Source organism: Podarcis raffonei, chromosome 1 (genome assembly GCF_027172205.1).
Source record: "Podarcis raffonei isolate rPodRaf1 chromosome 1, rPodRaf1.pri, whole genome shotgun sequence".
In the NCBI taxonomy this organism is placed as follows: Eukaryota; Metazoa; Chordata; class Lepidosauria; order Squamata; family Lacertidae; genus Podarcis; species Podarcis raffonei.
Genome location: NC_070602.1, coordinates 7,704,254 through 7,775,835, shown reverse-complemented (window position 1 = coordinate 7,775,835; position 71,582 = coordinate 7,704,254). Strand labels below are relative to the sequence as shown.

General features: G+C 47.4%; 1 protein-coding gene and 1 pseudogene across 1 annotated transcript; one reads left to right on the top strand and one right to left on the bottom strand.

Moving 5' to 3' along the window:
* Window positions 1–746: 746 nt before the first annotated feature.
* Window positions 747–1,051, top strand: LOC128402270 (protein transport protein Sec61 subunit beta-like; annotated as a pseudogene).
* A 17,090-nt stretch (window positions 1,052–18,141) lies between these two features.
* Window positions 18,142–37,905, bottom strand: DACT1 (dishevelled binding antagonist of beta catenin 1). Its single transcript, XM_053395687.1, has 4 exons — window positions 37,318–37,905; window positions 26,010–26,142; window positions 23,011–23,166; window positions 18,142–21,802 (listed from the first exon to the last, which is right to left on the bottom strand). Exons 1-4 carry the CDS (start codon window positions 37,684–37,686, stop codon window positions 19,971–19,973), a joined length of 2,490 nt encoding a protein of 829 aa, XP_053251662.1. The 5' UTR covers window positions 37,687–37,905; the 3' UTR covers window positions 18,142–19,970.
* Window positions 37,906–71,582: the final 33,677 nt, after the last annotated feature.

Here is a 71,582-nt window from a genome sequence, read left to right as displayed (position 1 = left end):
GAGATGGTGAAATGGGAAAAATTTCACCAAATGATATGACATAAATCCTGGGAAATCTTTGGCCCAGATGTCTGCATTTGATTGCTTAGGAAAGAGCAGCACAAGTCAAGGGGTCTCCTGTCCAGAATAACTGGGAGCCCCTCCAGACTGAGTAGTTGGTTTTCTTGCAGGTTTATTCTGCAACTTGCCGTTGATGCAATAACAGTGCATTTAATGGTACATTTGTACTGTGCCATCCACACCTTGTTCCCCTTTCTTAGTTGTTCAGCGATGTTTCCCCAACCATCACCACCTTGGAATATTGGTGCTATAAGGTAAAAGGTAAAGGACTCCTGGTTGGTTAAGTCCAATCAAAGGCAACTATGGGGTTGCGGCGCTCATCTCGCTTTCAGGCTGAGGGAGCCAGCGTTTGTCTACAGAGAGCTTTCCGGGTCATGTGGCCAGCAGGACTAAACAGTCATGAAAAGGCTGTTCAACTTCCCGGCACAGCTCCACCTATTTATCTACTTGCACTGGTGTACTTTCAAACTGCTAGGTTGACAGAACAATGGGAGCTTACTCCGTCACAGGGATTCGAACCACCGACCTTCTGATCAGCAAGCCCAAGAGGATCAGTGGTTTAGACCACAGCGCCACCCACATCCCTGTAAAAGATGCATTGCAAGAGGGGGAAGCCGCCAAGATGACAGAGGCGACACTTGCTGGCTGAGGGAGTTTGTGAGAAGCCATTGGAGCCGACCTTCGCCATGTCTGGCCTCAATCCCAGTGCCACCAACGTGGGCGCCTCCGGCCGCTCGACAGCAAAGCCGTCGCCTCGCAGGCCCCAGGATCCACTATCAGGCAGAGGAAAAGTGCTAGCTGTGGAACAAGGAGTGCAGGCCGTACAACTTCTGCAGGCACTGGAGGGATGTGGAGATTTTATACAGAGGATTCCCCTGGCCTCAAAGTCGGTCCTGTTCCAGTTCTCGTTATGAGTCTCCTCTTTATTGCATCTGTATTCATGTTGCATATCTCGGTCATAGACTTCACTGTATGCCACCTGCCAACTTGAAAACTACGATTTGGACCAAAAGTATGGTAGCTTTCAGAGTTTACTTGGAGTAAAGTCATTTGAGCTGTTTCTCTAGATAAAGCTTGATTTTTTCCTTAACTGGTTTTGCTGTTGAATGATCCCTTAAACTTTCTCTAAGAAGGGTTTTCTCTAAGAAGGGTTTTTGATTCCTTTCTGTCAAAGTTTATTGCTATTTCATAGAATCATAGAATCGGAAGAGACCACAAGGGCCATCGAGTCCAACCCCCTGCCAAGCAGGAAACACCATCAGAGCACTCCTGACATATGGTTGTCAAGCCTCTGCTTAAAGACCTCCAAAGAAGGAGACTCCACCACACTCCTTGGCAGCAAATTCCACTGTCAAACAGCTCTTACTGTCAGGAAGTTCTTCCTAATGTTTAGGTGGAATCTTCTTTCCTGCAGTTTGGATCCATTGCTCCGTGTCCGCTTCTCTGGAGCAGCAGAAAACAACCTTTCTCCCTCCTCTATGTGACATCCTTTTATATATTTGAACATGGCTATCATATCACCCCTTAACCTCCTTTTCTCCAGGCTAAACATGCCCAGCTCCCTTAGCTGTTCCTCATAAGGCATCGTTTCCAGGCCTTTGACCATTTCCTATGTATACTTTATTTCATTAAAATTTGTCTACATAAAAAAAAAGGTGCATTGCAGTGGGTTGGAGTAGATGACCCTTAGGAACCCTCCCAGCTCTCAAATTCTGTGGTTCTTGGGTTTCAGCTGGAAGTTCCAGGACATGCACTGATTGGAAGTGAAGCGGTAGGCCCACCCCAAAACCTTTGCAGGAGCAAGCAGTCCTGGAAGTGGGATATGTAACCACCATCATGAGCTCATATTATTCTGAGTAAAGTACAATTAAAAGGGCCACAATTCTGACATAAGAAGAGATCAGTAAGCCCTGTGGTTCCCACAGAGTCTTACACACACTCATAAAATGATATTTTTTTTATAAAAAAAGCAACACTATTTTCAATCAAATGGCAGGTCATTTCCTCATCAGAACAGCTGTGTTTATTCTCCCTGAGTGTGCTGCAGATGTGCTACAGTTTCCCAAGCTTAAGAACGCTCTCCCTTCCCTCAGAAAGCAAAAATCAGGTTGCAAAAAGGCAGGGGTGCGTGGCTTCTGTGCCCCCACCTGACGTTGCAGCAGCCATCGGGAAGATGTTGCCTTTATTTAACACTCCAGACAAGCAAGTCACGGTTCAAAGATGGAGAATGTGGTTATTTTCAATTCCAGGGCTGAACGCAACCCGCTTTCAGTGCCCAGAGAATCCACCCGTCAAATTGTAGCTGCTCAGGAGAGACAGATGAGTATCGCAGTATTAGCAACGGCAGGGAGAATTGCATACGGTTACTATTCTTCCATCTGTTGCGGGGAGAGCAATAGCAACCGAATGGAAAGATATTAGATAAAGATTCCACATTGCAGATAAAGATGTCTCACTGGGCAATGTTTGCTATGGCAAGAAAGGGTTTAGAGACTGCAGAAGTTTGCAGCAAATGGTCCCCTCCTCCCCCAGTGAGAACCCATAGGTTAAACCATGCATGTAACCATAGGTTTAAACCATAGGTTTAACCACATGTTAAACCAGAAGGCATGAACAAGATGTTAATTGTTGTCTCACGATTTAAACAAAAAAGGAAACACTGGTTTTTCTGACTCTACCAAACCCCTTAAATGCTCAGGACCACAATACCACAAGAACTGCCTAGGCAATTGTTAAGTGTGTAAGGACAAAAGAAGTAATTATAATTTAACAGTTTTCATGTTATTCTATTTTATTAAAGCAACAAGGAAAAAAAATATTATGATGGGAAGATCTCACACAGGTGAAAGGAAGCAGCGGGGAGGAGGGGAGGGTTAGGTTGAATTTGGGAAATAAAAAAAATATATGGGACGGAAAAGGTATAATAGATTCTTATAGAATAGTAATATATTGGGGGGGTGTTGTTGTTTTTGTTTTAATTATTTCCTAGTGTTTTTATCTTGTATTTTATTCAGTGAACTGCCCAGATATCTTGTGTTGAAGGGCACTGCATAAATTTTAAGAATAAGAATAAAGATCACCCAACAAATCCAATTTATCCCCATCTGCATTGTGCATTTAAAGTAGTATTAAACCACTTTAAACAGTCACTGCTTCCCCCATAGAATTCTGGGTGCTTCGGTATGTTATGGGTGCTGAGGATTGTTAGCAAACCCCTCTTCCCACCCACCCACCCCAGCTACAATTTCCAAGGTGGTTTAATCATCAGTTCCTCTTCACAAGGAACTCTGGGACCCCTGTACACTCATACCTCTTGTCACGTTTGCTTCAGGTTAAATCTTTTCAGGTTGTGTCCCGCGGGGACCCAGAAGTACCGGAAAGGGTTACTTCTGGGTTTCGCCGCTCGCGCATGCGCAGACACTCAACATGACGTCATGCGCATGTGCAGAAGCGGCGAATCGCGACCTGCGCACATGCAGACGTGCAGACTCGGATTGCGTTCTGCTTATGTTGCGAACGGGGCTCCGGAACGGATCCCGTTCGCAACCAGAGGTACCACTGTAGTAGAAAACATAGCCCAACAGAACAGTCTCTTATTCAAAAGAACCTTACTCATCGCTCTGTTGTTTTTAAAAAATATTTATTGCATTTGGTTAGAATGTCCAGCAACACAAGACAGAACCCTGCATAGAGAAATGGCTATATATATATATATATATATACACACACACAGTGGTACCTCGGGTTAAGTACTTAATTCGTTCCGGAGGTCCGTTCTTAACCTGAAACTGTTCTTAACCTGAAGCACCACTTTAGCTAATGGGGCCTCCTGCTGCTGCCGCGCCGCAGGAACACGATTTCTGTTCTTATCCTGAAGCAAAGTTCTTAACCTGAAGCACTATTTCTGGGTTAGCGGAGTCTGTAACCTGAAGCAAATGTAACCTGAAGCGTATGTAACCCGAGGTACCACTATATATATATATATATATATATATATATATATATATATATATATATATATATACACACACACATATCTCAATCTCATCCACATCTTTGACACCCAATCCTTATTGAAGACTCGGCCTAGGAAAGGTTAGCAGGTCTGCATAATGCCCCCAAGATGCTATCTCTGCTTTCTCTAAAATCCACAGCAAATGCCGGAGATTAAAAGTGCAGGCACCACGTCTTTGAACAGCGGTGAACTCCTGAGCTGCATTTGCCCACAAAGAGCTTCTCGCCTGTCAATCACTTTTCCTCCAAGTGCCAGAGGCAGAACGATACAGATCTTTGTTGGGTTTCCACGAAGAGGAGCTTTGATGCTCCGTCTTCCATGGGGGGGGGGGGCAAAAACCTCCTCTTCTAGCAAACAAAGCAAAGGTCTAGCCAGTTGTCCAGGTATTAGGTTTACTGTACCAGATTTGGGGCAACTTTATCCCCGTGACCTTTAAGCAGTGCCTTCTGTTGTCTTCCATCTGGGCAGCCTGCAACATTGGCAATTAGAATCCATTTTGGGTTTTTTGCATTGTGAAAACGTAGCTCTTCCCGGCTCAGTAAAGCACTGGGGGGGGGGGGGAGAAATACTGCTTCCTGGAGTATCAGGGGCTTGGCATATATCACTAAGCTAATTTTTAAAACGTTCATCTCAAAATATATATTTGCTTACAACCCTCCGGAAAACATGGTTGCAAACAGAGATGCCACAACTAGCCTGCATAGTTTTTGTTCAGTGCTTCAGACAGAGTTCTAATAATAATAATAATAATAATAATAATAATAATAATAATAATAATAATAATAATATAATAATAATAATATAATAATAAAATAATAATAATAATAATAATAATAATAATAATAATAATAACAACAGCAACAATAATAAATTTTATTTATACCCCACCTTCCCCGGGCTCAGGGTGGCTAACACCAGTAAAATTACAGTAAAAACATAATAGGGGGAAAATGCAGGTTAAAATGCAATTTAAAATGCAGCCTCGTTTTAAAAGTAGCCCATAGATCAAAACCATAAGGGGAGGGAAACATAAGGGTCAGACTGAGTCCAAACCAAAGGCCTGGTGGAACAGCTCTGTCTTGCAGGCTCTGCGGAAAGATGTCAAGTCCCACAGGGCCCTGGTCTCTTGTGACAGAGCGTTCCACCAAGTCGGGGCCAGTACTGAAAAGGCACCGGCCCTAGCTGAGACCAATCTAACCACCTTGCGACCTGGGAGCTTCAAAATGTTGTCATTTGTGGACCTTAAGGTCCTCCGCGGGGCATGCCAGGAGAGGCGGTCCCTTAGGTACGTGGGTCCTAGGCCGCTAGCAAAGTTGTTATATCACATGCTGAATGCGGAATAGAGAAGAATTATTACTTTTCGTGATCTGAGCGCTGTGCTTTGGAGAAGGGCTATAGCATGGATTTGTTGTCATCCATCAGTCTCGGGAGACAATGCAAGAGTGCATCTTTAGGAAGCTACCGAAATTATTGAGCTTTTTTTTTTTTTACAAACATGCCAAAACACCGCAATTTTTCGATTGCCTAAGATTCAGGACAAAGCGCCGCCTTTCGAATGCTTCTCTCCCAGACGTCAATTACGCCTTTGAAATCCCAGTAAAATCTGTGGCAGCCCAAAAAAGTTACAGTGCTTGCTGTGGCTGTGGCTGTAAAGACATATAGGAGAGACATGTTTTGTTGCAGCCTGGACAGATGGAGGAGGCCAGTTGCGCTGCTGCAGGGCGTTTCTTATCTCTGCACTCCTGCCAGAAGACATTCCTTCTCTGGTCACTTCTTTTGAAATGTTTAAGGCTTTTTGTTAACTTTGCTGTGTTGAATGTGCATAGGTGCCAACACCCTGGGGCCCTGGGTGCCCGAGCACCCACAAAATACTCCATGAAGGGGCCGGGCACCCACACATTTCTGTGCCAGGGCCATGCACGCTGCATGGCACCCACGGCCCCAGGCACCCACGGTTGCGTGTCCAAGCTGGCACTCCTGTTCTGTAGTTGATCTTTGCAATGTTCTATTTTGAAATCTTTAAGATATAATATTTTAGTTTCCTGTGAATTACGTTGCTTTGGATGTATATTTTATATTTGACTTTCTTCGGTAATGTTTCATTCGGGATTATTTTATTTGATGATAAAGAATAATTAGTAATAAAGTTAAAAGCAAAAAGAAATTAAAAATATGCCTCAATAGACCATTGTTGGGGATGTACTCTTAACTGCCTACTAAAGCCTGGCAAAATAAAAGTTTTCAGCAGGCGTTTAGAAGTTGGCACAGAAGGCACCTGCTGAATCTCCAGTGGCAGGGTGTTCCACAGGACTGGGTTGATGAAATTAAGGCTCACTTTCTCATCCTTTTCAATTGAGCCTCACCAACTCTGGGAACGACCCAAGACACTTTATCATTACAGTGGTACCTCGGGTTACAAACACCTGGGGTTACAAACATTTTGGGTTACAGACTCCGCTAACCCGGAAGTTAACCCTCGGGTTAAGAACTTTGCCCCAGGATGAGAACAGAAATCATGTGCCAGCAGTGCGGCAGCAGTTGGAGGCCCCATTAGCTAAAGTGGTACCTCAGGTTAAGAACGGTTTCAGGTTAAGAACGGACCTCTGGAACGATTTAAGTTCGTAACCAGAGGTACCACTGTATAATCATTGTTGCTTCACTTTTCTCTGAATGCTAATTGCATTACTAACCTGCACTGGATATTAGTGATTTACCTGCACACGGCATGTGGAAAATAAATAAAAAGTTGTTTTGTGTTTTAAACCTCATTAGCCACTCGGAGGATTAATCACTTGCAGAGCAGAATTTTTAAAAAACCCACAAGAAAATTAAAATCACCAACAGCAAAAACCCAACAACAACAAAAATGCAAAGGACCCTGCCAATTAAATTTCTCTTGCAAAAAATTTAATTGCCGGGAGGATAATTTAATGGGCACAGGATATTGGGATGAAAGTCAGATAAGGATGAGAGACAGGGATGGGGCAAAGGTGATGCTTCTCATTTCAAAGGGGGAAGGAAGGCCGCGGTGAAATTTGAGAGCTCTAAGCACTCACAGAGCAGACTGTTATAGATGAGACAGAAGAAGAGTCAGACAACTTTAATCTAAAATCTCTGGGGGGGAAACGCCTGGGACTCACTCTCAGACACGAATTAGTGTTGTAGGGCTATCTGTCAAGTGGTGGGGGAGAGACAGCTAGGGAAAGTCAGGAGTCAGGGAGTGCAGCTTTAACACTCATTTTCGAGATCTAATTAATCTAATTAGTCTCTCATTCCTGAATTCCTGGGGCTGAATAGGTGCTTCAACAGATGTGCACTCAACTCAAGGGCAGAAAAATCCAGTGCTTTCCATCACCGCAAGGAAAGCTCTCCTAGGTGTACATATGAACATCGGAAGCAGACTCAGACCAGGCATGCACACACCAAACATTTAAAGCACTAAGATGCCACTTTAAATAATTCCATCTTTTCCCAAAGAATTCTGCTATTTGCAGCCTAGTTCTAGATGTCACTACAGGTCTCCTGTTGCAAACCCCTTTGCCAAATGTATCCTGGCTTTTGTCCCCCTTTCTTTTTTAAACTCTACGGGTTTCTTTCTTCCCTTCCTAGCCCATAGCTGTCAACCGTCCCTTATTTGGTGGGAAACTCCCTTATCCCAGCACCGTGTCCCACTGCTGTCCCTTATTGATGATGTCCCTTAAATTTCCCGGGTTTCAAAGGAAGCAGCTCCTCTCCCTCCCTCCCTGCCGGCCAGGGAGGAGGGAGGCTCCAGCTGTGTTGCTTGGCTGCGTTGCTCACCCAATAAGGAGTCTAAGAACGACTGGGGGGTGAAGCTAGCATGCCTTGTGCCGATCAAATCGGCCGCGTTGCCTGGGGACTCGCCTTTGCTCAGCGCTTCCCAGCGGAGAGGTGACGGTGGTTTTCCTTGCTGCATCCCCTTTGTCGGGTTGCTGCGCTGTGGGAACCACCGCTTGAGGCTTCGTTTGGCTGCTGGCTGGGCTTTCTGCCTTTGGCTAGGAGGGGCTCAGAAGTTGAACATACCTGTGCTCTGAAAATCCCTTATTTTGGCTGCTGATCCCTTATTTTCGAGGCTGCTGCTCCCTTATTTTCAAATCTGTAAGTTGACAGCTATGTCCTAGCCCACTAATCCAGAGGATGAAATTCATTATTGGGGAAAGGGGATTTAATATTTTTTTCTTTCCCTTATTGCTCTGATCTCCCACCCCTTCAGAAACCCCCAAAACGTAAAGTTATTTGTTGATGTATGCGCCAAAAAATGGAAACAACAAAAGAAGAGTGGCGGATGAAGTTGATGGACTTTGCAGAACCGGCAACGCTGACAGGAAAAATCCGAAACCAGCATGATCAAGTATTCCAAAAGGACTGGAGTAAATTTATACAATACCTGAAAGATTATTGTAAGCAATTAACATCACTAGCAGGGTTGTCTGAAGACTTGTAATCAGAATTTTTCTACCATTCTATGTTTATTTAAATTTTGAGTCATTTCGTAATGAATGCAATTAGAATGGGGAATCGTACAAAATGCAATGATATAAAGGTTTGTTTTGATAGCCATGAGGCGGGAGGGAAGGAAGTCGATGACTCTGAAGAGCCAGGGCGGTAAAGTGGATAATAATGATGTGAATGTATATAATTAAATGGAAAATAAATGTTAAAAATGTACACACACACCAAAAAAATATATTCTGGGAGTTGTTATTGCTGCTGGGGGTTGTTAGAAGACTCCCATTCTTCTCACAGAACTACAATTCACAGAGTTTGCAAGCTGTAGCTCTGTGAGGTGAATGGGGTTCCTAAATAATAATAATAATAATAATAATAATAATAATAATAATAATAATAATAATTTATTTATATCCCACCCTCCCCAGCCGAAGCTGATTACCGAAGGAGGGGTCAGACTGTACCTTGGCCAAAGGCCTGGTGGAACAGCTCTGTCTTGCAGGCCCTGCGGAAAAATGTCAAATCCCACAGGGCCCTGGTCTCTTGTGACAGAGTGTTCCACCAGATCGGAGCCACAGCCAAAAAGGCCCTGGTTCTGGTTGAGGCCAGCCTAACCTCCCTGTGGCCCGGGATCTCCAAGATGTTTTTGTTTGAAGACCTTAAGGTCCTCCATGAGACATACCAGGAGAGGCGGTCCTGTAGGTACGAGGGTCCTAGGCCGTATAGGGCTTTAAAGGTTAAAACCAGCACCTTATACCTGATCCTGTACTCCACCAGGAGCCAGTGGTCCTTGTATTCTCTTCCACATCACTTTCTACCAGAGATCCTTTTAAATTCGGATTCCAGGGATTACACCTGTGGCCCTCCAGATTTTTCCTGAACTTCAGCTCCCTTCATCCCCAACTGATTTAAGGGGGAGTTCCCGTGCATTCAGTTCTTTCCTTCTCACGTGCAATCATTATATATGCATCAAGGTAGTACTACACAGATTGTGTGTTTACAAAGCCTTGTACGCTGTTGGAGGGCACCATGGATAAATAATCCCCTATATTTTCAGTGTTCAGGATGCAAGTGCCGATCATTACAGATATCAGCAGGTCTGGAAGCACCAGCAGATTTGTAGAAGTGCAGAAATCTTTAGGGAAGAGCTCTACAAAGGGGACGCTCCTTAAAACATCCAGATGAAGATAATCGATCACACATTGCTGATTGACTTGGTCAGGGTTCGGGGAGGGCATATCCTGAGCAAAAGCAAACCACACTGCAACATTATGTTGCAGCTCCCACTGATAAAACAAGGCAACTTCAGCGTCACTTGCAAAAACACCCTTAGCAATGTGTGAATTTATGATCCTGTAAATATTATGTGAATTATGCTTCAGACCTGTCTGAATTTGCTTGTTCTCCAAACCCTGCTTCCCGCCACTTTCTAAATTTGTAATCCTGTTCAATTGCAAGCCTTTTGGCAAGGACTAGCACCTTTTACGGTCCTCATACAGTGCCCAGAAAACTTTAGGCACCTGATTAATAATAATTTCCACGATACTCCCAAATTTCAGTATTTCTATGAAAATCCAGCCTCACCGAATCTCTGCTGAAGCCGATTTTGGGACACAATTCTGAAGACAATTCTTTTTGTCTTTCTTTAAAAGAACGTTCCACCTTGAAAAGCCTCAGAAACTCATTACTAAGTGGAAGATAAGATCAACAAATTTCACCAACTACCCTTAAAGGACCTAGCAGGGATGTTGCTACTGCTGTCGGCCAATCATTCACTTTTTTTATATATGATGGGGAGATTTGGTTCCTCTTGTCTCCTTATCGAAAAGGCCATTCCTTAAGCTGTTCGGCTTAAGTTGTCTTTAAAGGAGGGCTCAGCCACTTGACAAGGGGGATAAGATGCAATCACACTGCAATTAGTAGGAATCATTGGAAAATTCCTGATTTATAACTCTTCTTTCCAGTTACAAGGGCAGTAGTTCTTTGTGGCAACGCCTGACACTCCTCTTCGCAGGAGATAAAACTGGGGAATTCCTTGTCCATTGCTGACAGATTTGGTGGTGCAATTAGAAATATCTGGAGGGGTGTGCGAACTAGATTACAGAACAAAAGGAAGTCTCCTTCACAGAACACATAGTTAAACTGGGGGATTTGCTCCCAGAAGATTTAAACCAGCTTGGATGGCTTTAAGAGACAAATTCATGGAGGGTCAGCCTTATCAGCTACAAGCCATGATGGCCATGTTCTCCCTTCACTGTCAGAGGCAGTAGGTTTCCAACCAGAGACGGAGGTTATGTGCTTCTTATTACAGGGGAGAGACCTGGAGCTCACCCAGACAGTAGCTAAGTTCCTCTATTTGATTTTTTGTCCTGTATGCTACAGGATCCTGCCCTTGCTGAAACCCACAGCGATGAGGCGGATTGCTCGCCTTTTCTGCCCTTTGGCGGGTCGCTGTGCTGTTGGGGTGGGGACAAGATTGCGCTGGCCTATCTATTCTGAATGTATTCTGAATGTTCTTATGTGATGCCAATAAAGGTTACTTGAACCTGAACCTGAGTATGTTTCCAAGAACCTGTTTCTGGGAATCATAGGTGGGAACTGTCCATTTAATTTGAAACTGCCCATGGTTTCCCTGTTATGGTTTCCGCAGTAGTGATGTATGGAAGTGAGAGCTGGACCATAAAGAAGGCTGATCGCCGAAGAATTGATGCTTTTGAATTATGGTGCTGGAGGAGACTCTTGAGAGTCCCATGGACTGCAAGAAGATCCAACCTATCCTTTCTGAATGAAATCAGCCCTGAGTGCTCACTGGAAGGACAGATCCTGAAGCTGAGGCTCCACTACTTTGGCCACCTCATGAGAAGAGAAGACTCCCTGGAAAAGACCCTGATGTTGGGAAAGATGGAGGGCACAAGGAGAAGGGGACGACAGAGGACGAAATGGTTTGATAGTGTTCTTGAAGCTACCAGCATGAGTTTGACCAAACTGTGGGAGGCAGTGGAAGACAGGAGTGCTTGGCGTGCTCTGGCCCATGGGGTCACAAAGAGTCGGACACAACTAAACAACAACAACAATGGTTTCCCTGCTCCACAATAACCCTGTGAGGTAGGTAGGCAGTGGCCGTATCACCCAATGAACTTCATAGCTACAAAACCCAGTGGCTATGTTCTAGCTCCACTATCTGAGGCAGGAGTCCGAATGCCCATTGCAGGAGGGCAGAGGGCTCTTGCGCTCAGGTGAGGCTTGCGAGCTTCCCATTGGGGCATCTGGTTGGCCACTATGAGAACAGGATGCTGGACTAGGTAGGCCACTGGCCTGATCCAGGTGCCAGGCTCTTTTTACATTCTAACAAGCCTTGGCCACAACATGCTTGAGAAGACGATCTTAAGGAGCTGGGTAGTTTACTTAAGAGGGAGGAAAGGAAGGAAGCCTAAGAGTTTTAATCTTCTTCTTTGGAGGTTTATAAGCAGAGGTTAGATGGCCATCTGCCATGGATGCTTGAGCTGAGAATCCTGCATTGCAGGGGGCTGGACTAGGTCAATATTTCCCAAACTTGGGTCTCCAATTGTTTTTGGACTACAGTTCCCATCATCCCTGACCACTGGTCCTGCTAGCTAGGGATGATGGGAGTTGTAGTCCAAAAATTTAATTTGTGGGTTTTGCTTCATGTGTTCAAACATGTTTCATTCGCCATTTGTGGTGGGTTTAAATAACAAACTCCTGAAAGTTATTGGGAAACAGGGTAGACTGGATTTTGAATGACTCATGTTCTCTTTATGTCTTGTCAATGTCCTGTGTTTCATTGTATAATTTTTAAAAAAACAACTTTAAAAATGGAATGGAAATGGACTCACTCATCCCTAGTCCATCCCTAGTATTTACTAATCTTAAAACCAACAAGGGTCCATATTAGGGTATTATATTAGGGTCCATAGCATCATAAGATTCCACCAAGGCAGGTCTGGAGAACCTGTAGTCCTCCGGAGGTTGTTGAGACTTCAGCTCCCATCAGTTCCTAACAGCATGGCAGCCAGGAACAGGTGCCAGCAGGTCAGCAATAACTCACATGCAGTATGTTAAGTCTTTATTAGAAGAAACAGGATCTGCTCATGGGAACCTGGTCCAAAGAGCGCAGCAACTCTTCTCAACAGAGGCAGTTGTGGAGACTGAAGGTCCCCACTTTCCCACAGTTGCCCGAGTCTCCTCTTGTCCTGGGTCCTTCCCAAGCAATCTGAGACTACACTGACATGCATGGCTCGGCTCCTCCCTCTTCATACCTCTTCTGGTCCTGGAAGACCAGGTGGGAGGGGAGCTTGTCACAGCAGGAGCAGGAGACCCCCCTGGCTTCTTTGCCAGCCTGACTCATCTGTCTCCTGACCCCTTTCCTCTCCTGCCTCTGATTCTGGACCGCTCTCTGCCACCGTCTCTTCCTGCTCACTAAACCCTGTTGCCTCTTCAGCTTCCACCACCTCCTCCTCCAGTCTTCTCCCTCTTGCCACTCATTGTTGTCCCACACCAGTCCCCAGGCTTTGAACCTCGATCCCTTGGGGGTTCCCTAGCTGGGGCCTCCCATCGATCCTCTGCATCCAACCAGTCCATCTGTCTATAGCAAAGGACAACAGGAGTTTAAGGAGTTGTAGTTCAGCACTTTTTAAAAGTGGAGTTGTAGATCAAAAGCATCACATGCAACACAGGCTTAAAAGACAACTGTTTATTACAGCATATTGATGCATTATATTAATTTACAAAGCGATATGATTTTTATATAGCTGTAAAACACAGCTGCTTATTGGACAATGACTGAAGTATCAACATGACAGACATTCATGCTCACAACATGCATATTTGTGTGTGTTTTAAGAAAGTGAATATTATACAATATACTATTTTTTTAAAAAAACCAAACCAAAACCTTTCTTGGTTTTCCCCAAGAATACTGAATACTGGGTATAGTTCTGGCTGCCGCATCTCAAAAAGGATATTGCGGAACTGGAAGGAGGTTCAGAAATGTTCAAGGAGATGCAGCGAAAAGTTGCACTGTGTATATGTGTGTGTGTGTGTGTGTGTGAGAGAGAGAGAGAGAGAGAGAGAGAGAGAGAGAGAGAAGGGGGTAAGTTTAGAAAAAATAAGGCCAGGAAGGGGGTGGGCATGTTAAGAGGATTATAAAATCATAGATGGCATGAAGTAGAAATAAAGTTTTTCTCCCTTTACCGAACCCAGGGTCATTCAAGAAAGCCAGTTTTTCCCCATCTGCACTATGCAGTTAAAGCACTATCATATCACTTTAAACAGTCATGGCTTCCCCGCATCTGCAGGATCACACCTGACTGTCCTGACAGCATCATGAGCACAAACCATGATGACCAAAAGCACTATTTAAAAAAAAGAGATGGCTAGTCGGAGCATCTGGGAACTGTAGTTCTTCAAAGAGCACAGGAGCCCTCTAGCAATTCTCGGCCATCCTTAACCAACTACAGTTCCCAAGATGCTTAGGTGACTATCTAAAGAGGTATGAGACTGCTTTATAAGTTGACAGCGCCTAGCCAGAGTCCAGGATAGAAGACTTCTTCACGCAGCACAGAATAAATAATGGAATTTGCAACCAAACATGGTGATAGCCAACTTGTGGCCACTTTAAATGGGGATTAGACAAATTCATGGAGGGTAAGGCTATTGATGGTTAACTAGTCAGGGTGCCAGAATACTACCTCAAGAACCAGAGACACCACATCACTGAATGTCACGTCTCAGGGGAAGAAACGCAAGAGCTTTGAGCTCATGTCCTTCTCGTTGGCTTTCCAAAAGAGGCCTCTGGTTTGTCACTGTGAGGAACAGGATGCTTGGCTAGAAGATGGCGCGTTGGTCTGAACATGCACACAGCTCTTTACACGTCCTTAAGACATGAAGTAGACAGGGCCTGCACAGCATAATCTGAGCCGCAAACGTGGCACGGAAAGAAACGGCTACACCCTAACTGCACCACATTTTATGCTACGGGATAGTCCCATACAAAGCCCAGGAACATATTAACCAGAGAAGCGCAAGGCTGGATGAAGCACCATGCGGCAGAACACAAAGCTCATAATCCCTACTCAAACCGAAGTTCGGACTGGACTGCAAACACCAGGTCTTTTTGTTAGGACACACACTGAACTCTTTCCTCCTCAGTGTCCATTCAGTGTTCCTCAGAGATTGCAAATCTCTGTGTTTCACAGCCACCTAATGCCCTTATCTGAAGCACCGCCACATAATATTGCCAAGGTTGTTCATTTCCACATGACACAAGAGCAAAGGCTGCTATTTCAACAGCAGGGTATTTTTGTTTATTCCCTAAAGTTAGCCAGACCCAGTGAGCAGAAAAGGTGGAAGGTGTTCAGCCAATGTGGCCCTTCAGGTTTTTCTGTCTGGCCCCTGGAACTCAGCCCCACTCACCTCAGCCTGCCCACTTCACAGAATCACAGACGTGTTGAGTTGGAAGGGACCCTACGGGTCATCTAGTCCAACCCCCTGCAATGCAGGAATCTCAGCTAAATCGTCCGCTTCCTCCTCACTCTGCCCTTGCAAAACTCAGCAGGGAGGACAAAGATAGAATTAGCGGTCTCAGCCTATCACACATTATAGATCTGCCGTCTGCTGGGCTCCCCACTTTCTGCCCCACCTGCTGTTCCTGTCCCCCCACAGCACCAAGCTCCCTGCTGCCTCTCCTGGCAAGTGGCAGCAGCCCCACAGGAGGCTGGTGGGCACCACAGTGAAAACCAACCTCTTGACTGAATGTAAGCTACCTTACAAAAGGTAAGAACCAACTCTCTGTTGCTCCACCCACTTCCCCTCTGGCTCCACCCACCACTTCCGCAAAGACTTCCGCAAGGCTGTCTAGGAGAGCTTACTTCTCATAGCACATCAGGGGTAAAAATGGCCTATGGAAGCGGTCTTTGGGGGCTATCAACTTTCACAGCCTTCCAAGACTTCAGGCCAAGGAGAAGGGACTGTCGCTTGGTGGTACAAGTCCATGCTTTGTGCACAGTAAGATCCCTGCTTCAATCCCTGTCATCTCCAGGAGGGCTGGGAACATACTTGTGTTCCCCACAGAGCTACTGACAAGTCCTTGTAGACCAGAGGAAACCCACATGGTCTCCTCCAACTATGATTCCCAACGTCTCCATGCTAGTTTTGGCTGGCAGTTCAGCAAGACCACTGGCCTTGGCGGAAGAGAGCTTCGCAACTGGGTAAGGGCACAGGGAGCTGCCTTAAAACAAGACACAACATAGGCTCATCTAGCTCTATATTGTCTACTCGGACTGGCAGTGGCTCTCCAGGGTTTCAGAAATGGCTCTCTCCTCACCTTACCTGGCGATGCCAAGGGCTGGACCTGGGACCTTCAGCATGGAAGGCAGATGTTCTGCCACTCAGCTACAGTCCCAACTCTCTCTTGAGTTGTTACAACTAGGCAATGCACATGGATCACGCTGAACAACTGCATCTAAAAGGCTTCTTCCCAACCTATTGGCTGAAACTACGAACGTTTAGGGGAAGAGGAGACCAGGGTGGTTGTTTTGTGCAAAAGGCCTGCAAGTACATCTTATTTATCTGCATGCCTGTCTCCTGCCACTACTTATCTCTGCTTGGGGTTCTAGTAAAAAACAAGGTAGATGTCAGTAGCCTGATCCCTGCCCACCTGTTCTCTAAAGCATCTCCTCCAATCTGGCAATTCTTATTTTTATGTCATTTTTTATTTAACCCCCCCCCCAAAAAACCCTACTTATCCTTAATAATTAACAATTAACCCACTTGGAGATTTTGACATTCCAAATTATCTGTTTAGGTGGTTTTGGAATACAAATAAAATCTTCACGTATTAAAATCTTGCACGTTGATACTGAACATTACAGAATCTAAGTTGCACGTATATTATTTTGTTTTTTAAGTATCCCCATAGTGTTGAAGTTCAAAACATGTGAAAATCGGTTTGCAATTGGAAACACTAGATTTCAGAATCCAGGCCCTTTACTGAATTTCAAGATCTGCGCAATATTTTGTTTCAGTGCCTCATTTGGTGTTTGGAACACAACTTCCAGGTCTTGGTTCTCAGCTGTGAACACTAGAGCTTGTTCTTAAAGCAAGGCTAATAATAATAAGCATTTAGAGGGCATGCTCTTGAGATTCCAGGTCATCCAGCAGATTCTGCTACAGGAAACATTGGGCGCTGTGTCCAACCACAGCCAATGAGGTTTTCTGAACCAGGGATGGAAAACAGTGGTGGAGTCTCTGCTATCAAGGAAGAGTGCTTAACATGGGCAGTACTGATGCTGCAACTGGGAAGGGATGGGAAGAGACCAACAGCTCAGAGGTAGAACATGTGCAGACGGATCTCTGATTCAGCCCCCAGCATCTCAAGGACATCATTTAGCCATGTTCAGAAAGAGGTCCACCTTTGGACTCTGAAGAACTCCTGCTAGCCAGACACTGGGTTAGCTGGACCAGTCCCCCTAAGGCAAATTCCTATTTCTACAGCTCATCAGCAGAACACCTGAAGGCCACGGGTTCAATCCCCGGGATCTCCAGATAGATGGATGGCAGGTGGTGGCATGACCGACCTAGACAATGCTGGGCCAGATTGACAAATGATCTGGGATTAGGCAGCCTCCTACGAGATCCTAAAAATGAATTCTAGTTTTATTTTTAAAAAATTAAAAACCACATCCAGACAACTCTAGGGATTCTGTTTGGAAAAAAGGAAGGGAAAGGAAGACCGCAGGAGAGGGAAGTCACGTTGCCCCTGCTCAAAAAAAGCCACCAGTCTTTTTTACATTGTGTGTGTTGCATGCATGTCAATGGTGTGTTTCTGTCTCTGTAAGAAGAGGTAGAAGAGCAACTTTTCTGTATGAAACAAGGATGTTTAGAAGCCAAAGTAAGGTTCAGCATAGGATCCAGATGCCCTTCGACCCATCCCCGGCTAGGAGAGAAATCAACGCTCGCTGCAGACGTTTTTCCCACTCCACTATGCACTTGAAGCCATCACAGCTGAAAAAGTGGTGGTACTGTTCCTTTGTTAAAAACTAGCACAGTGGGTTTTGCCACTTCAAAGGCACTAGTATCCAACAAAAAAGTTGGGAGGTTCAAGTAACATCATTTAAGCAGTCCGTCAAGATTTAAATATGTGCATTTAAGGAACTCAAAACAACAGCATTCTGGGAAAATATTTACAAGAAGCACCTTGTTTCGTGTAAGTAGCGAGAGGAGCGCATACACGCTCGGCACGTCTGCATGAGACCGTCGTTTTGGCATATTAGCACACGTCCGGGAAGGAGGGAAGCAGCACCAGAAACCAGGGTGGGTAAAGTTTCTGCATAGAGAAAGGCTTTGCTCATTTTTCTGCTCTAGCAGGCTTGCAAATAGCCACTTGCCCGGTCGCCTAGGGCGAGTCACCGTCACCATCAGGCGACCAAGCAAGAAAGCTTTTTTGGAAGAGAGCTTGCTCTGACCACACTACTCCCTCCTGCAAGGCTTGCAACATGCATAAGTGACCGACACAGGCGTGTGTGGTCTGGCGGGAGAGTAAATGTTTTGTGAGCTAGGCACCTGCCCTCTTTGCAAAGCTGTTATTTACTTTATTTATTATATCTGTTTACTGCCCTTCATCTGAAGGTCTCAGGGCAGTCTGTCTCAGGAAGGGCCTTGAGATGTACCGGAAGGGGCAGCACTGTAACAAGGCTGATTGCCACAGCCCCAGTACCATGTAATGTTAAATGTATAATTTGCCATGGCCATTGTTATTACTATTATTTAAATAAACAGCTCCTGCAGGGGAGGTACTAATCAGGATCAGGACCGCAATGAGAAGATTAAAAACAAAACAAAAAACCTTTTCCCCCAGCGCCGTGATCCCACTCAAATTAACTCTCTGAACCCCCCCCCCCCTTTTCCCCCCATGCCAAACAATAGCTTCTTGGAGGGAGTAGGAAGGGAAATTTTCAGCAGCACAGAAGAAAAGGGTTAACTGCTCGTCTCCCTGTCCATCACAGTCCCAATCCTGATTCTCCCCTGTCCCAATGGCTGGCTATTTAGTGTTAAAAAAATAATAATCACACAGCACCACGCTTTGCATTTAGGATATATATTGCTTGCTCCCTTGGTATCTCAATAAAAAGCTACTGACTTCCCTTCAATGTTTTTCAAAGACTGGAGAGGCAGCCTTGGAAGTTTGAAGCATCTACCTGCAAGCGGATTTGGCAAGCAGCATCCTGGTTTGGTGTTTTGGGCAGGCACCTGGCATGCAACCCACAAGAACATCTACTGGCCCCAGCTTAGCATTTCAAAAAGAAGCCAAGAGGAGCTTCTCTCGCTTGCAAGTAGTTCTGGGCTGCTCTTAGTGCAAGTGGACAACCTTTGAGCGTAAGCTGACCAAGGAGAGGTCAACTTGACTGTTGGGCACATGGTCACAGGGGAGAGAGTCTACTGCAAGCCTCACGGGGCACCAGCTTTTTCACCTGACTTGCAAAACCCTGCTGCCCAGGACCCTCATGAGACAAAGGGGCTGCTCAAGTATTCTTGTCCTTCTAGGGAATGCTCTTTGCCTGCCAGAAACACCGATGTGCACGGGTTTTAATACTGCCGAAACGTTTTGAATTGGCATCATTCGCATTTGCTCCATGTTGCGCTTGCATTATTGTCTTTGTGTGCATCTGTTTGTTCTTGGGAGCACTTTTGGCTGGCAGGCAGCATGTATACACAAACAGTAACACAATGCAACATGGCTGCCTCTCTGGAGGGTGGCGGGCTGAGCGCTTTGCTGCTCTCAGCAAAGGACTAGCAAAGGGCTCTGTGCCTTCCAGCACGAGATGAATTCTCCGCTGGGGCACCTCGCCTCTTGCAAGGGAAGCCCTCCCCCCCCCCCCCGGAAAGTGCATTTTCTCTTGAAGCTGGCTTGTGTTGCTTCTGTGCCCTGAATAAGCGTGCCCAAGACACATCGAAAACTCCCAAATGCAGACATACCCTTATATCACGCCTCCCCTACCTGGTGACCTCCAAATGTTTTGGACTACAATCCCATGAGCCTTGACCACTGCAGTCCCCATGCTCCCCGACCTCTGCAATTCCCATAATTCCCAACCACAGCAGTTTCCCCTGAACCCCAACCTCTGCAGCTCCCATGACCTCCAAACTGCAGCAATCTAAAACTGCTAGCACATTTGCAAAGCTAAGCAGGGTCCAGTATGGTTTGAAATTGGATGGGGGACCACATGCTGAGATTTCTGCATTGCAGTGGAGTTGGACTTGATGGCCTTTGGGGGTCCCTTCCAACTCCCCACAAATGTCAAAGACATTTGGAGGTCACCAACTTCGGGAAGGCTGCCTTAACACACACACTCTTCCCCCCGTAGGCATGTCAGTCACCACTGCCGCCATCTTCAGCTACTAGTTATGCCTTTCAGACAGTAGTCATCAGTTTGAGAGAGCCGGACCGAAAGCGGAGGATCTTCTTCTTGAGGTTGTGTGAGGCTTTAATCTTGACGAAGGCTTTGGCTGCGTTTTCGTGGAGCTCGGAAGCGGCGGCGACCGCCTGGATGGGGAGCGTCTGCACAAACTGGGACCAGATGAGCCCCCCGCTCTCATCCGAGTCGCTGGTCGTTGTGCTCTCGCCCACAAACTCCACCTCGCTCAGGCTGGACTCGCTGTCCCCAAAGCAGTTTGTGGTGTAGTTGCTCCTCTCGTCCTCGCTGGTGTCCACCACCGTTGAGTGGAAGAGCGACTCGCACTCTGCCGAATACTCCGAGTCGCTCGCGACGTAGGCGTAGGGGCTGGCGTACGGGTGGGGAGCCTGAGGGTAGGCCCCGAGGCCTTCCCTCCGGTTCCTCCTCGCCCTCCTCAGGGCTTCTTCATAGGAGACCTCGGCTGACAGCTTCCAGCGGCGATAGTCAGCCCTCTTGTGCTTCGGTTTCGCCACCACCGGCTCCCGGCTGTGTGGCCTAACCCCCGACTTCAGGACGCCGGGAGGCCGACTCAGGAGGGCGGCCTCCAGCGGCAAGTGGCCGCTTTTCTTCCCTCTCGCGGCGGCCTTCTTCGGCTTCTTATTTGTATCCAGGTCGTCGGGGAAACGGCACTTCTTGCCGGAGGGTTTGGCCTTCTCCCTGCCGGCCTGCGGCCCGTTTTCCAGTACGGTGACGAGGTGAGACCTGTGCTTCACCAAGGAGCTTTTGAGTATCCTGACGCTCCGGCTGCCCTTGTGAAGCCTGACCGTCTGCGGCTGAGCCGGGATGTATTTGGCGTTCACTAGCAGGCCTTCCTCCAAGCCCTGAGAGGACGACCCGTCGCTCTTGAAATCCAGCGGAGGCCTGGTTTCCTGAGGCGGCAAAACACCGTGGACCGCTTGCGCCCCGCTGCTTTTGAACAGGATTTTTCTGGGCAGCTGGAGGGTTTTGCTTTCCTTCGGGGGCGTTGCGTGTTGGGGAGGGCTTTCCGCAAAAATCTGGCCGCTTTCCTTGGGGACGTCGCCCTTGCTTGCGACCGGACACCGCGGCGGCTCTGGCGGTTTGACGTTCCTCGCCGCCTGCTGGCTTTGAAGTTCGTGGTTGACATTTGGTGGGAAGACCGTGGGTGGAGGAACCTGTTTGCTCTCCAGGTGTTCGGTTTCTCTCGAATGCTGCTTCAGAGGGGAGAAGGCGCTTCTGTCAAGCGGTGTGCTGGCTCTGCTGGAATGGGGGAAGACCTGGTTTGGGTTCTTGAGAGCAGCGGCCGAACTGCCGCTTGCAACCCCAGGCGCTTGCCGGACACACAGGCTCCCGTGCCTCAAAATCCCTTTGGCGGGGTCTGCATTCAGATTCGTCCTCAGTTTGTTAGTCCGCACCGAAGGGGTCTTTTTTTGAACAAGGCTCAAGATGTAGCCGTCTATTTTCCTGCTGGCTGGGGGACAGGACTCGGGAGGAGAGCTATGCGGGAGGCAGGAGGCGCCCGTTTTCGCAGAGTCGTGTTCGGGTCCCACGCAAAGGTCCGCAACGTTGTGCTCTCCCTCTTCCCTCGGGGGGTTGTCTGTCACCGGCAAAAGGAACATGGGGCTCTGCACCGCGACGGCGTGTAAAGGGCTGGGGTAGCGGTAAACGTCGTTCCCGTTTTTCGACACCAGGTCACACTGGTATTTTGGATGCACGTCTGCAACCACCTCAAGGGAATTAGAGTGCGATGTGGACAGAACTCGGCAGGCCATCCCCACGGACGGGTCTTCATGCTGGTTCCCTTTGTTATATTCCAGCCAGCCGATGAGATCTGAAAGGAAGAAATGGGGGAAAGTGAGGAAATATTGCACCGTCAAAGGAAACAACAATATCCGTGGGTGGTAAATAGGCTGATAAATTTTAACCTTCCAAAAACCAAAGTTCAAAATCCATATCCAGAAATGCTCAAGGACACAGTTTCCGGTAGAATTCAGATTTCCCATAATGCTACAGAAACATGGATTTCTCCCACAAAACAACAACCATCTTAACAAATACTAGATTTTAAATATTGCTCCTCTTGGTCATGGCAGGGCTCCCCTGTCTGCATTTGCTTTAAACGTTTCTGGAGATATGAATGTTCCCACCAAAACTCAAACCTTAAAAGATGGAAACTGAGTCAGCTTTCAGCAAGGTTTCGCTTCATCCTTTCGCTTTGAGCAACAAGAGATCTTCTGCCTCGGCTCAGTATACCCGAAGGAGCGTCTTGACCCCCACTGTTCTGCCCGGACACTGAGGTCCAGATCCGAGGGCCTTCTGGCGGTTCCCTCACTGCGAGAATTAAGGTAACAGGGAACCAGGCAGAGGGCCTTCTTGGTAGCAGCACCCGCCCTGTGGAACGCCCTCTCATCAGATGTCAAAGAGAACAACAACTACTAGACTTTTAGAAGACATCTGAAGGCAGCCCTTTTTAGGGAAGTTTCAAATGTTTGATGTTTTATTCGTTCCGGAGGTCCGTTCTTAACCTGAAACCGTTCTTAACCCAAGGTACCACTTTAGCTAAAGAAGGACTCCCGCTGCCGCCGCGCGATTTCTGTTCTCATCCTGACGTAAAGTTCTTAACCCGAGGTACTACGTCTGGGTTAGCAGAGTCTGTAACCCAGTGTTTGTAACCCGAGGTGTTTGTAACCTGAGGTACCACTGTATTCTGTTGGGAGCTGCCCAGAGTGGCTGGGGAGGCCTGGCCAGATGGGCGGGCTATAAATTATTATTATTATTAAGCACACCTGTATGGTTCTTATTTGGAGAAACAAGTCTTCTGTATCAGTAGGCTTGACCCCCAAAGTCCGGATGTGACCCTGGTTGACCCAGCAGCCCCCATGGATGGAACCAAAAGTTGTGTCCCACAAGCAACCTCCAGTCCCACATGGCTCACTTCCTGCATTCACTTAAAGAATGCAGAAGTGAATGGGGAAAGGTTCACGGGGCTCAAGCCGTCCCCGAAGCCACTCCAGGGAATCCCCCCCCCCTTTCCCGTACCTGCAGACATGGGCCGTCCATCAGAGCCACTCAGGGATGTGTCCAAAGGGCTGCAGAAGCAGGTGCTGGAGTGGCAGCTGGACAAACACTCGCTGAAAACAGAGTTGGAGGAGTTGGAGAGCGACCCCGAGGCCCCGTCGCTCAGCTCATAGAAGCCTGTTTAAAAAAAAACACGGGGGAAAACCATTAATCACATGACACCCAGTTGATAGAAAAAGCCAAGGCTGGAAAGTAAACACATAACACACGTTACATAATACACCTTACAGCCATGTGAATGAATGAATGGATGGATCTTTATTTGCGTCAGCCATCGGCCATAGCAATAAAACAACAATACAATATACAAAGAATAGAAATAAAAAGTCAATTATATAAAATACATTTTAGGGTTTGGAATCAATAGTCAAAGAGTGGGTCTTATTCTGATTGCCCCAGCTAAAAACCATGCCAATAGAAAGGACACTGTGGCAGAGGTTGGGCGACCCGGAATGGACAATAAAAGAGGGGTGATAATCTCATTCCTCAAGTCTTTATAAAGAGTGCAAGCCAGAAGGGCGTGCACCACCGATTCAGTACTGCCATCTCCACAGGGACATAAGCGTTTCTCGTGTGGAGTTACAGCCTTGTGCTCTTCAAAGGATACTTGATTCCTCCTGCCCTCTGCTTTTCTCTCCCAGTTCCAGACTCTCTAGTCTTCAATGGACTGTTTGGGGAGATTTTGCCCCCTGACAGTAGGCTTCCCCCAGTAGGTTTCTGAGCATCCTGATACCTCCCCTTTTGATTCTCAATAAGGCGGGTGGCGCTGTGTTCTAAACCACTGAGCCTAGGGCTTGCCGACAGCGGCGTAGCGTGGGTTGTCAGCACCCGGGGCAAGGCAAGTAATTTGTGCCCCCTAACCCGGGGCAAGGCAAGTAATTTGCGCCCCCTAACCCACCGCCGCTGCCAGCTTCTTCTTGCTGCTGCCTGGGCTGGGGTATTTACGGTAAGGTAGCCACGGCAGCGGCGGCAGCGAGTCCGTGTCAGGTGATCTGAGGCGAGTTGCCGCTGGCGCTGCCGCCCAAATGACGCCACTTGCCCGGAGGAGGAGGAGGAGGGCAGAGAGGCGAGGAAAATGCAACATGGCCCAGCAGCTGCCTGGCGCGCCCTCCGCGGCCCTGACGCGCGGGGACCGCGGCGAGCGCTGAGAGCCCCTGCCAGCTTGTCGGTTCCACGAGACATGGGGCTCTGCTACAGCCTGCGCCCGAGGCTCTTCGGCAACTCCGGAGGCAGCGAGCGCGCCCCCCAGATGTTGTGCCCGGTGCAGCCGGCCCCCCCTGCACCCCCCACGCTACGCCACTGCTTGCCGATGAGAAAGTCAGTGGTTCGAATCCCAGTGACGGGGTGAGCTCCTGCCAACCTAGCAGTTCGAAAGCACATCAAAGTGCAAGTAGATAAATAGATAAATAGATAAGTAGATAAATAGGTACCACTCTGGCAGGAAGGTAAACTGCATTTCAGTGCGCTGCTCTGGTTTGCCAGAAGCGGCTTAGTCATGCTGGCCACATGACCCGGAAGCTGTACGCCGGCTCCCTTGGCCAGTAAAGTGAGATGAGCGCCACAACCCCAGAGTTGGTCACGACTGGACCTAACGGTCAGGGGTCCCTTTACCTTTACCTTAAGGCTGCTTTGGCTACGCAGACTTCACAACTGAAGCCAGAGTTTGCTATTTGTTTCTGGAAGTGAGAATATACCACTGTACTTCAGCTTGGCAGCTGCAGCTATAAACCGAGGCTGAAATGAACACTGGCAAATATTTGAAGCAGGCCAAAAAATTGCCGCATTTCCCCACAATGCAACATTGTGAGAAGCCGTGTCCACTTTACATCTCCTTCACAGTGTTGCTTTCAGCGGCCTTCTCTGCACAAAGCCCTCTGCATGCACAGGTGGAAAAGGAATCGACGCTTAATGTGTAGCACGATTCAACTTTGGAACTCCCTGCCTATTGAAATCAGACAGCCGCCTTCACTGTTCTCTTTTTGGTGCCTGCTTAAAACATTTTTTGCTGGAACCAGTCTATCAAGACCTGCAGGCACTGACGTGTTTGCATCTTTTTGGCTGCTGCTGTCAATCATGTGTAAATGTTTTCCTTCATCTAGTTTTATTGATAATCTTGATATTTCTCGCAAACTGCTTAGATGCTTCCCTACAATCAAGCAGAGTATGGATTTTGTTAAATAAAACAATCATAACCATGACTACTAATAATAACCTTCTAGAGCTGCAAAATCTACCGTTGGAATTTAACTCCCAGTAATTTAGCAAAAATGCATAAAACGTTGTCAAATGTATGTAGGAAATGTAAGGAAAAAGAAGGCACCTTTTATCATATGTGGTGGACATGTAAGGTAGTAAAAGAATTTTGGGAAATGATTTATAATGAGTTGGAAAAAATATTTTAAATAACTTTTTCTTTAAAAAAAAACCCCGAAGCTTTTCTTTTAGGAATCTTAGGTGCCGAAATCCCGAGAGCAGAAAAAATACTATTTATGTTTGCGACCACGGCTGCGCAGATGTTATTGGCCCAGAAATGGAAAGAAGATAAAGTCCCTACCAGAGGAGAATGGCAGATTAAATTGGTGGATTATGCCGAATTGGCAAAAATGACCAGAAGAATCAGAACAGTGAGCTTGGATAGCTCAGTTGGTTAAAGAGCGGTGCTGATAACACCAAGATTGCAGGTTCGATTCCCCATATGGGACAGCTGCATATTCCTGCATTGCAGGGGGTTGGACTAGATGATCCTCAGGGTCCCATCCAACTCTGCAATTCTCTGATTCCCATAAGAAGAACCTTGCTGGGTCAGGCCAATGGCCCATCTCATCCAGCTTCCCATTCTCACAGTGGCCGACCAGTTGCCCCAATGGGAAACACGCAAGCAAGACCTGACCACGAGAACACTCTCCCCTCTTGTGGTTCCAGAAACAATTCTTTCAATAACAGCCCTGGTTCATTCCTACCTGAGCTGGGGCGGCTGTCCGTCTCGAGCTGCTCGTCGGCCGTTTTCTCAACATCCAGCCTCAGGTCGCTGATCTGCTTGTCCAGTTCTTGCAACTGGTTTAACAAACCCGCGTCCCTCCGTCGCAGGCAATTCTAAAAAGCAACGAAAAGAAAAAGAGACTCCTAAGCGATGATGGGACAGGAAGAGAAAAATGCGCTGCAATAGCAGAGATCCGCAAATTTAGGACTGGGCTTGCTACTTTGCTTCAGGGACCCAAGTGTCAGGCTTTGGGGAACCGGGTTCCTCCCCTGTGGCAGTAAACAAAAGATCAAACAAAAGGAACTTCTTACCAGTGCAAGAACAAAGAACAAGTCTCCTAGAAATGGCGGCGCTCCCAGTTAAGGCTTACACCCCCTCCGTCCCTATTAATCTATGTCACTCCTATGCCTCTGAGCTTCTACCCTCTGCGCTTTCTGTTCTGACACTTTCCGAGCTCTCTGTGTCCTTGGAGAAGGGGGCTGGATGCTTTTCAGGGATTGTGAACCTTTTAACTCTCTCTCTTCCACTGTTTCTTCTGCTAGCTGTTCCCCATGAAGCATTTCCCAGCTTCTGCCTTCTGAACTATGCCCCTCTGCAAACCACTCTTCCAAATCTATGCTGTCCTCCTGCTCCTGGGATGATTCAGGCCTGGTCTCCTCAATCCTTCCCTTCTGCACTCATCACACACCTGGGATTTATTTGTTTGCAGGTGCGGTGTGGCCATTGTTCGAGGCCTGTGGTACAGTCCTACCCATGATGCTGCCCTCTAAAAATCCTGCACGCCTTACTGACCAGGAAGGAGAGGGTTTCCTCTTCCTCCCACCCATGTCGTCGTATCCCATCCAAAGCCATTTTTAAAAGAAACACCTTCTGTGCCCCTTGATCCTGGAAGCTTTATTATAATTATTATTATATTAAAGAATGTTATAACCCCACCTGTCAAAAGTGGCCCCTGGAGGATGCGCCAGTTTTGGACCCAGTCAAACCCAGTTTCCTAACTGGATTCTCATTGTACTCCCCCCCCCCCAGGCACGTCAACAGAATCGGAGCCCTGTGTGTTTGATCCAATACAGTCTTCAGGAAAGTAAAGGACCCAGGGTCTGAACATGTCAGGCTACGAATGCGTTTTATAATGCAGGCATTGAGTTATAACCTCTGTTGCAATCTATATATGCTTATAAGCATGCAAGCAAGAGAGCTGGATCAACGTTAAAAGGGGGATAAAGGCACACAGTAATTCCCTTCACTATCCTCAGTTACACAAATGCATTACTTTCTCAAAATAACAAGAGAGCTTAAGCAAATTTGCAAAGGTGTTCTTGATGCAAACTGCTATAAAGAATGTATTTAGAATACGATCATTAACCTCCGGGTCAGAGCAATCAGTTTTCCTGCTGAATCTCATAATTATATCTCTCCATCATCTTGCCTGTCTACATTGCTTTGTACGCATCATTGTTTTGCTGCATTTCCTCTGAAGAAAAAAAAATGTTACAGGGAACGGTGGAAAATTCATTAACTTATCAGGTCTGATCTGATGACAAAAAAATGTCAACGCCTTTGCTTGCGGGATGTTGTCATTCAGGTTCCACACAACTAAAATCAGCTAGCAGTCTCAGGCCATTTCTATGCCACTGTGAATAGATCCAGCATGTGGCTTAGTGGTTAGAGTGTTGAACTAGGACCTGGGAGGCCGCAGGTTCGAATCCCCACTCAGTCACATAGAATCATAGAATCATAGAGTTGGAAGAGACCACAAGGGCTATCGAGTCCAACCCCCTGCCAAGCAGGAAACACCATCAGACACTCCTGACATATGGTTGTCAAGCTCACTGGACAACACTGGGCCAGTTACTGTCTCTCAGCCTAACCTAATAATTTAATAATAATAAGTTTATTATTTATATCCCAGCCACTCTGGGAGGCTTCAAACACATATAAAAACACAACAAAACATCAAAAATTAAAAGCTTTCTGATATAGGGCTGCCTTCAGATGTCTTCTAAAAGGGGTATAGCTATTTATTTCCTTGACATCTGATGGAAGGGCATTCCACAGGGCAGGCGCCACTACCGAGAAGGCCCTCTGCCTGGTTCCCTGTAACCTCACTTCTCGCAGTGAGGGAACCGCCAGAAGGCCCTCGGCGCTGGATCTCAGTGTCCGGGCTGAACGATGGGGGTGGAGATGCTCCTTCAGATATACAGGGCTGAGGCCGTTTAGGGCTTTAAAGGTCTGCACCAACACTTTGAATTGTGCTTGGAAATGTACTGGGAGCCAGTGAAGACCCTTTAGCACTGGTGTTATATGGTCGCAGCGGCTGTTCCCAGTCACCAGCCTAGCTGCTGCATTCTGGATTACGAATTTTTGATTCCTGAAATTCGTTCTGATCGTACAGATAAAATATCACAGACAGAATTCTGAAGGCTATGTTGTTAGTGTGTGAAAACAGGTAAGGTCAAAGGATCCCCAGGTATGTGCCTCCAGATGCTGGAGAAACATAGCTGCCAACTTTTCCCATTTTTAAAGGGAAATTCCCTTATTCCGAATAGGATTCCTCGCAAGAAAAGGGAAAAGTTGACAGCTATGTAGAAATCAGGTGCCATCATGGCATCTTCACTTGGTAGCAAGTGGCCGATAGCCAAGTGCAAAATGCACCTAGCAGCTGGTGAATTTCGAACAATGACGTACGACACAATATTATTATCTCTCCCTCTGTTTCTGATCTTCATGCTGTTGCATTTGTGTCCAAAATGGACACCCCATGCTCAAGAAGGGGGCATCCGCATGCTTGGAAGAACCCCAAAGGTTTCTAGAAGATAGAAAATCATCTTAAGAAAATTATTGCTGGCCGGCTGTTTGGGGACAGAGATGGAACAAGTGCGGGAGGAGGGAAAATGCAATGGGTGGAATCCTGAACAGCAGCATTCCATGCTGCAATATTTGGTTGCAGCTGCTATTTATATTATGCCAAAAGATGCTTTCCAGAGTCAAATGCACAAAAGAGCTAAATTAAGACTGAAAGGGAACTTCGCGATACAAAGCATCTTGCAAAACGAAGACCTGAATATATTAGATTTCCCAGACTTGAGTATCTTTTGTAGGCCATTGGCAAGGCAGGTCTATCGCCTCTCTAATGATGCCAGAATTTCCTTTCTAGTAGTGCCAGTGTCCACTCCAGCAGGCACAAGACCAGGATTACGTGACGGGCAGAGAACTTTGGCAAATCCCACACAGCATCGCTGATGCTTCGTCTAACTGGACTAGGAAGGCAACCAAACTCTTGCTTACTCAAGTAGCACAAGTCCCAAGATTTGGTGCTTTCTCTGGGACTCCCCAGCTAACAGGATTACACGGTCATGTTCTCAAATCCGATCATGGTGGCCCTTTCTAAGTAAACAGACTGGGAATCTGAGGAACTGAGGCAGACAGTGGGGACTAGAGATGAAGTTCGAGGCCGAACAGACCAAATAAAAGCTGACGAAACGCTGGGTCCAGATAGCCTCTACTCAAAGAGTCCTCAAAGAACTCAAATGTGAAATTACTGCTCTTCTAACAAAATATGCAACTTGTCCCTCAGATCAGCCTCCACACCTGAGGACTGGAAAGTAGCCAATGTAACACTAATTTTTAAAAAAGGGATCCAGAGGGAAACAGCAGGCTTGCTAGCTTAATGTCCATCCTGGGAAAACTGGTGAGATGGGGAGCACTGGCAAAGATAAAAAAAGCCAAGCATATGGAGGAACAAGCCTTGCTGAAGCAGAGCCAGCATGGCTTCTGCAAGGAGAAGTCCTGTCTCACAAACCTATTAAGAGTTCATTGAAAGTGTCATCAACCAAGTGAAGATGCCTGGATGGTGCCTGACGTCTCCACCACCTGGAGGTGCGTGCCTGGGGATCACTGGGTCTTGACTGTTTTCACACACTAATACCCCATCCTGTAGAATTCTATCAGTTATATCTTATCTGCACAATCAGAAGGAATCTGAGGAACCAAAATTGTGGTGTTGTTTTTTGGTGCAGCCTGAGCAAAAGCAGTGAACAATGTCATAGTTATTTTCTGTAGCTTATCTTCACTTACCGCTCCCCGCTGCCCTGCTCACAGTCGTGAAGAATATTCTTATGTTATGAATGCTTTAAGTTATCATCAAAGCTCTTAACCTAGCTCAGGGTTGTCATCTGAACTAGCCAGATGTTTAACTGATAAATCAATCGCAGCCAGTCCATCATTTCAAAAATAAGACTTTAGAGCTGTCTTGTCCAAAAATGGCAACTAGACACCCCATTTTGGTGACTGTAACCTTGGTTTAACGAGCCATTTGGCGCCTAGCTTGTATACCTGAGTTTCTAACACTGGGTCATCATGTGCTAGTCCTGGCCTTCAACAGAAACTACTGGAGAGAGAAAAAGTTGAGGCTGTCGAGTACAGTGTGGTTAAAAGTGTCAGACAACTATCTGACTTTTAGAAGACATCTGAAGGCAGCCCTGTTTAGGGAAGTTTTTAATGTTTGATGTTTTATCGTGTTTTCAATATTCTGTTGGGAGCCGCCCAGAGTGGCTGGGGAAACCCAGCCAGATGCACGGGGTATAAATCATCTATTATTATTATTATTATTATTATTATTATTATTAGACTAAGACCTGGGTGGCCGTGAGCCTGCCACACCCTCTCAGTCTAAAGCACCTCACACGGTTGTTGTGAGAATAAAATAGGAAGTATGGATTACCGAACGAACCACCCTTAAGCGCCTTGGATATAAAGGCAAATAATAATAATAATAATAATAATAATAATAATAATAATAATAATAATAATAAATTTATTTATATCCCGCCCTCCCCAGCCAAAGCTGGGCTCAGAGCAGCTAACAACAGTAAAACGATAAAACATTCTAAAATCCTTTCATTATAAAATTAATTCCAATCAGATTAATGGCAACCATTGGGCTAGAGTTCTGTGAGGATTGCCAAAGGAGGGGGTCAGGCTGTGCCCTGGCCAAAGGCCTGGTGGAACAGCTCTGTCTTGCAGGCCCTGCGGAAAGATGTCAAATCCCACAGGGCCCTAGTCTCTTGTGACAGAGAGTTCCACCAGATCGGAGCCACAGCCGAAAAAGCCCTGGCTCTGGTTCACTGGTCATGCTAGCTGGAGCTTGTAAGAGTCCAATAAGATCTTGAGAGCCAGGAGTTCCCCATCCCTGAGATAATGCACCTTGATTCACTACATGACAGAGGGTTCCACTAGATGACCCTTTAGGTCCCTTCAAACTCTACGATTCTGTGAGGTGCATTAGCACAAAGCACATCCATGCGTTATGTCCCCCTTCCCCCCACATGCACACACCACGATGAGCTGCTGCTCATGAGATTCATTTCCCATGACTTCCAGATGGCTGGTCTGACTGTGAGCCATCCATCAGGCTCCTATCGATGTGACAGGGCTCTTCAGAGTCCTCTGGCATCTATCTGCCTGCTGTCATTTATGCAGCACAGTCAACATATGAAGAGCTTTGCAGGATTCCTTAAGCAAAAGACACAGGTCTCTGCCTGCAAAGAGCTTACAATGCAACGTTTGTCTGAGAAGACTGGGGGCGGAGAGAATGCCAAGGACTGATGTCCTCTTTGTACAGCTTTCACCGCATGCTGAAGACACGACTCTTTACTCTGGCCTTTTGACAATTGTTTTGCAGGACCCACCTCTTTTGTTCGAAATTCACCAGGGGCATTTTGTACCTGGCTAGTGGCCACTTGTGACCAAGTGAACATTCCTGGGTGCCAGGATAGTACCTGACATCTCCACCATCTGGGGATCATTAGATCTGGACCGTTTTCACACACTAATACCCCATCCTGTAGAACTCTATCCGTTATATTTTATCTGAACAATCGGAATGAATGTCAGGAACCAAAATGCCTTTTTTTCTGTGCAGCCTGAGCAGGAGCAATGAACAAGGTTCTAGTTAATTGCTGTTGTTTGTCTTCACTTCCCCCCACCCCACTGCCCTGCTCCCAGTTGTGAAGAATATTCTTACGCTATGAATGGTCCATGTCGACATTAAGAAAAAGAGGCAGGAATTGGCCAAATATATTTGTGGACTGTCCCTGGGTCAAGTGACTTTCCTTCTTAAAGTTCTCAAAGTTCTTAGCCTAGAGCTCAAGTTGTTGTCTTAACTAGCCAGATGTCTAACGACGACGACGAAGAAGAAGAAGAAGAAGAAGAAGAAGAGGAAGAGGAAGAGGAGGAGGAGGAGGAGGAGGAGGAGTTTGGATTTGATATCCTGCTTTATCACTACCCGAAAGAGTCTCAAAGTGGCTAACTTTTAACTCCTTTCCCTTCCTCCCCCACAACAAACACTCTGTGAGGCAAGTGGGCTGAGAGACTTCAGAGAAGTGTGACTAGCCCAAGGTCACCCAGCAGCTGCATGTGGAGGAGCAGGGAAGCGAACCCGGTTCACCAGATTACGAGTCCACCGCTCTTAACCACTACACCACGCTGGCCATTCCGTCATTTGAAACAAAGCCGTCATTTGAAACAAAACCATTCCATCATTTGAAAAATAAGACTTTAGAGGTGTTTTGCCACCAAATGGCAGGTAGAAATTCCCTTTTGGCTACTGTAACCTTGGTTTAAGCAGCCATTTGGCGCCTAGCATATATATCTGAGTTTCTAACACTGGTTCTGTTCCATTTTTATTCTTTGTTTGTGAACTGTGATACAGTCAAACCTTGGTTCCCGAACACCTCTGTTACCGTATGTTTCGGCTCCTGAACGCCGAAAACCCAGAAGTACAGTAAATGCTCCGATTTTCAAACGTTTTTCAGAACCCGAATGTCCGACGCAGCTTCCGATTTATGGCACCCATGAGAGCATCACATTTGTTAAGGAGGCTTCCTTGCCACTTCTGGGCAGGCAGAAGGGCAGCCCCTTTCTGTGCAAAAATCAGCTGAATGGAGCGGATGCAAAACTGGAGGCCAAGCCGATCAGAGCAGACTGGCAGGTTGAAGCTGTTATGCTGGCTGTCTATCCGCTGCCAGGCCAGATTCAAGGTGGGCGAGGCTCAAAGGGGTGTTTCTTATTTTAAAAGTCCAAGGAGATTCCGACTAAACATCAGGGAAAACTTTGGGACAGTAAGAGCTGTTTGACAGTGGAACAGTCTCCCTCGGGAAGTTGTGGACTCTCCTTCCTTGGAGGTTTTTAAGCAGAGGCTGGATGGCCATCTGTCACAGATGCTTAACTGAGATTTCTGCATTGCAGGGGGTTGGACTAGATGACTCCTGGAGGCCCTTCCAACTGTACAATTCTACGATTTTATTAAAGAACTTGGGAATGGGCTACTGGAGAGACTGACCTCCTGGTGGCATCAACAGTTTCCACTGTTCACTCAAGGATTACTGAAATGTATGTGCTTTGAAGCCTCAAAGTACAGTGGTACCTCGGGTTACGAACTTAATTTGTTCCGGAGGTCCGTTCTTAACCTGAAACTGTTCTTAACGTGAAGCACCACTTTAGCTAATGGGGCCTCCTGCTGCTGCCGCACCACCGCTGCACGATTTCTGTTCTCAACCTGAAGCAAAGTTCTTAACCCGAGGTACTATTTCTGGGATAGCAGAGTCTGTAACCTGAAGCGTCTGTAACCTGAAGCATCTGTAACCTGAAGCATCTGTAACCCGAGGTACCACTGTATATGTTAAAGATAGACAATACATTAAGGAATTTAACAATAAAGAGTAGAATGTTTTGAAAACTGAAGTATGGTACCAATATTTTTATGGCACCGAATTAAACATGTATTAACCATTTCTGCTAAAAATGTGATATTAACAATGTGTCACTTATGTGAATTGTGTATTAGTCCATGCTTATCAGAATAATAAATAAAAGTGTTGCTGACCCCCCCGCCTTCAGTAGCGACCAGACATTCTGTTTTGGCACCCACAACCCAGGTCCCAGAAGCCATTTGGCTCCTAGCTTTTCTATCCCAGTTTCTAACGCTGCCTGGACACCAGCTGTGTGACGGCACAGAATGTCCACAAACTTTCCAACTGCTCCAGGAACAGAGCTGCTGGAACATGCGCAGTCCAACTCCTGTGAGGGAAGCGAAAGCTGTCCCTTTGGCTGGGACTGGGCATTCAGGTTCTAGATCCTGAAAGAGCTGTTGTATATACTTCAAGAGTTTGAAGGATGGGGAATCTTGCATGCTACTTCTACTGTCGGTGCAACAGTGACCTGGCAAGCGAGGTAAGGGGGACACCAGGACTGATAAACTGAGGAGTAGAAGCTATTTGAACTGACCATTCTGCTTCCTGGCTGCAGGCTTCTTGTTTGTTCTAGCAAGTGACCGCTACTTGTGGGTTCTTCACTGTCACCCATCACCCAGCCCCTTTTAGGTCCAGTATACCTGAAGAAGCATCTCTACCCCCATCATTCTGCCCAGACACTGAGGTCCAACGCCGAGGGCCTTCCGGCGGTTCCCTCCCTGCGAGAAGCAAAGCTACAGGGAACCAGGCAGAGGGCCTTCTCGGTAGTGGCACCCGCCCTGTGGAACGCCCTCTCATCAGATGTCAAAGAGAAGAACAACTACCAGACTTTTAGAAGACATCTGAAGGCAGCCCTCTTTAGGGAAGCTTTTAATGTTTAACAGACTACTGTATTTTAATACTTTGTTGGAAGCTGCCCAGAGTGGCTGGGGAAATAAATAAATTATTATTATTATTATTATTATTATTATTATTATTATTATTATTAGTTCGTGAGCCCCTGTAATGTTCCCCACTGCAGTGCTCCTGGTCCACTCCAATGCTCCTTGCCTACTCTTGCATGCACAACACACTGCCTTTTAATATCATGCTCAAAATCAAACATACCAATTGAGCACATTGTTGGGCCATAAGCAACATTTCCATCTATTTTTACAGAGGTGGGGTGATTCTTGGCTTCCCTGCCTTTGACTGCAGAAGCTGAGTTGCTTTCGTCCCCCACCCCTGGCGCACAGACCTCGCCTTCCTTGGCAGAGAAAGTCATGGCACAGAAGACATGAACAGCCTCGCTTAACAAGCTGCCAAGGGCAAGAGACTCGAGTCTGACAATCCTTTCTTTTCTCATTGTGGCAAAAGTAACAGCTCCCCTGAAACTTCCCTTGCACAAACCTCCGCTGGAACGGAGCAAACAGAAAGGCCTTGGGTGCCAGCAGTCGCAAGCCAGCTGGAACCTCTCGCCTTGCAAGCTGCGCAAGGGAAAGGAAGGAAAACCCTCCTTCGCTGCAGTGGGCAAAGATCCCTTTGCTCCTGCACCTTCCCCACTGGAATGCAGCAGCAGGATCCAGTCTAGGGGAGCACCAGCCAATTCCCATGTCTTTGCTGCCAATGCATTTCTTAGCAGCGCTACAGAAGGTGTTCGCGCTGGCTTTACAGAGTCGAAAGCATGCAAGAGCAGCGCCGTTCCCATTCATTTCAGTGAGGGTTGTGCAGGAGAATTTCCCTGGCACCCATTGTTCTATGCAGGCTCTCCTCCTCCCAGAACAGGCAGGGCTGTAAGCTCAGAGGCAGAGCGTCCGCACGCAGAAAAGTCCCAAATTCAATCCCCAGCCTCTCCACAAATCATCCTTCATCTGAAACCCTGGAGAGCTGCTGCCAGCCAGTGCAAGCTGTACTGAGCTACATAGGCCAACAGTCTGCCTCAATTTAAGGCAAGCTTCCTTTGAGCCATGCTTAATCCAGGTACCCCGAACCGCGTTCTTGGACGCCTAAGAGTTGACTACAGAAATAGACTACAGTGATCAGGTGATGCTCTAATCATTTCGCCCAGTTCTTCCTAATTCCCCTTTTACAATTCAGCAAAAGCAATCTCCGAAAGGCCCCAGCGAGGACAGAAACTCAATAAGATAAATGCTTCCTTCCTGGCCCTCCTGTCCGCTCTTGCCAACACGGACACACAGTCCCTTAACAGCATCTGCAGGAGGCAAATTAATTCCATGCAGCAGGCAATCTAATATTGGCGTCCGTGCCCAAGGAATACAGCGAGCGAGCTAGCGATACACTCCTTCGCCAAGTGCCCTCCCCAAATCTCCCACGAAAAGACGAAAGGAAAAAACCACTGAATTTAGGAAGGGGGGAAAGGAAAAGCCATTCCCTAAGGTCACTTTCAGTGCAGTGCGGTGGCAAACACACCCACCCACAGCCCCCTCCCCTCCCCCTCATTTGGAAGCTGCAGTAATTAATCACTACATACTAGCAGCTAGGGCTGCTATTGTTAGACCCCAAAGAGGATGAGCGAAGGGGAGGCCAGAGAACAGGAGCAGGAGGCTGGCTGTCCTGCCTAGAATAAACCAGATTTAAAAAATATTTACTATTCTGATTTCTGCACTAGGATACTACCCGCAGGTTGCTTCAGAGAGAACCATTCGATTCTTTGAGACAGACTGGTGTCTATTCTGCATCCTGCAGTTCTGATGTTTTGGAGCACTGGGAGACTCCAAAGAGCACTGCGTCTCCCACAAACTCATACAAGAAAGGGGGTGTCCCCACATTTTGTATGGGCCACGGGTGAGTGCCCAGATCCTCTGCTCCCTCATTTGGAGCGGAGCCTCAAATCCCCTGCAATGGGGCTCCCCGCCACTGACTTCTAATCGACTGAGACAGACAGCTCGGTTTTATTCTGCATGCACACTCGATCTCACACACACCCTCACCAATGATTGGCGCTTGCCCTTTCTTTCCTTCTTCCCCCCATCCATCTAGAGTCACCCCATAAGCTTTTGGGGGTGGTGGTAAGAAAGCAAAGGTGTGTCCCTACCCCAGGACTCGCTCTGTATGGAAGTGACCGGTCATTCCGCTCCCAACGGAGCAGCTCTCAAAAATATCTCCAAGTGCATTTCCAGCAGGGAAGCTTTCTCAGGCGCCCAAGACAAACCTCTTTTTATCCCCTGCAAACCGCCTCTCTCTGAGGCGCTCCTGATCTGCAACCCAACGAATCCGGCGCTCAGGACTCTTAATAAAGAGCAGCCGTTACCCGAGGGAAGGCTCAGACAAGGGGGGGCTCCCAAAGGAGATGAAAATAGACACCCGATTGCCAACTCCCACGTGCGCCCGGATGAAGACGAGGCGCTTTCTGCACGCGCTCAGAAGTCCCCTCGCCGCGCGCTCCGTGCGCTGCAAAGAGGTGCGGGGACTGGGGGACGGCTGTGCCGGCACCTACTCCATCCGCCGCAAGGGGGGCTCTCCGCGACCCTCCGCCCCACCCGCCAGGCTGCGCTGCGCCTCCGCCGCGCCCCCGCCGCGCTGCGCCCCTGGGCTCACCAGCTGCCTCCGCAGGAGCAGGATGTTCTCCTCCAGGAACTTCTCCTCCAGGCTGCGCGGAGCGGCGGCGGCGACCCCTGGCGCGGCTGCCTCTCCCGCCGCCGTCTCCCCGGAGCCGCTCCCCCCCGGCCGGGCATCGGCGGGCGCGGCGGCCAGCAGCCGCTTGACGCGCAGCTCGTGGCGCTGGCGCAGCAACTCCAGCTCGGCCAGCCCGGCCAGGGTGGCCTCCAGGCGCTCGCGGGTGCGCAGCCGCTCCGCCTCGCTCGCCTCGCTCTTGGCGCCGTCGCGCGGCCACCGGGCCTCGGGCTCCCGCCCCGACGACGCCGGGGGGCCCTGCAGCTGCCCGGGCTCCGCGATCGCCTGCTTCATCCCCGAGCCGGCACCACCCCTCGATCAGCGCATGGAGATCCGGGCGCGGAAGATGCGCTCCGCAGGTCGCCGAGGCGCTCAGCGCGCGAAGCCCCGTGGCACCGGGATCTGTCAGCCCCCCGGCAAGCGCATCCCTGCCCCACCGCCACCGCCGCCTCTCCCCGGAGCGCCCGGGCTGCCTCCTTCCTCTGCGGCGTCTCGGCTCGCTCTCCTCCCAAGCCCCCTTTTCCCTTCCCGGCTCCTCCCCTCGCCCTCTCCCGGCTGCTCGGGCGCTGCGCCTCCCCGTCTCCCTCCTTCTCTCCCTCCCTCCCTCCGATTCTCCCGCCCCCCGGCGGCGGCGGCGGCGGCGGCGAAGGAAGCCCCCCTGGAGGTCACGCGCGCCAAGCGGCCGCGGCCCAGAGCCAGCCGGCCAGACGCTGCGGTGAGGGGCGCGCGGACCGGGCGGGGGGGGGGGAGAGTCTGCAGAGCAGCTTGGACGGCGGTTAGAATCATGGAATCGCAAAGTTGAAAGGAAGGGACCACGAGGGTCATCTACGCCGACCCGCTGCGGTGCAGGGAATCTTTTGCCCAGTGTAGGACTCGAACCCACGACCTTGAAATGGAGAGTCTCTTGCTGCACCAACTTCTTCTCTCACTTGCCCATGTGAGCCTCGCTGTAAACCCTAGGCCACAATTAGCTGACATGCCATGTCAAGGAAACATATATAATACGACATGATATACCATATAACATATAGTAGAATTGGAAAGGGACCACGAGGGTCATCTAGTCCAACCCCCTGCAATGAAGGAATCTTTTGCCAGCAATCTTTCCCTGCCCAAGCGTGGCAGCACTCAAGTCTGTATAGCATCATGGGACTCCTAATCTCAGGGTTGTGGGTTCGAATCCCATATCGGGCAAAAGATTCCCACTTCACAGTGGGCTGGACTAGATGAGCAAACCCCCTGCAATAGGGCAGTATATAAATTCAATAAATAATAATAATCATCCTCATGGTCTTTTCCAACTCCATGATTCCGTGAAATCAAGGCACTGCAAGGGGGAAGGCTGGAAGCCAAATTACAGTAATGGATAAATATTTGGAAGACCTTTCTGATGGTAAGAGGAGTTTGACAGCAGAATAGACTTGGAAGGTGTTGGCCCCTCCTTCAGTGGAGGATTTTAAACAGAAGTTGGTGGGTGCATGGATTTGGCAGACCATTGATTCGTCTACCTCAAACCATTGTATGCAATCCTTCCTCAGGTTCTGGTCCACGATTCCTCTGAGGCTGTCTACAAATTGCTTATCAACTGGTCCCAAGCATTTAAAATAGATCCATTGTTTGGATCAGGCCAAGGGTCTATTTGGTCCGGCATCCTTGTATCACAGTGGCCAAATAGATGCTTGTGCGAAACCTACACACTCTGCCTACAGGGATGCGGGTGGCACTGCGGTCTAAGCCACTGAGCCTCTTGGGCTTGCCAATCAGCTCCTGCCAACGTAGCAGTTCAAAAGCATGCCAGTGAGTGCGTTCTGGTTTCCGTCACGGTCTCCTGTTGCCACCTTTGACTGGACTTAACCGTCCAGGGGTCCTTTACCTTTTTGCCTTTTACACTCTCAGCCCACCTGCAATTCCCAACAACTGATATTCAGAGCCATCCTGCTTTCAAGAACCCCTCCCCACAAACTGAATTTCAAAAATCAAAATCTGAAAATGTCCAGAATCTAAAAGAGCTCGCATTCTGCCAATATTGATAGGAATAAACGTAATAAGAAGCTGTCTTGAATTTATCTGTTTGGTTTGGAACACAAAAAAACTTTAATCAGAAGAAGAAGAAAAAGAAAAAGAAAAGGAGGAGTTTGGATTTGATATCCCGCTTTATCACTAACATTCTCCTTTCCCTTCCTCCCCCACAACAAACACTCTGTGAGGCGAGTGGGGCTGAGAGACTTCAGAGAAGTGTGACTGGCCCAAGGTCACCCAGCAGCTGCAGGTGGAGGAGCAGGGAAGCGAACCCGGTTTCCCAGGTTATGAGTCTACCGCTCTTAACCACGACACCATTTTAATTTTTTTTTTAAAAAGGAAGCTGTCCTTTTGAAATTATTTATTACATTTGTATTCCACCCTTCATCCATAGATCTCAGGGCGGTTCATAACATAAAAATGCATAATAAAAACACAAAATTCATCATAAAAACAAGAACAAAAAAAAATCACATGCCAATAACCCCCCCACAAAAACACATTTAAAAGGGGTATAATATGTTAATCAGCCAAATTAATCAGTTAATATAGCTGGTTTAAAGGGACGTGGGTGGCACTGTGGGTTAAACCACAGAGCCTAGGACTTGCTGATCAGAAGGTCAGCGGTTCGAATCCGCACGACATGGTGAGCTCCCGTTGCTCGGTCCCTGCTCCTGCCAACCTAGCAGTTTGAAAGCACGTCAAAGTGCAAGTAGATAAATAGGTACCGCTCCGGCGGGAAGGTAAACGGCATTTCCGTGCACTGCTCTGGTTCGCCAGAAGTGGCTTAGTCATGCTGGCCACATGACCCGGAAGCTGTACGCCGGCTCCCTCGGCCAATAAAGCGAGATGAGCGCCGCAACCCCACAGTCGGCCACGACTGGACCTAATGGTCAGGGGTCCCTTTACCTTTACCTTATAGCTGGTTTATGTCAGTCAGTTAATTTATCAGTTCTACAATCCAATATGTTTGAACCCTGGGCTCCCAGACCAGGACCTGGGAGACCAGGGTTCGAATCCCCACTCTGCCATGAAACTCGCTGGGTGACCTTGGGGGCTAATCACTGCTTCTCAGCCTAACCTACCTCGCAGGACTGTTGCGGGGATTAAATGAGGCGGGGAGTACCATATACTTGAACCTTGAGCTCCCGGCAGGAGTAGAGGGGAAAAGGTGGGATATAAATGCAGAAAATAATGAATGAATGAATGAGTCACAGTCTACTGACTCCAGTTGTGATATTGCCTCGTCCTCCATTTCCTGCAATTCCCCCCTCCCCCGAGAAACGCACCTAATGGACTGACACTTCAAAAAGATAACTCATGAGCACATGGCATGTTCATAAACATTCCCTTGTGACTCACCTGCACAGCCAATGGCTGGGAACGTCTGGTTTCAAGAAAGTGCAGCCAAAAGTTTCAAAAAGTGCCGTCTGTGTTTATTTCGTGGCCCTGCTTTTCTCTCTTGTCAAATTTTATCTGGTTTGGGGAGTCAATTACCCGAATCATTTGCATCCTTTTAATACAATCCCCATCCGTATCCCTGTAACCAGAGGAAAGTTCCTAGCAGGCTATTATTATCCCAAATCCGGCTTTGACTTTGCTAATAGGTATATAGGTTAATAGATTGGTTTTTTAATAATGGATTTGCCCTTTAGGCTGAGTTTCTCAAGTTACTGTTCTTTGGTGTCTGTTTTAAACCCGCAGTGCTTTTCTAAAGGATGGGTTCAGATTGCCTAAAATGTGTGTTGCTGTCCCCACCCCCGCTTGCAATCCTTTCTAGTAATGCGAACCATCTTTCCTGTTAGCCCAGCTGTGCAGAGCCGGGGAGGTTGCAGGGGAAAGGAATTTCAAGAGCAGAGAACTCCTCATTTGCCCCACCCCATTCCTTTCTGATGGTCAGCATTTTATGGATGATTCTGCATAATCACCAGCTCCGAGACTCTCTTTAAATCTGCATAACAGATGAGTTTTGTATCCGGATTACACCTGCCAGGCCCACCCCCCCAAGTTCTGTGCATCCAAGCTCCTGCACTGCAGAATACCACATTGCATCCCATTTGGTAGAAGACAGAAAGGGCAACCAGAGCACTGGAGTGTACGTTGATGGACTCCTCTGCAAGCAGAACCCTCAATGGCACACAGCTTGCGTGTGGTGCTGTGGTCTAAACCACTGAGCCTCTTCGGCTTGCCAATCAGAAGATCAGCGGTTAGAATCCCCGCGACGGAGTGAGCTCCTGTTGCTCTATTCTAGCTCCTGCCAGCCTAACAGTTTGAAAGCGTGCCAGTGCAAGTAGATAAACAGGTACCACTGTGGTAGGAAGGTAAACAGTGTTTCCATGCGCTCTGGTTTCTGTCACGGTGTCCCGTTGCACCAGAAGTGGTTTAGTCATGCTGGCCACATGACCTGGAAAGCTGTCTGTGGACAAACGCCGGCTCCCTCGGCCTGAAAAGAGAGATGAGCACCGCAACCCCATACAGTGGTACCTCGGGTTAAGTACTGAATTTGTTCCAGAGGTCCGTTCTTAACCTGAAACTGTTCTTAACCTGAAGCAGCACTTTAGCTAATGGGGCCTCCTGCTGCAGTCACGCCGCCAGAGCACGATTTCTGTTCTCATCCTGAAGCAAAGTTCTTAACCTGAAGCACTATTTCTGGGTTAGCAGAGTCTGTAACCTGAAGCGTATGTAACCTGAAGCTTATGTAACCCAAGGTACCACTGTAGTCGCCTTTTGTGGGAATGTTCAGGGAGGTAGGAGAGGATATATCGTTTATTAATATCCTTCCTAACTTGTGCTAGCAAGTTCTATAACTTAGCAGAGTTTTACATTCCCCTTTTAGACACACAGCAGATAGCTGGTTGCAGGCTTGTTTAAGCCTCTCAATATTAGATCCCTGGTAAGTTCCCTTATATCCCTCTTAAAATAATAAACACGCCACAATCTTGTGTAAAGTATATAAAAGAAGTTTACTCACATCATCAGTTCACAGTTGGATCCCTGAAGGCAGAATTAGTTACAAATTATATCCATGTGGATCTATCCCATATGGGGATAATCCCAGTGTCCTCTGTTGGCTGAGAGCCAACAGAGCATTTCTAGCTAAAAGGCTGCTCCAACAACGGAGGATGTCAAAGAGAGAGAAAGTGTGCTGCCTGACTTGCCCTTTTGCTACCTGGACAGGTAACGTCACACCCACCTCCAGCCCCATGCAAAAGGAAGGATGCCCCAGCCCGGGAGAAACAGGAAGTTTCGACTGGCTGGACCAAACAAAATTTCGGGGTCGCACACTTACGAAGCTAGTGAGTTCCATGGTTTCGCCATGCGCTGTGTGAAAAAGTCTTTCTGCCCTGAATCTTCCAAGATTCTGCTTCAGTGGACATCCATGAGTTTTAATGTTACGAGAGAGAGGTGGGAAGTTTTCACTCTCTTTCTGCATTATTTTAGAAACGTTCATTGTGTCACTTCTTATTCACCTTCCCTCTAAGCGAAAACGTCTCAAGTGCTGCAGTCTTTCTTCCTAGGGGAGCTGCTCTATCCCTTGATAATGTTGTCTGCCCTTTTCTGAGCCTTTTGTCCCATGCCATTTGCATTACATTGCAGTATTTGCACTTATTGTAGAGTAATAATAATAATAATAATAATAATAATAATAATAATAATAATAATTTATTTATACCCTGCCCATCTGGCTGGGCTTCCCCAGCCACTCTGGGCGGCTTCCAACACAATATTAAAATACAGTAATGCCTCAAACATTAAAAGCTTTGGGTGGCACTATGGGTTAAACCACAGAGCCTAGGACTTGCCAATCAGAAGGTCGGCGGTTCAAATCCCCGCGACGGGGTGAGCTCCTATTAAGCAGTCCCAGCTCCTGCCAACCTAGCAGTTCCAAAGCACGTCAAAGTGCAAGTAGATAAATAGGGACTGCTCCGGCAGGAAGGCAAACGGCGTTTCCGTGCACTGCTCTGGTTCGCCAGAAGCAGCTTAGTCATGCTGGCCACATGACCCGGAAGCTGTACGCCGGCTCCCTCGGCCAATAAAGCAAGATGAGCGCCGCAACCCCAGAGTCGGCCACGACTGGACCTAATGGTCAGGGGTCCCTTTACCTTTAAACAGGGCTGCCTTTAGATGTCGTCTAAAAGTCTGGTAGTTTGTTCTCTTTGACATCTGGTGCGAGGGCGTTCCACAGGGCGGGCGCCACTACCGAGAAGGCCCTCTGCCTGGTTCCCTGTAACGTGGCTTCTCACAGGGAGGGAACCGCCAGAAGGCCCTCAGCACTCACTGGACCTCAGTGTCCGGGTAGAACGATGGGGGTGGAGACGCTCCTTCAGACCCTAAGAGTCATTCCTGCAATGCAGGTATACCCCTCTCCTAGGCACCTCTCCTATCCTCCCCACTGAAGTTTCTCTTCACCTACATCATGATTAGGAAGACCGTGACAATGAAAGAGGAATGAAGACAAAGGCATTAGTGGAAAAGTCATCTCACTGCACACACAGAGAGAGAGAGCCAGTTTGACTCTTTCCCAAAGAGAACAGCCTCCCTCCCACCCGGCTCTATTGGAATCTCATGACCACTCAGCTGATGGAGGAAATCGGATCTTCAGCGTTTTGCTTGTTGCTGTTTTATGAGGACCAGATGTGGAACAAGGGAGGGGGGGGATGCTCTACAGGAAAAGAAAAAAAGAAAAACACCCGCTCTCCCCCAGTCGTCACTCAGCACTCTGGAATGCATTTCATTTTGCTTCAAAGCTCAGGAATGGCCTTCCAGACATTGCTAAACCAATTAATCCCTATCTATTGTCATGAAACATCACATACTGCCCACCTCAAGAAGGGTTTTTTCCACTGTGCATCCGCTTTTGTGGCCGAGGGATGCAAAGGGATGGCTGAGACAGGCTTGCTGGACACACTTGCATGTGTGAATCAGCATCAAGCAGATCAAACCAGACACACACAGAGAGAAAGTCTCCATATTCCAATGCTTTTTGACTTGCACCTTCCGAAGCGACTGAATCATCGTGAGCAATGGCACGACCCAACATTTGGGGGGGGTGGTCTTGCACTATTGTTCTGAGATTTTCCCCAAACCAAAAGCTGCCATCTTACTAAAATTATAGAAATGAAGTGAACTTGTGTGCAGAACTGTGTGAGTGAGTCTCCTACTTTGTTTTGCTCAAGCCCAGGAAAGCACCAGCAATTACAATCAGCAAACTTGTTTTTTTCTACTTAAGAAGTCTAAACTGGCCTCTCTCTTTTTTGAGAAAAATGTCTTGCTTCTCCTTCAACATCCTGCTTTTGCTCCTGGTCTCTGATGAGGACTGAACTCTCTGCAACGCTGAGATTCTAAATGTTATTGCCATGCATTCCACATGCCTTCATTTAGTATCTTTTACCTGGGCATGAGCCTTCGCTGCGTTTCTATGGGGCTTTCCATAGCTCAATCCACGTTCAAGGTGGCTTGCAACATGAAAAACTTTACATCATTGCAAACACAGCAGCGGTAGTCATAAACAACAAATTAAACATCAAAAAGTATGCAACCCAACTGAAACAATTTCCACACAAATCATATTAAGATACAATAGGTAAAGGTAAAGGGACCCCTGACCATTAGGTCCAGTCGCGGACGACTCTGGGGCTGCGGCGCTCATCTCGCTTTATTGGCCAAGGGAGCCCGGGTCATGTGGACAGCATGACTAAGCTGCTTCTGGCGAACCAGAGCAGCGCACGAAAACGGCATTTACCTTCCCGCCAGAGCGGTACCTATTTATCTACTTGCACTTTGATGTGCTTTCGAACTGCTAGGTTGGCAGGAGCAGGGGCCGAGCGATGGGAGCTCACCCCGTTGCAGGGATTTGAACCGCCGACCTTCTGATCAGCAAGTCCTAGGCTCTGTGGTTGAACCCACAGCGCCACCCACGTCCCACAATACAATATAAAGATACAATAGAAATATACAATACAATATAAGATACAATATAAAGATACAAATAATTTGTTGTTGTTGTTGTTGTTGTTTAGTCGTTTAGTCGTGTCCGACTCTTCGTGACCCCATGGACCAGAGCACGCCAGGCACCTCTGTCCTCCACTACCTCCCGCAAATAATTAATATCAATATAATTAATATCAATAATAGCAACAACCCCCCACCGCCACTCCAACAAAAAACTTCAAGCAATCCCCCAGCCCAAAAGTCTCTTCAGGAGGCTCAGCTTTTGCAGCTGGAGTCAGTCCGAGCTCCGCCCTCCCAGGGCAGCTGGGAAAAGTCCTGCAAGGCAGGGAGCAGGTCTTTCATAGCTGAGATTGCCCAAGATGGTGAAATAATGGGCACACACCCCTTTTACTACTGAAAGCCACATTTGGTCACCTGGCTTGTGAATGCGCTTTGTGATGATGATTGTGATGTAGGCTCATAGCTTCACTATTGCCATAGTATTGACAAAGGTCTATTGCCAGAGCTTGGTGACTTTTTATTTCTCATTTCATAGAACTGGAGAGTTGGACGGGACCCTGAGGATCATCTAGTCCAACCCCCTGAAATGCAGGAATATGCAGTTGTCCCATACAAGGATCGAACCTGCAACCTTGGCGTTATCAGCACCATGCAGCGAGAATGTTCAGAAAATGCCTTCATCGTAGCAGTATTCATACACTAGGCATGGCTTTTTCTTAGCCTTTCTTGAATTACTGGTCCTGCCTGCCCTTTGCACATTTTCACTTTGCTTTGCTTTCCTTTTCGTGGGGGGGGGGGGACCCACCATGAAACTCAGGCTAGTCACTCACTCTCTGCTTAACCTACCTCGCAGGGTTATTGTGGGGAAAGGAACAAATATAAATTTGTTGTTGTTGTTGTTTAGTCATTTAGTCATGTCCGACTCTTCGATATATATATATCGATCGCCCTAATAGAAATGCAATAAGTAAATAAACCCCAGAGGAAAAACCCAGGAAGGGAATTCTTATGCATAGGGAGAAAATGCACAAATGGTGCTGGCTATTTGTCATCCTTTCCACTTACTAACCTTAAAAAAAAAAAAAAAACATCCTGTGAAGTGTTATTTGCTGTATCCTTTTGTATTGGTGTAATCAAAGGGGTGGGGGGATTATGAAGACTGCAAACAGTAATTAGCATGCAGATTTTCGAGACAGAAGCACATCTGTGTGTGCTGGGGTTGCTTCTGTGTTTACTTAGGCTGATTCTTCTGTGGCTAAACTGCAGATTCACTTAGCCCTGCAATTAGCAGCATAAATATGAATTTGGGATGACACTAATTATTGGATGGAATGGCTTTTCCTTTTCTTTTTTCTCTTCCCCCTCCTTAAATGGCTGTGACACTCCGGTGCCCCCCAGAGGGGCCGTGCGCTCTGTGGGTGGCTTCATTGAAGAACTTCTCCAAATAAGAAAGAAAGAAAGAAAGAAAGAAAGAAAGAAAGAAAGAAAGAAAGAAAATGAAATGAAATCCCTGTTTTAATTAAAAGGCAGAGGCAGGCTTTTCTAAGAAAGGGGGGGGGGGTGTGCCACATAGCAAGCTGTCATCTCTAATGCATACATTACTGTAAAATGCATGGAAATTAATTGGGCTCATTTCAAGGCGAAGCCACAGAGGTAGCTAGGTTCTGATAATTGCTTTTGTTTTACGAAAGCCTTTCGGGAGTGGGAAGGGGGATATGTTAAACAGGCAGCATAGCAGAAGCCTGAGGCGAACAGTTTCACGAGAGATGAGCTGGCACCTACAATGCAATTCTGCGGGTGACCTCCAAGCCTCCCTTTCCTCACGCCAGTTCTGTGGAGTTTGGATGTGCAGTCCAAGTAAGGAAAAGAGTTCTGAAAGTAGCGCTGGAGAAAGACACTTCAGCTGTGGCAGGCAGGGGAGGAGTGGGCAGTTCCAGTTCCATCACCAACCCTGCTTGCCATATGTGGGCCCCAAAGTGCATTTTGCGTCTGCCTGATCTCATCCTTCTTTCTACAGGAACAGTCTGACCGACCGAATGAATTGCATGCAGGTAGTTGTCTCATTGGATGCGGGTGGCGCTGTGGGTAAAAGCCTCAGTCCCTAGGGCTTGCCGATCGAAAGGTCGGCGGTTCGAATCCCCGCGGCGGGGTGCGCTCCCGTCGTTCGGTCCCAGCGCCTGCCAACCTAGCAGTTCGAAAGCACCCCCGGGTGCAAGTAGATAAATAGGGACCGCTTAATAATAATAATAATAATAATAATAAATTTTATTTATATCCCGCCCTCCCCAGCCGAAGCCGGGCTCAGGGCGGCTAACAACAATAAAACAATACAAAAGTACAACACAAACAACACTCTAAAATCATTCATTATAAAATTAATTAAATTCAAGCCACTGGCCACCATTGGGCCAGAGCTCCGCGAAGATTGCCGAGGGAGGGAGTCAGGCTGTGCCCTGGCCAAAGGCCTGGTGGAACAGCTCTGTCTTGCAGGCCCTGCGGAAAGATGTCAAGTCCCGCAGGGCCCTAGTCTCTTGGGACAGAGTGTTCCACCAGGTCGGAGCCACAGCCGAAAAAGCCCTGGCTCTGGTTGAGGCCAGCCTAACTTCTCTGTGGCCTGGGACCTTCAAGATGTTTTTATTTGACGACCGTAAGTTTCTCTGTGGGGCATACCAGGAGAGGCGGTCCCGTAGGTACGAGGGTCCTAGGCCGTATAGGGCTTTAAAGGTTAAAACCAGCACCTTACTGGCGGGAAGGTAAACGGCGTTCCGTGTGCTGTGCTGGCTCGCCAGATGCAGCTTTGTCACGCTGGCCACGTGACCCGGAAGTGTCTGCGGACAGCGCTGGCCCCCGGCCTCTTGAGTGAGATGGGCGCACAACCCCAGAGTCTGTCAAGACTGGCCCGTACGGGCAGGGGTACCTTTACCTTTTACCTTTAGTTGTCTCATTCCTCAGATAGAAAAGCAACACACTCAGTGTAGTAGGTCTCTGTTCTGCCCATCAAAAGTACTTAGCGGAGCTAATTTCAGGGTACAAAGAACTGACTGTGGAGTACCGGTAATTGTGCTAATGTCCCAAAAGATGTTTATTGCTTCCCATAACCATTCCATGTGATAGAAGGTTCTAGTCTTCCCACATTTCCCCATGTCCTTTCAAACTTAAATTCTGCTTTCACTTTTAATTTCTTTGCAGTCATGTTATCTCTTCTTCCTGGATTTATGCTGGATTTAACTTCATGGGAACCTACGAAGCTGCCTTAAACTGAGCAGGCCATGTTTCTCACTATTGTCTAGTCCAATGGTTCCCAAACTTTTTCAGGCTACTGCCTTCTATAATAATAATAATAATAATAATAATAATAATAATAATAATAATAATAATAATAATTTATTATTTATACCCCGCCCATCTGGCTGAGTTTCCCCAGCTACTCTGGGCGGCTCCCAATCAGTGTTAAAAACAGTACAGCGTTACATATTAAAAACTTCTCGGTTCCATAAACTCATCCCCAGTGACCCCTACCCTAGCCTGTAAAAAGCATTTTTCAGAAGAGTGGTTTGCACAGCCCACTAAGAAAGATAATAGCACAATCAAATTCAAAGCAGTAACAATGAATTGCACATTTATTCAAAATCCAATTAAAAAGGTTTAGTTCAATTACTTCAAAATGGATGAACTTGAGTCAGTGACATCAGCTTCTGACAACTACGGCTTCACCCTTTGCATACTTACCCATGAGTAAGTCTCACGGAACTCAGTGGGGACTTACTTCTGAGTAGACACACACAGGATTGCACTGAACAGCAATTTCATTACTATTACCACTTAGCGGCTCCAAAGGGAGATTTTTCCCTAGTGCTGCTTTGGGAAGACGGTAGGGCTACTGTACGTCCAAGATTTCCCAGACATATCCTGGATTTGTCTGATGGAAATAGCATCCGAGTGCAATATCAGTAAAATAGTGAAATGCCCTGGGAAACCCGGGCCGATGTCAGAAGTGTTGATATTTCGGCCAATTTCCTTAAAAATCCATTTATCTCTTCTTGAGATTTGCTCAACAAATTTTTTGTCCGTTTTTTGGCAGCCCTAGAGAGGACAGGGTATTTTCTACCAAGACAATGGCTGGAGACAGGAGGCTTAAATGTGGTCCCAGCTGTGGGGCTGATGGTTTATCTTCCCCTCCCAACCCAGCCTGCTATTAAAAAAAAAAAGCAAACCAATTATAAGGTTGCTAATCAGGAGGTCATTAACAGAAGTGCAATCAGGCCTTAAGGCAGCCTCTAACTCTGGCCTGCACTTTGAGGTAAGGTTACTGGCATATATACTTTCACTATTCATGCCAAGTCCATCTTTAGGCTCGGTAGCACTCCTGGGTCTATAAACTGCAATGCCGAAACTCTCCCCAATTAAATGCTTCTCATCCAGGGAAATATGAATGTGCATCCAAATCAGGGAACAACGGACAGGGACTGCGGAATCTATTAGTGGTTTAATTGCTCATTTGTACACCCTGAGCAGGCTCTCAGTCCTGTGCCGTCCCCTCCAGGAATTAAGACCTGAGTGAGCACAAATGATTCTTATTTATCTATCAATTGCGTTTATAGCCCACTTCCCCAACCCAGGAGATCAAGGTGGTACATGGGATTCTCCTCCCACCTCATTTAATCCCCCACAACAACCCTGTGAGGTAGGTTAGGCTGAGAGGCAATGACTGGCCCAAGGTCACCCAGCGAACTTCATGGCCAAGTGGGAATTGGAACCCTAGTCTCCCAGGTCCTAGTTTGACACTCTAACCACGACCCCACACTGGCTTCCACCCTAACCTTCTGAATATTTATTAGTTTCTAAGTATTGCCTGTTGTCTTTCTCCATGGAGTTTTCTTGGCAGGGATACTGGAGTGACTTGCCGGTTCCTGTTCCAGGTGGATCACTTTTGGTCAAAACTCTCTACTATGACCTGTCCATCTTGGGTGGCCCTGCACAGCATAGCTCATAGCTTCTCTGAGTTATACAAGCCCCTTCGCCACGGCAAAGCAGTAATCCATGAAGGGGAGCCATTGCTGGAGGAGACTCTTGAGAGTCCCATGGACTGTAAGAAGATCAAACCTATCCATTCTGAAGGAAATCAGCCCTGAGTGCTCACTGGAAGGACAGATCCTGAAGCTGAGGCTCCAATACTTTGGCCACCCCATGAGAAGAGAAGACTTCCTGGAAAAGTCCCTGATGTTAACCCGAGGAACCACTGTACTGGATTCTTCACAGTCCATCTTAGTTCAGTATGGGCTTCACAGGCTAGTAGTGACTCTCTGCAGGGGTCAGCAAACTTTTTCAGCAGGGGGCCGGTCCACTGTCCCTCAGACCTTGTGGGGGGCCGGTCTATATTGTTTTGGGGGGAGATGAATGAATTCCTGTGCCCCACAAATAACCCAGAGATGCATTTTAAATAAAAGGACACCTTCTACTCATGTAAAAACACGCTGATTCCCAGACTGTCCACGGGCCAGATTTAGAAGGTGATTGGGCCAGATCCGGCCCCTGGGCCTTAGTTTGCCTACCCATGCTCTAGGGTTTCAGGTATGGGGCATTCCCTCCTGTATGCAATGCAGATCCTCCGCTGTGAAGCTCAGCCCTACTTTATTATACAGAAAGCCCCACTGAATACAGCGAGGCCTGCCTCTGGGTAAGCGTGTATAAGATTGTGCTGTGAAACTCTTATGATGAACCAGCTACAATTTCCTTAATTAGATTGCATCCCTGATTATGTCATGATTTTGGGTGCCCATTTTCCTCCTGATTGCCCCCAAGGCAATTGCACCTCGCCCACAATAGCTACTATACCTGTGGTTTCAAAGTGACATCGACTAGCAGATCAGAGAGTGCTGATGGTGTGAAACTTGCTAGATGCCACAGCAATCAGGCAGCCTCACCTTTCTGGAGGCGGGTGCTTTCGTGAGTATCACTTTCTTATCAGCACAGCTCATAGCAGCCCTTAGGATGTTGAACTCCAGGGAGTTTGCCATTCCCAGCACAAACGTCGCTTGTGCACCTGATCGGAGACACTGAGTTGCGGCAGTGTCTTGAACACACCGCAGCAAAAACCCTGCGCCATCCGGATGAGAATTATATTGCAGCGTGAAGAAGGAAACTGCACACAAGAGCGTCATCTAAACACAGCTGTGAGGGACGGAACAAGCTGTCCTTAACGCCAATTCATACATCCTCCCATCGTTGCAAAACTCATCCATCCATTTGTCCCTTGTGGTTCAGGGTGGTGCATCGGGGCTTTATTAAATCATCACTGCAGGCCTGTGAGGCAGGCTGTTTTATTTGTCGGTTGTATACATTTATCTTCTTCTTCTCTGGCGATCACTCATGGCCGAGTAAGATTGTCTTCCATAAACACGGTTTTAACAATGAGTCCGTAAGTGACTGTGAAGGCCAATTCTGGATCCACACGTCCTTCCACAGTGGGGACATTGGTTCCCGGGTGGGAGTTGATCATGGTGTGGATTTGCCAAGCATGCCTTCCTTTTAGCATATTTCTCCCTTGCGTCCTGAGTTCGAGTCTCTTTAAAGCCCAGGACACCTTTGGTAAAGGCTGTTCTCCAACTGGAGCGCTCGCAGGCCACTGTTTCCCAATTGTTGGTGCTTATACTACATTTTTTTGCATTTATATTCCACGTTGGATCCTGGGGATGCTCTGAAAGTACATTTGCTAATAAAGCTGAGCAGGATTGGGTTGGATCAGTGCTTGGATGCGAGACTGTTTGGGAATCACGCGTATGATACCTTGGGTTCCATGATGCCAGAAAGGAGGACTGTTTTTCTTTATATGCTCACAACAACCCTTTGAGGTAGGTTATTTATTTGTTGATTACACTGGCATTCCACCTTTCTTCCAGCGCAGTGTCTAGAGTTCGCAGCAATTCCAGGAAGTGACCAGATGCAGAGCCTCATCACTTCAGCAAGATGACTGCAGTGTGTGCCTTTAGAAAGAGATGGGCAAGCCCAGTGCCACCCAAGCAATGGTGGGCATTTGGATCCTGGTTCTTCTGATGCCGGGCTCTATACGCACCAAACCTTGAAGGCATATTCAAAGTACATTATTTCCCTCGAAGGATTCTGGGCACTTTAGTTTACCCCTTGCAGACTTGCGATTCCCAGCAACTCTTAACAAACTACAGCACCCAGAATTCTTTGCGGTTGGGGAATGTGCTTTGAATGAGCTATCAAGGCGTAGCCTCTGACCACGGCCAAACCATACTAACCCTCCGTCATAATGACTGGTTTGAAAGAGAATTGCCTTGGAAACATTTCTGTGCCACTGTGGACAGCTCAAGGAGCCCTGCAAAAGAAAAGAAAAAGCTTTAAAATAAAATAAAAATCAATAACAGCATCTTCAACACAAACATTTCCAGTAACAATTTTTTTTTTTTTTTGCCAACTAAGGCTTCAGTCTTTGCATACTTACCCATGAGTAAGTCTCACTGAATTCAATGGGGACTTAATTCTGAGTAGACATGCACAGGATTGCACTGCACAGAAATCTACTACTACTTTATAGAATCATAGAATTGTAGAGTTGGAATGACCCTGAGGTCATCAAGTCCAGCCCTCCTTCTATGCAGGGTTCAAACCGGCAACCTTGGAGTTATCTGCACCACGCTCTCACCAACTGGTTTCTCCCCCACCCTTCCACGGGAGCCCAAGAGGGTATCAATCATGAGAAGCTGCTTTATTATTTTTTTAATCCATTTGATTAGAAGATTTATAGAGAGCTTGGTCAAGTGGTATGCAAATGAAAGTGTAGCTAAACACGGAGCTAAAACCCACAGACCAACTAAAAAGCAAATCTTCAGAAATAATCATCCTTAAAGTGCAGATAAAATCTTTTTTTATTATTTTTTAAAGCAACTATAGGTAACTAAAATTACATATCTAGGGCTGGCACCAACTGAAAAACCAAAACAGGGAAGTTTGGGGCAGTTGTCTAGAACAATATAGGCAGGGGGCACCCCCAGTGTTTGTGTGGTTTTCCTTTTTTCAGGTTAAGTCTGAACATGTTTCTCATATCCTGAATCTACCATGACACACTCCTGAACCCCTCCTCTCTTTTCCTATAAGTGCCGCCAGATCCCATACATCTTTACTTGAGAGCCGCTCCTGTTGGGCTGAATGGTGCTCACCCCTTCTGCCTGGACCAAGTTGGTACCCAACTGCTGCCCCAGAGTGAAATATCATCTTGACATTGTCCAGGCCTGCTGAAACAATGGGACCCCGAGACAAGAAAACCAACAAAACCAAGCGCCTCAGGACTGCTGGGAAATTTATGGCTCCCTGGGGTGCCCTGTGGAGGACGTATTATGAAGACGGCCTGTTCTTTCGCACGGGAGCCGAGTCAATGGAATCATGCGCTACGGAATCATTAGTGTCAGCACCCTTGGGAGTGATGTGTATTAATGGCCCCGGCGGTTCAATGTGCATGTGTGCGTGTGTGTGTGTACACCACTGAGCGACAGGGAGCCCAGAAATGTTCCTTTCCCTGTTTGACACCCATGAATAATGGAAGACGTTGCTTAGCATCTGGTACACATGACTAACCTTTCATCCCAAAGCACCCACCGAGCAGAGGCTGAAAGCAGTGACACCGCCGGGTGTCACATTCTTCAACCTCCGCCGTCATTAAGCCACTTGAAAGCCTCGGATGATACGCTGGCTAATTGAAGCCCTTGCCCGACATGGTTTTATTAGCTGGGCGCAGCGAGCATTAAATGGAATTTAAATCTCAGGGCGCCCTGGTGCACTTGTTGGTCTGCGGCGAAAAGGATCGTCAATAATTAGACGTGTATTTAAGATGCCCGGAGGGGAGAGGGGAGGGGGGCGCAATGGCACCATGGGAAATGACAATGGGGAGAGGGGAGCAGTGATAACATGTATACATCCAGGAAGGTGATGGGAGGCTCTCAGCATTAATTCATTACACAGAACCCACCCAGGAGTCAGGCAGTCTGAGATCACAGAATCAAATAATAATAATAATAATAATAATAATAATAATAATAATTTATTTATACCCCGCCCATCTGGCTGGGTTTCCCCAGCCACTCTGGACGGCTTCCAACAAAACACTAAAATACAATAACCTATTAAACATTAAAAGCTTCCCTAAACAGGGCTGTCTTCAGATGTCTTCTAAAAGTTTGGTAGTTATTTTTCTCTTTGACATCTGGTGGGAGGGCGTTCCACAGGGCAGGTGCCACTACCGAGAAGGCCCTCTGCCTGGTTTCCTGTAACTTGGCTTCTCGCAGTGAGGGAACCGCCAGAAGGCCCTCGGCGCTGGACCTCAGGGTCCGGGTAGAACGATGGGGGTGGAGACGCTGCTTCAGGTATACATAGAATCTTAAGAGTTGGAAGGGAGCCATCAGCATCAGAATCCAAAGTGTAAAGAAGACAAATTTCATGCTGGGTTGCTTTGGAAAAGGAGATTTGTAGGTTTGCGAAAGGGGCAAGAGAAAGGGCAAACCAAGTAATGGAGAGACTCCTCTTTGAGGGAAAAGGGACACCATTTGCGGCTTTGCAATTTAAAAGAAAAAACGGCAGGTAAGTGGGGGTTCAGCCTGGATAGCTCAGTTGGTTAGAGAATGGTGCTGATAATGCAAAGGTTGCGAATTCAATCCCTGATCATTCCTGCATTGCAGCGGGTCAGACTAGATCACACTCTGTGCTTCTATGATTTCACAATTTTCTGAGGTGGCTTTTTCTTACAACCAACTCGTTCTCCCCTCTTCTTCTTCAAGCGGAGACCAGAGCAGAATGCAACATGAAATAAAAATTAAAACCATTGCTGCTATCATTGGTAACGCAACCCTGTCACTGCACAGGGCAACACAGACAAACAGCCCCTGTCCTGAGAAATTTGCGATCGACTCCAGCTTGACACTGGATAAGGAAATGCGAATTCTTCATGCGAAAGGCTGGGCTGGATGAATCCCTAGCCGGAATTAAGATTGCCGGAAGAAATATCAACAACCTCAGATATGCAGATGACACAACCTTGATGGCAGAAAGTGAGGAGAAATTAAAGAACCTTTTAATGAGGGTGAAAGAGGAGAGTGCAAAATACGGTCTGAAGCTCAACTTCAAAAAACCAAAGATCATGGCCACTGGTCCCATCACCTCCTGGCAAATAGAAGGGGAAGAAATGGAGGCAGTGAGAGAATTTACTTTATTGGACTCCATGATCACTGCAGATGGTGACAGCAGTCACGAAATTAAAAGACGCCTGCTTCTTGGGAGAAAAGCAATGACAAACCTAGACAGCTTCTTAAAAAGCAGAGACATCACCTTGCCAACAAAGGTCCGTATAGTTAAAGCTATGGTTTTCCCAGTAATGATGTATGGAAGTGAGAGCTGGACCATAAAGCAGGCTGATCGCCAAAGAATGGGTGCTTTTGAATTATGGTGCTGGAGGAGACTCTTGAGAGTCCCATGGACTGCAAGAAGATCAAACCGATCCATTCTGAAGGAAATCAGCCCTGAGTGCTCATTGGAAGGACAGATCGTGAAGCTGAGGCTCCAATACTTTGGCCACCTCATGAGAAGAGAAGACTCCCTGGAAAAGACCCTGATGTTGGGAAAGATGGAGGGCACAAGGAGAAGGGGACGACAGAGGACGAGATGGTGGGACAGTGTTCTCGAAGCTATCACCATGAGTTTGACCAAACTGCGGGAGGCAGTGGAAGACAGAAGTGCCTGGCGTGTTCTGGTCCATGGGGTCACAAAGAGACGGGCACGACTAAACAACTAAATAACAACAACAACAACAACAACAACAACAACAACAACAACAACAACGAAATGCAGGGGCAAGGGAAGTAAGTGCTGCATTTGAACAAATGTCGTGAAGGCTGAGGAAGGGCAATGGTTAAAAGACTGAGCTATGAACCAGGAAGGACCTAGTGGGAATTTCACGTCTGCCGTGATTTCATTAGGCAGTCTTTAGCAAGGCACTCTCAGACTCAGCTACCTGAGATATGGGCGTGATAAATGCTCGCCCACCTTCTGAAGGTGTTGCAAGGATGGTTGTAAGCATACACTGGATCAGACCATTGGTCCATCTAGCTCACTACTGCTGGCACTGACTGGCAGCAGCTCTCCAGGCGAGGGTCTTCCTCGGTGCAACCTGGATTTGAACCCTGGGCCTTTTGCATTCCGAATACCTGCCCTGCTATTGCATTCCCCAAAGGAAGTGCTTTGAACACCTGAACTACGGTCAGTAGTTGGACTTCATTTCCAGGTTTACCTGATCTCAGTTAGGACGGGAAACTGTGTTCATTCACAATACCCTGAGTATTCAGGTGGATTCACTGATGAGAAAGAGGGATGCGGAGGATTCCAAAAGCAGGCACCAATGTTCCCAAAGGAAATCTCCCTCTTTAAAAACCGACAATGGAATCCTATGCATGCCATGCAGACAGATCTTCTGCATATTTCAGAATTCCAGAGATCTTGTCCCGGGGCTATTCCTTCTACTTAACTCAAACAGTCGCTTTTGAGGGGGCTATTCTGTCTATTGTAAGATTTGCCTATAGTGATTTATTTTTAATGATGGATCCATCATCATACCACTTCCCTCATTTGATATTGTCAATTTCAAAGCTGTTCACTAACACTGCGGTTTTTTTGCAAAAAAAAGAAAGGGAAAAAGGCAAGTTTTTGATGTGCCTGTAGAAATGCTCCTTAATTGCTCCCTGGGTGGTTTTTAAACGGCCGGCTTGGCTTTAACAATGAATCATAGCCTTGAGACAAAACTGTTACTGCTGAGAGTGGCTGGGGAAATCAGTGGGGAGCAGTTCCCCTGGCAGCCCCTTGGAGAGACTCGGGGGAGGCTACACTTGGCAATGCCAAATATTGATAAGAACAGAGCATATCCCTTGACAAGGCTGGCCAGGTTGAGACCCAGCGCTGAACCCTGAGGGGCTGGGGAATTGTTATCCAGTTGCACCAGGAGGGCACCAGCTTGGAGAAGGCTGCTGCAGAGCCTGTGTAAGACGCTGAGGGTAGAGCCTTGAAGCAGGGGCTCCAGCAGGCTTTCTTGGGTGCCTTTCCAGAGCACCTGCTTTTCATGGAGGAAGTTCCAGGTTCGATCCTGGGTGTCTCCAGAAAAGGCAACGACAGGCCCTGAAGCCTTGCAGAGCAGCTGCCAGTCAGTGTTGGCAAGTACAGTGGTACTTCAGGTTACAGATGCTTCAGGTTGCAGACTCTGCTAACCCAGAAATAGTACCTCGGGTTAAGAACTTTGCTTCAGGAGGAGAACAGAAATCGTGCTCTGGCGGCGCGGCGGCAGCAGGAGGCCCCATTAGCTAAAGTGGTACCTCAGGTTAAGAACAGTTTCAGGACCTCCAGAACAAATTAAGTTCTTAACCTGAGGTACCACTGTCCTGGGCAAAATGAACCAATGTTCTGACTCATTTTAGGGAGTGAAACCTAATTTTTGCCAGTTTCTTCAGTCTCATAAAATATATGTACAGTATTTGGGTGTGAGCAATTCAAATCTGCTATTATTATTTTTAAAGTGCCCCCTCCCAGACACAATGAACTAACTTTAGTCTTTCCCCTTAGGCAGAACTCAGCCTCCAGTTTCATTCCCTACCTTCCCTTAGAATAGGAGAAAAAACTGCAGGCCTGTATACTGGTTGACATGTGTCTGTCTCGGGAGACAATGGAAGAGTGTGCCTTTGGGGGTGAGGTCAAACAGTTGAAGAGTTACAGCACCTGCTGTGACTGCAAAGACTGATGTGGGAGAGACATGTTTTGTTGCAGCCAGGGCAGATAAAGGCGTCCGGCTGTGCTGCTGCAGATGCACCAAGGCATTTCTTCCCTCGGCGCTCCTCCCAGCGGTCACTCCTCCTGTGGATACATGATACTGCCAGGTGTATAACTCTGTTGCACAAACCGTGGTGTTAACAAAGCCTTGGGAGAACCTGAACGCTAGGAAGGTTCAGTGGCCAACATTGTCCATTACAAGCTGTCTGAGCCTGTTCCAAGAAACGGTATTATATTCCACAGCTGGAAGAATGTCCTGCAGAAAGTGAGCGAGAGGAGAAGACAGCTGATTGCTTAAGATCCAGACATCTGGCAGGCTTGGCTCCATTGCATGCATGTGTGTGTTTTTAAAAACGAGAGGGAAACCAAGTTGGTTGAGAGATCAAAAAAATGTTCATAGAAGAGCCATTGTCAATTCGTTCCGAGGCCCCACCAGCCTATGAAGAAGCCAAAAAGCAAAAAAAAGCCTTAAAACCTTTTTGGGTCAGGATCTAAGGAAGATGAAAAAGAGGGAAGACTGAGCTCTTGAAAGCCTGGGCTGTTCCAAAGGGTCCTATTCATAATGTCTTGTCGCTTGAGAAGGTGCGCAAAGATTTTTATTGCTTTGTGGAAAAAAGAAGAAGCAATAATCACGTGCCAATATATAAAGTTATCCAGACGAACATAGGAAAAGATCAAGGTAGGATTCCTCTAGTTGCTGGCCCACCAGACACACATTGTTCTCTTCCCTTGAGTTCAGCTCTCAAGCTGATGGTTAAAACTAAACAACCACAATCACACACATGCTCAAAACAAGTCTTTGGCGCAAGGACGTTCATGCTATGAAAGGAGACAGGCTTATGTTATGAGTAACGGCGCGAAGGCCACAGACCGACCATGCTTTTAAAGCGCTGAGGTGCCACTTCAAATAGGCATGGCTTCCCGCAAAGAATTCTGGGAGCTGTAGTTTGTTAAGAGAGCTGAGGAGACTTCCTATTCTCCACACAGAGCTATAATTCCCAGCGTTCCTCAGGAAGAGGGATTTGGTTGTTAAGCCGCTCTGGAAATCGTAGCTCTGTGAGGGGCATGGGGAAGATGGCAGAGCCTCCAAGAGTCCCAAATTGACAGAAGCCATCCCGGTTTCTGATTTGACCCCGTCTTGCTCTTTGTTTGGATGTCTCTATTTTAATCGGAGAAATGTTGGAGGGTATGGGGCGGTCTCTTAACAACTCTCAGTGCCCTTTGCAAACTAAAGCTCCCAGAACAATTTGGAGGAAGCCAGGACCATTTAAAGACTTACATTTTGGGGTATGGGGAGCAACTGGAGGAAGCCTTGGGCAGGAAACCAAGGAAGCCAACTGTTAAGTTGTGGGTGAACATATCAGACGACACAGCGATTCTTCAAAACAGCTCTTGTTTATTCACAGGCCAGAACAGAACTGAACTGAAGAGTTCAGCCAGCCTGGTTATATAGAGCTCCACTACAACACTACAGTAGCAACTTTCTGTAACTAGCCAATCACTGAACGTCACTTTCAATCCCCTATTTGCATATGTGGACCTGAGTGAAAACTATCTACAGTATCCCCCTGCTGGCCCAGGGTGAGAACTTCAGTACATAACACCAACCTTCAGCTTGAGGAAGACAGAATTGCTGCACTCCCTACCCGCAAATGCTTTGTGCCAATGAAACATGGCAGCGTGGCAGCGATGGCCCATAGGTGAGCTTCTATGTGTTGGGATACTGCCGGGGAGATGGGGGCATCAGACAGGCCCCCAGCTGGCTCTAGCCACCATCCGGCAGCCGGGCGATCACCAGTCTCCCTTGGAACAGCATCAAACTGTCCAAATTTGCCAGATCCACCTCTATTTTCAGGTTCCTGATGAGAAAATGACTCTTATTTGGCTGGGGCAACCCAGTCAGATGGGCGGGTTACAGTTGTTGTTGGGTTTTTTACAAAGAATATTCCTTAAAGCACATGCCCCAAAGTCCCAGGAACTGCTGTAGTTTTTAAAAGGGTGTTGGGAATTGTAGCTCTGATAAGATGAAAACTACAGTTCCCCAGTTTCTTTGCAGCGAAGCCATGTGCTTTAAATGTATGGCGCATATACACGCTTTGGGATAAACCTGGCTGTGAGCTTGCATTCCATTAAGCGCCCCTGATTTTATTATTTAAATATGAGTTTATTATACCAGTTTACTAGCACAGTCTGCTTCCGAAGCATTGCAGAGCAAATAAACACATACAGTGTAGATACAGCAAGCCGAGAACAGCCTGCGGCAATGTGTGGTGAAGAAGGGGCAGGGCTGTCTCAGTCAGTCAGGCTAGGAATGCTGTGAATACACAAGTGTTACTATTTTCATCTGAGAAGCTTTGGGGGTTGTGAAGCCGCACACCAAGCAAGACGTACCCTGTACCCCTTAAAAATACAGTGGTACCTCGGGTTAAGTACTTAATTCGTTCCAGAGGTCCGTTCTTAACCTGAAACTGTTCTTAACCTGAGGTACCACTTTAGCTAATGGGGCCTCCCGCTGCCTCCGCACGATTTCTGTTCTCATCCTGAAGCAAAGTTCTTAACCCGAGGTACTATTTCTGGGTTAGCGGAGTCTGTAACCTGAAGTGTATGTAACCTGAAGTGTATATAACCCAAGGTACCACTGTAATGCACACCCTAATTTCTTCAGGAAGGCCACTCTACGCTCAGCTGACAGTCTGCCTGCACACATTAATTTGTTTATTATTTGTTGAATTTCTATCCCCTAGGAACTGATAGCTTTCTCCTCCGTTAATGTGTCTGATCCCTTTTTTAAAGCTGTGCAAGCTCTGACTGCAAACTCCATAGTTCACTACGTGCTCGATGAATAAATCCTACCCTTTTGCCAGTCCTGAATCTCCTCAGCGTCACTGAATGGTCCTGGGTTCCATTTGGGGGGGGGGGGAGAATCTTTCAACCACTTTCTCCACACTGTGGGTAATTTTACATCTCCATCAGGCGTCTAAAGGGAATCACTCACTTTCCCCATCCTCCCTGTTGTTGTTTAGTCATTTAGTCGTATCCGACTCTTCGTGACCCCCTGGACCACAGCACGCCAGGCACTCCTGTCTTCCACTGCCTCCCGCAGTTTGGTCAGACTCATGGTCAGACTGTCCCACCATCTCGTCCTCTGTCGTCCCCTTCTCCTTCTGCCCTCCATCTTTCCCAACATCAGGGTCTTTTCCAGGCAGTCTTCTCTTCTCATGAGGTGGCCAAAGTCTTGGAGCCTCAGCTTCAGGATCTGTCCTTCCAGTGAGCACTCAGGGCTGATTTCATTCAGAAAGGATGTGTTTGATCTTCTTGCAGTCCATGGGACTCTCAAGAGTCTCCTCCAGCACCAGAATTCAAAAGCATCAATTCTTTGGCGATCAGCCTTCTTTATGGTCCAGCTCTCACTTCCATACATCACTACTGGTCCCCCCCCACTAAAAACCCCCAAATGCAACCTTTCCTCCTAAGAGAGTTGCTCCACCCCAGTGCCATTTTCAGATCCCTTTTCAGCACCACTATTGCCTTTTCGAGGGGCAGCAATCAGAATGAGACACAGTTGTAGAATCACAGAATTGCAGGGTTGGAAGGGACCCCCAGGGGTCATCCAGCCCAACCCACTACCATGCAGGAATCTCAACCAAAGCACCCGTGACAGATTGCCAAAAATGTATTCCAAGTGTGGCAGCGCCATAGGCTTGTATAAAGCCATTATGGCATTTGCAGTCTAAAACATGGAAGTCACCCCCCCCCACAAAGGGGTGGAATCTACACACATATAAAAAACACCGTAAAATTGCTTTAAAAAATGTTTTGAAAAATACATTGAATTTTACATAGCTCACTGTCGCCATCTAGTGTCACATTTGCATATTCACCTTAAAATGTTTTATTTGCAGCTGTGTAGTCCAGGGTCAACTTCCTCCATGAGCACCTGTAAGACTGTAAACCTCATCTTCAGAAAGATTGCAACCCGTATGGAACAAATTGAGCATCACCTTAAACACACAGCATCTCTGACCCATCAGAATTGGGCTTGGGTTTATTTGCCCTCATTTACTCCATTAGGTGACTCTGAGGCAGCTCGGTGGCAGAGTGGTGTAGTGGTTAGAGTGTCGGATGAGGACCTGAGGGACCAGGGTTCAAATCCCTGCTCAGCCATGATGTTCAACCTGGGCAACCTTGGGCCACTCACTGCTTCTCAGCAAAGCCTACCTCACAGGGTTGTTGTGGAGATTAAACATGGAGGGATGAGCCTTGTACTCCACCTTAATCTCAATGGAGGAAAAGGTGAGATATAAATGCAACATGTAATATAAATCTATGGCATGCAGAAGGTCCAAGGTTCAATCCCAGGGCATCTCCAGGTAGGACTGGGAGAAACCCTGGAGAGCTGCTGCCTGTCCGTGTAGGCAATACTAAACTAGATGGGTCAATAGTCCGGCTTGGTATAAGACAGCTGCCAGCATTCCTGCTCCTGCTCCCAGACACACTGGCTCAGGATCTGCACCCCCTCAGATGACTCAGATACAAAAGAGGCTCTGCCTGTCTGCTCTTTAATAAAGGAACTGGGTTTGGGTAGAAGGCGCTCAGATCTCGAAGCCATCCGCACATTAGGAAATAATTACAATGTGCGGCTCACTGTTGCAGTTGGCTTTACAAGTTCCCAGTGTAGGCCGTTGGCTCTAATAGGAGGCAGAAGCAAAGAAAGGCTTTAACCAATTTATTTTTTCAGATGTGGAATTTAAAAGCAGATCTTGCGGCTGCATTTTTGGCCTCTCTAAAATCTTTGCGAAGGAAAGTCAAATCCAGTTTGAGGCTACCTCTGTGCTGTACATTTAAAGCATGTGTCAAGAATTGTGGGAACTGTAGTTCACCCCACAGGGGTACCATTTTGAGCGCCCTCAACAGACTATGGTTCCCGGGATACTTTTGGGGAAAGTCGTGTGCTTTAAATGAATGGTGGGAATGTGACCTTAACACAGGCTCAACCCGGCCCAGAAAAGGCAGGGACCCCCATTTACAGATCATAGAATCAAAGAGCTGAGAGGGACCACGAGGGTCATCTAGTCCAACCCCCTGCAATGCAGGAGGTCTTTTGTCCAACGTGGGACTCGAACCCACAACCCTGAAATTAAGAGTCGTAAGCTCTACCGACTGAGCTATCTCTCTACACAGGCTCATTCAAAGGTTGGATGCATGTAGGATGAAGGAGCCAGGACAGAGGACCGGGTTCTGCTATGTATAGTCAGCGTAAAATGTGAAGAGGGCTAGAGCATGGAGACTGTGGTGCATAAAGTGAATAATCGTAGCAATTTTCGATTTCTAAAGCAATTTGAAAAGCTACGCAGAAGACTGTCCCAAAAACCAGCCCTCTGCTTGCTCCCTTTTAAAGAAAAAAACCTGACTGCTTCCTCGCCCACCCCCAGAAACCGCTTCCCTAAGTGTCAAAGAGGAAACAAATCTGAAGAAGAGGGGAGGACAACTAAAGGCGAAATTGTTGCTGAGTTAGGAATAATATGAAACGGGCTTGACTTGCGTTGAGGAGGGCAGCAGAACTCTTTTTATTAGACTCCGTTGGCTCGTTCCAGGGGCTCATTCCTTTCTAACACATGGCCGGGGTTAAGATCTTCCATCTCACATCTCCTCTCGAAGGCCAAAGCATGATTCATTTTAAACCAGACCGTTCCGTTTCCCCCTCTGTGCATCGATCTCCCAGCAGCCAGCGGGAGAGCTGAAACATGCACCATCCAGAACACAACATAATAGCCAGGAAGGTCGCCATCTATTTGCAAATGAACAGGGGCTGGAAGAGAGGCAAGATTTGGCTTGTGGCGGCCTGGGGCTGGCTGCACGGATCCCTGGGGTTCATTCTCAGCAAATGCTTCCAACCCCAAAACGCAGGGCAGGAGCATGTGAAGTTACGATATAGGGGAGGGTTGACGAAGCATAGGAAGAATGGAGTATTCACAGCCAGCTCCCATCTAATACAATATATTCTGTAATTCCTGTTGCGATATGACAGACACTTCTTCACACTATAAGGGAACTATGGAACTCCCTGCCACAGTGATGGACACCAACTTGGATGGCTTTGAAAGAAGACCGGACAAATTCATGGAGGAGAGAGGCGTTGCTGACTGCTAGTCCTGATGGCTATGTTCCACCTCAACATTTGGAAGCAGCAAATGCTTCTGTGTACCATTTTCTGGAAACCAAAGGAAGAGGAGAAAGGGATGCTGCTTGTGGGTTTCCTACAGACCTCTTCTTTTGTTCTTCTTCTTTGTTGTTGTTTAGTCGTTTAGTCGTGTCTGACTCTTCGTGACCCCATGGACCAGAGCACGCCAGGCCCTCCTGTCTTCCACTGCCTCCCGCAGTTTGGTCAAACTCATGCTGGTAGCTTCGAGAACACCGTCCAACCATCTCGTCCTCTGCCATCCCCTTCTCCTTGTGCCCTCCATCTTTCCCAACATCAGGGTCTTTTCCAGGCAGTCTTCTCTTCTCATGAGGTGGCCAAAGTCTTGGAGCCTCAGCTTCAGGATCTGTCCTTCCAGTGAGCACTCAGGACTGATTTCCTTCAGAATGGATAGGTTTGATCTTCTTGCAGTCCGTGGGACTCTCAAGAGTCTCCTCCAGCACCAGAATTCAAAAGCATCAATTCTTCAGCAATTAGCCTTCTTTATGGTCCAGCTCTCACTTCCACACATCACTACTGGGAAAACCATTGCTTTAACTATACGGACCTTTGTTGACCTTTGTTGGTACCTCGGGTTACAGATGCTTCAGGTTACAGACACTTCAGGTTACAGACTCCGCTAACCTAGAAATAGTACCTCAGGTTAAGAACTTTACCTCAAGATGAGAACAGAAACCGTGCGGCAGCAGCGGGAGGCCCCATTAGCTAAAGCGGTACCTCAGGTTAAGAACAGTTTCAGGTTAAGAACGGACCTCTGGAACAAATTAAGTTCTTAACCAGAGGTACCACTGTACTTGTACTTTCTGGACACAACTGAAGACATTTTTGTTTCAAAGAGCTTTTCCAACGGAGGGGGATAAGTTCTCTACCCGGGGTGTTTATTTTTTGTGTCACACCCACCCACTGTTGTGAATGAAACTTAGTGCAACTGCTGGTGTATCAGTCCACAAGCCACTTCCATAACACAAGAGGTTCGTGCAGTGTGAAAGGAACGTGAGAAAGCAGGACAGAAGCACTACCATTATAATGAGGAAAAGTGATGCAATATTTTGGATGTCTGAATGCACCCTCCGCTGAGATGTAAGCAATGCGCTTCCTTGGCATGGGATGTCGCCACTCCTGGGCTTCTTCCCATAGCTCTGATCTGGCGCATGCAACCTCTGCCTGTGTTGCTTGGGCTGAGTGGGCAAGGAAGCAATTGCACAACAATTGCACACAGAGGACAATTGCTTCCAAAGTACAAAATCAGGGATGACCTGAGATAAGTTGGGAGACATACTTAGAGGAGGCAGGAGGTCAGATAAAGGAGATAAATAATGAGAAAATGACAATCCTTTTTTCTTTTTTCTTTTGGTAGCACTGTACCAAACTGGTAGGAAAATGGTTTCTTGCAAAGAATTTTTACTTGTGAGCAAAAATCCACTGCTGCACCATGGGGACATAGGAAGTTGCCTTCTACAGTCGTCCCTTCGTCCTCGAATTTAATCCATTCTGGGGGTCTGTTCGACTCCCGAAATGGTTCAAAAACCAAGGCACGGTTTCCGATTGGCTGCAGGAGCTTCCTGCAGCCAATCAGAAGCCGCAGAAGCTGCGTGGGATGTTCAGCTTCCAAAAAACATTCGCAAACCAGAACACTCACTTCTGGGTTTGCAATGTTCAGGAGCCTATTTGTTCAACAACTAAGGCGTTGAGCAACTACCAAGATATGGCTGCACTGGGATACATTCAACTCATTTTTTCGCATCTGTTCTGGAGGACTGTGGACAGATTTAGGGAATGTGTGCTTGGAAGAGAGGAGGAGAATGTTTCATTGCACAAGGCAGCCCACTGAGTCCGACCATTGGTCCATCTAGTTCAATATTGTCTACTCTTACTGGTAGCAGCTCTCCAGGGGTTCAGGCAGTAGTTTCTCCCAGTCCTAGCCAGAGATGCTGCGAACTGAGCGTCAAAGGTCCACCCACTCCAGATCCTGTTCTCACAATGGCCCGCCAGACACCTCAAAGGGAAGCTGACAAGCTGGACATGAGAGCGACAGCATGCCATCCACATGGAATTCCCAGCAACCACTCAATGGTTTCCTGTAGATCGGAGGTTTTCAACCTTTTTGAGTCCACGGCTCCCTTGACCAGCTACATTCTTTCTGCGGCACCCCAGTGGGGCTCCGGAGGCCAGTGATGTCACCCTGCCTGCAGAGCTGGCAGCCTCTCACCCTTTTTCTTTTTTAAATCTTTTTTATTGATTTTCCCATAAAAAAACATCCAGTTAATATATCCAATCATAATACTCCAATTAAAATAAAAAACTAATATAAAAAGACCAAATTATATTCCAAATTATAATTATTAATTTTTCAGAGCTCCCCACGGTCTGGATCTCTGAAGCATATTTCCACATCTCAGTTCTGCCTCTCGTTGTTGTTTCCATATTTTCCCCATCTCGATTTTGACGCTTTATAATTCTCCGTCCCGGAGTCCACGATTCTCAACCATGTCAAACATCATATGCTTTCATCCGTCGAATACAGCTTTATTAGGATGCATTTTTCCAACTGCCTTTTTATCAGCGCAACTTCCTCTGACTCCATTCCAATCTGGGATGCTGTCTAGATCTGTTATCTGAAGTTTAATGGCGCAGCAACTCCCAATCATTAATTGTCCAAACCTTCCTTTTGAGCTTTATTAAACCGGTACCTTCCAAGTTAATTGTTAGGCAAAACTGTTTGCAATAGTGCAATGTAGATAAACTGTATTCCACAAATATCAGTCATTTGGCGATCGATCAGCCTTTGGAGACCACATTCTTCCCCCCTCCAGGCCTGAAATATACTCGCAGTCGAGTGTGGATTTCATGCTCTTTATTCAGCTCATAGTAGTGAGGAATGCCAGTTCCCCCAAAATGTCTGCTTTATATACATTATTTACACAATGGGCCCCACGTGATTGGCTAATTCCAGGATTCTCCTGTAGGCCAATCAGGTTGTGGATTCACTTCCACCTGCAGCTGGATTGGGTGGTTTCTGCGGACCAATCAGACTGCTGCATTCTGGATCCTATTGTTCTAGGACCAATCAGACTGCTGCATTCTGAATCCTATTGTTCTAGGACCAACCAGACTGCTGCATTTTGGATCCTATTGTTCTAGGACCAATCAGGCTGCTGCATTTTGGATCCTATTCAACTCAGTACATAACAAGGCCGTTTTTCGAACACCCTCCCTTGTGGGTTGTCCTCTCAGCCTCCTCTCCTTGGGAGTCCTCTGGGCAGTCCACAGGGGCCTGGGACTTCTCTGTCCATTCCCAACAGAAAGGGCTGGTGGACTAGCTGGCTGGGCTCCCTCGCCCACTTGCTGGCTGGGCATATGCTGACGGCACGTCCTGCCCAGCGCAAACCAAGCTGGAGAACATCTTCTCAGCCTCTCCTGCCCCCCCCCTCGTCATGGCCACCTGCCTTCCATAAGCAGCAAAAGGCCTTGCAATGTTCGCAGCCAGACGCCTCATTTGCCACTTGTTGCTTCCTGGACTGGGGTGGCCACCAAGGGCAAGAGACACACCCCAGCCAGAGTGTTGAAGTCAGGGAGGGGGCAGCAATGAATATTTTTGCCCCCTCCAGCAAAATCTGTCAATCTGGCGCCGACTCTTAACATTGCTTTCCAAAACAAAATGAAAAGAAAGCTTCTTTTAAATGGAATGCTTTTCCTTTCAACACTGTTGTCGGATCCCTCTAGGAAAGGATCTCTGCCTTGTTTTGTTCCCTAGGAGCAATTTTTAAATTAAATTCTGCGACTGTGCAGAGCCTTTCAAGTGCTTCATGTTAAATTATACTTGTTAGCACCGTGCCGTGGGAAAACCCGGTTCACTTTAAAATGGAGAGTCAACAGAGGGAAGTGATATTCTCCCGGGGTCTCTTGACTGATAAGCAGTGGGCAGATATAAAACTACGTGAGGAGAAGCGCCGAGAGCTTAATCTCGCCCGCCGATTCCAAGAGGACACCCAGTGTCGGCTTTGCAAAGGCACGAATTCCAGCACTCAGCAGGGGAAATCGTCTTTCACACAACCGTTCCTGTTCTCAAAAGAGTTTATCGGCCTTGATTTGCAGTGAGGGGGACAAAGCCTTCTTCCTTCAAGAATGTTCTCTCCCCATACAAATGTTTCAAGTCTCAAATCTGAAGGAATCCCACCCCCATAAGAGCAAAAGAAGAGACTGCTGGTACAGGCCAGTGGTGGCGCTGTGGTCTAAACCACTGAGCCTCTTGGGCTTGCTGATCAGAAGGTCGGTGGTTTGAATCAAGCTCCTGCCAACCTAGCAGTTCGAAAGCAGGCCAGTGCAAGTAGATAAATAGGTACCGCTGTGGTGGGAAGGTAAATGGCATTTCCATGCGCTCTGATTTCTGTCACGGTGTTCCTTTGCGCCAGAAACGGTTTAGGATTCAGAAGCATGATTACTGGCCCCAACCATATGTGTGTACAGTTGCATACACTTCATTGACTCTGCTGCAAATCTTCTCAGGATCTGACAGCAGATCCAGCCATCCCTCTTCTTATACCGCACTGGAGCTAGAACAGCCTCAATAACATCAAACTGTTTAAGAAAATATGCCTGGGATTGCTCTGGAGTGTCATCACTCAACACAGAAGAAGTGAAGCTTTGCAGGATGGGAAGGCACAGGCTCAAGAAGACCACATATCTCATAATAAAGTGAAGTTGAATATTTCAAGATCCATGCTGTCCCGCTATCCAAATGCTCATTCTATGAAAATTAACCTATCCAAACATGAGATTTGAGTACCAAAACCCTTGTAAACAATAAGCAGCCTATGCAAGCCTTCAATGTTTTGAAGACTGAAGTATGGTACCAATATTTTTATTGGAAACACCAAATTAAACATGTATGCACAATTTCTGCTAAAAATGTGATATTAACAGTGTGTCACTTATGTGAATTGCGTATTAGTTCATGCTTATCAAAATAATAAATAAAAAGTGTTGCTGTCCCGTCCCCCTGCCGCTCGTGGCGACTAGACATTCTGTTTTGGTGCCTACAACCCAAGTCTCAGAAGCCATTTCACTCCCACCTTTCCTATCTCAATTTCTAACACTGGAAATTTCCCCATAGGACTCAATGGAAATCATCAGCTTGTTATGCAAACCACCTAACAAACCATTTATTGAGGATGCATTCTGTTCGGATAGCAGGATCTGCACACACTTCTTCATATAGTGCAGAACTAAACTGTGGAACCACAGGAGAGAGCTTTAAATTCATGCTGGTAGCAGCTGTTTAGAATTCCGTTCCACCTTAAGGAACAGACATGGGATTGTTACGTGTCACATGTCTGTTTACATTCCAGCACAGCTTGCGGGGAACTTCCGTTTGTGTATAGCTTTTGCTTTTAGCCGTTCTTTCTGAGACGACATGAGAGAGAGACATGTTTCTTTGTCCTGATTTATGATTAATAAATCTGTAGTTGTAGTATGCTTCCACAAGCCTCACGCCTATTCTGTGTGCGCAGTTCGATCTGCTGATAGTGTGCCCTGGCTTTGAAGCCTGGATCACTGATTTACGTCGGAGCAGAAGTGATGGTCTTTGCACCGGGCCACTGGAAGTGAAAGGCCCAGCCACGGCTAGCCAGATGGCCTCCCAGCCCTCTGCATGCCAACAACAGCAATGGCTACCAACCCTAATGGGCTGTGCGCTACTTCTTACAGTTGCTGGAAGCCTTAGGGGAGAAGAGTTCTCTTGTGCTCAAATTCTGCTTCTGGGTTTCCCACAGGCAGCTGCTTGACCACTGTGAGAACAGGATATTGGACGCGTTGGGCCATTGTTCTGATCCAGAAGGACTCTTCTAATAGCCTTATGGTGGTTTGGTTTCTACCATCATCTTTGGTGTTTCCTCAAACTGTCTCAGGTGCCACATTCTCAGGCTAAGCCATTTCCAGTTATATATTTGGATTTTTTCCCCTTGGCAAATCAGGAGCAGATGGTTCTACTTTCCCAAGGAGACAGAAGTTGGGCTTAATCAACTTGGCATCCTGTTAAACTTGGAGTTTCTTTATTTATTTTAAAAAACTCAGATAAAACTGAGCTTGTGGAGCTGTTTCATAATTGGGCAGCTTTCTCTCTCCCCGTGGTCGGATGTCCCCTCATCTTAAACGAGCCGTTTCTCCTGTGCGCACATTTTTAGCGAACGGATATTATTATCCACAGTAGGGAAGGGAACATGCCTCGCGATTTTCTGGCCGCATTTTAAAGTCGAAAAACAGCAGCGCACATCAAAGGAAGCGACGGCTTCATAGCCTTCAACCAGGCCAAGATTTCATGAGTGCAGAGTTCCTGATCTGGACTTTTTCTTCCTCTCCCAAGCTGAAATGGTTCCCCACCCCTCCTTTTTATTGTTGTTATTGCTGAGCCAAGTTGGAGAAGCAGAAGAGAAAGTGGCCGGGAGGCGATGAGGTGTTCATGTATCCAGTTTACGCCAAACACCTCCTGAGTTAGCCAAGAAGAAGAAAATAAAGATAGCGTAGCACACTGTTTAGGGATGCGGGTGGCACTGTGGGTTAACACCACAGAGCCTAGGACTTGCCAATCAGAAGGTCGGCGGTTCAAATCCCCACGACGGGGTGAGCTCCCGTTGCTCAGTCCCTGCTCCTGCCCACCTAGCAGTTCGAAAGCACGTCAAAGTGCAAGTAGGCTAATAGGTACCGCTCTGGCAGGAAGGTAATGGCGTTTCCGTGCGCTGCTCTGGTTCGCCAGAAGCGGCTTAGTCATGCTGGCCACATGACCCGGAAGCTGTACGCCGGCTCCCTCAGCCAGTAAAGCGAGATGAGCGCCGCAACCCCAGAGTCGGTCACGACTGGACCTAATGGTCAGGGGTCCCTTTACCTTTATATTTGACCCAGCGAAATTAGCTCCCTCCCTGCCCTGTATATGTCGCCAGAATCAAGTCCAAACCTATGCAGCCAAGCTTTCCCTTTTGAGAATGCATCGCTGGCCATCATTCCATGTTGCTCAGATGTGGGACGGGGGTGTGTGTGGTCAGGGCTGGTGGCTGGGGGAGAGAGTGTCAAGCTGGAAGTGCAGTGGTGTGCTGGTCTACAATTCCCATCATCCCTGATCACTGGTTCTGCTAGCTGGGGATGATGGGAGTTGTAGTCCAAAAACAGCTGGAGACGCAAAGGTTCCCCACTCTCGAAGAAGCTT

Excerpts from the sequence above, each read along its gene's own strand:
- DACT1 (XM_053395687.1), bottom strand. The coding sequence starts at position 37,686 with ATGAAGCAGGCGATCGCGGAGCCCGGGCAGCTGCAGGGCCCCCCGGCG. Across the intron at positions 23,167-26,009 it reads GGACAGCCGCCCCAGCTCAG|GCTTCTATGAGCTGAGCGAC; the intron begins GTAGGAATGAAC and ends TTTTTTAAACAG. Across the intron at positions 21,803-23,010 it reads TGGACGGCCCATGTCTGCAG|ATCTCATCGGCTGGCTGGAA; the intron begins GTACGGGAAAGG and ends TCTTCCTTTCAG.